This window comes from Ambystoma mexicanum, chromosome 4q, assembly GCF_040938575.1.
Source record: "Ambystoma mexicanum isolate Mex_15411 chromosome 4q, UKY_AmexF1_1, whole genome shotgun sequence".
Classification (NCBI taxonomy): Eukaryota; Metazoa; Chordata; class Amphibia; order Caudata; family Ambystomatidae; genus Ambystoma; species Ambystoma mexicanum.
The window spans coordinates 609864754-609936842 of NC_090928.1; positions in this window are offsets into that span (position 1 = coordinate 609864754).

The window sequence follows — 72089 nt, forward strand, 5'->3', positions numbered from 1 at the left end:
TCCTGTAATGCAGGCCAATGAATGTCCTTGTAGTCCTGTGTACTTGCGCACTGGACAGGTATCCATATTTTGCAGTAATTTAATTTTGATTTTGTCTTTGCTTTTTACATATTTATTGAGGAATTGGCATAAAGATTTGAAACATTGTTTGGGAATGTTACACATTGACATGCGTGACCATTTGTACACTAGACGTTCTGATTCAGTTGAATGGAGGGGTAATTCTAAGTTTTCAGGGCATATTTTTGTAAGGAGTACTTCTTATTCCATTATGGTATTATTCACTTTTTCATAACCTTGACCACTGCTTTGTATGGCAATTGTATTTGTTTGCTTTTGTTTGTACGCTTCTTCATTAAAATATGGTTCTGTGCTCGTAGTGTGATTCCATTCACCTCCGCAGATACTTAAGAAATTCTTTCTGTTGACATTTCGCTTATTGAGAAGTCTTTTTTGTAATTTAGTTATTAGTTTTGTTAGTGGTTTCATTTTGTTTAACAGTAAAATAAATAACTTTCTTTTGAGAAGAATTGCACTGTCCATCAAAGCTTCTAAGATTAATTTCCTACGATAGGTTTTAAGCATTGAACCTGATTTCTCTCCTTTTTATAAGATTTTGAAGGACTTTGTGACGGTACATTTTGGCTAAAATACTTTTCTTGGTATGCTTACTTTGCACTATATTAAAATTTGAAGAAGTAGTTTTATCTGTAGTGATAGCTGATTTTCTGTTAATTGATTTTTGGTTTGTTTTACATTTTGATATAGGAGGCAAGGTTTTTGTACTTGAAACTTCTTGTGTTTCACTAAATGACTGTATTAGCTGTTTTTTTTCAACTTTTTTTTACAAATTCTGCTAGAGATGGATGCTTATGTTGGACACTTATATTTTCATTTGCTCTACTTTTGCGTTGCTTTCTACGGACTTGACTTTTGGTAGGCATTCTTTAGGGTCTGTTGAAAAAAATAAAGAAGATATGGGTTGGGGTGTTCTGGAATGTATGTGTGCTGTGTGCATGAGTGTTTGAGTAAGATGATAAAGATGTATGTAATGGTGTGTGATTGTACATTGGGAACTACAACTAGTAGGGATAGGTATTCTTGAATTTATGTGTTACTAAACTGGGGTTCAGATGACAAAAAAAGTAAGCTAGTGGTGTGGAAAAGTACAAATAGTAAATCTAATGTATACAATTAAAACAGTTGTTTGTTCTATAATATGAAAATTGTAGCGGTTCAGTTGGGTAATTTGTGGTTCCAATAATAGGAATTTGTGGGCCATTCTGGCTGTAAATTGCTGTTTAAGACATGGAGATTTTTGGACAAAATGGTACACAATCTCTATTTTTAGGCACAGAAATAGCTTGTATTAACGTTATAGTATGTTTGATTAATAATACAAATATTATGGTGATATTCTACTTACTTTTTTTCTTAAATTAACAGGTACCTTCTTAGTTCTTCTTTGTTCTTCGAATTCGGCTGCTTCTTTTCAGGAGACTGGTCTTCACTGCAATTGTAAAAGCTTCAAATTAGTAACTTTGTTTGTAGATAACGCTGTTTTTAATTTAGATATTGATTTTTTTAATTGAAATCCTCAGTGCCTTCTTTAAAACCATTAAACTAATTTATTTACATAAGATACATTGCATCAGTTCAGTACATATGATATGTTCTTAATGAACAAATTGTATTGAATGACTAACTGTAGCAAAATAAAATATCTTTACTATGTCTTGTGAAATTTATAATATACCAGTGAATACCACTATTTCTGTAACTAAGCTGTTCTAGGTAATAGTGCCTCAATGTCATGTCTAAATTAAAGTAATTAAGTAAATAAATAAATAAAAACAAAAAAATATGAAATTGTAGAAGTATTTTATTAAAGATTTAAACATAGATTGTGCTTGCATGCAATTTTGTTTGAATATATGTAGTCTATATATTTCATTTAAGAAATGTTAGTTTAACATGATTTGAGTGTGTGTGTATAAAGAAATGTAAATAGTATAAAGGTTTATAAGTGATAGTTAATTTTAGGAAATTGAAAAAAATACAGTAAATTCATTTTACAGATTACACAAGCTAAAAGTCTGTTTGAAAATGTGTTCATCTACTGTACAGAAAATATGCATACCTGAAGTTTGTGTTCATGCATATGGATATGCATGGAGCTGCAAGTAGAAATCTTGGAGACTTGTACAGTATTTCTGGTAGATGGTGCTTGCCAATGATATGACACTTGTACTCAGAGAGATTCACAGTACATTTGCAGTGCTGATCTATGATGATGCAGTTAGATGTAGAGGTCTTGAATGTGATTGGTGCATGGTCATGTGATTTCTTAGCTACATCCAATGAGGGAATGGCAGAGAGAGTGAAGTGGAAATGGTAGAAGGGCTGTTCATGTTACGATATGTCCGCAGACATGGCGGTAGTTCGCGGACATCGGGAGTTACATCCGGGGATTTTTGGGTTCAGAAGTCATGCAAATGAGAATGAGTACTAAAAGGGATTGGTCAGGAAAGTTTAGTGGGTGTCTTGTGCCAGAAGAGAGTTTCTCGTATACTGTTTTTGCTGAGAGAACAACAGATAGCTATGTCTGTGTATTTTAGGAAAAAGATTGTATGGATTTTGGGAGATTCATGGATATATTGGTTGAAGGTGCATGCAGAAAGCTGTGGAGTAGCTGTAGATCTTGGATTCCCACATGTGGAAGTACACTGGCATGCAGTATGTGGAATGAAGTGGTTGGACTTGCTACCTCTCTGTGCTACTTTGGAGACAGAGCAACATCCAGACATAATTGTAATTCATTGTGGAGGGAACAGTTTAGGACATGTGACTGGAATTTTTTTGCAATTTGCTATGAAAGAAGGACTTGGGAAGGTTATGGACATGTTTCCTAATTCTCAAGTGATATTTTCACGGATTGCGCAGAGACAAATGTGGCTTCGTTCTTCTTCATTTGGTCCACAAATGGAAAAAGCAAGGCGCAATGTTAATAAAGCTGTTTGTGCCTTTCTAAAAGATTTTGGCATGTCTTCTTTTCACAATGAAAATATTCTGTTTCGTAGTACAAACATTTTTCGCAAAGATGGAGTCCATCTTACTTATGGTGGCAATCAGATTTTTCTGAGAAATGTACAAAATGCATTGCAACCTTTTTTGGAATTACAACATCCATTATGAAGTAGGTGTTAAGCATTTATAATTTTTGACTTACAAACACCTCCCAAAGGCTCTTTTCAGAGCCACCACTTCCTCCCAGAGAAAATTGCAATGTTTGTGATGGGGTAGCAACCCAATTTTTTAAATGTTCGCAAACTGTCCGCGGACTTCTAAAAAATACAAAGGGCCCTGCTTCATTTATTTTCACTTCTATTTTTTAACTGTGAAAGGCGGCTCTGAAAAGAGCCTTATTATTTTGGGGATTTTTGATATTTTGTATTTTTTTTTGTTTTTTATACACGACACACTAGGAGAGCAGGGGAAAGGAAGGTAAAGGGGGGCACCAACCACAGGGATAAGAAAGGGCGAGCTGAGAGAGGAAGATGTAGAGTGGGTTTTATTTGGGTAGTGAGCAGATCTTCTGGTGCTCTTAGACGATAGTCTCAAAAGCACTACGAAGTCGCTCCCCCCTGCAAAGTACTGTGTCACAGTACATACATACAACTGTGACCCTCGAAAGGTAAGGGTCATCAGCATTCTGTATGGCCTGTGAGGCAGCTTGAGGAAGACGCTGTCTCACAGAGGTGGTCCTTGTGGTGACATGATCAGAAACAGAGGATAAAGTAGAGGAAATCAACCTGCTAGGTTCTTCGCAAGGTACAACCCTGCGAATAGCCCCAGAGTGAAATGACCTCAGGTGTCGCTTCATAGTAGTGGTCCAAAGCTGTACTTACCGTGCTTCCCGTGACTGAGTATCATTTTGCACTCATTGCAGGTAACACGGTTCGCACGAGCCTTAGGAACATTCCCATGAATGGTAAATAACCGCCACACCCAAGACTCACGCCTAGTGCGGGTAGTAGGGTTTTCCTCTACCTCATTCTCATCATCCTCTTCTTCCTCCTACGCATCCTCACTCTTGTTCCCCTCTTCAGGCCCTTGGGGAGGTGGTGGTGGTGGAGGGGGTGGGGGTGGTGCTGAAGCACATGCAGCACCAGGTGGCAGTTCAGCAGCCAGGGATGCCATCAAAGATGCGATGGAAATCTGCAGTTGGCAGCAAAATTTGCTGTGCTCTGTAGATAAGCAAGAAACACAATAAGAATATGCTCTAGGGCGTGTCTTTTATAGGGGTGCTTGTGCGCGGTCCGCGGACATGCGCGCTGTCCGCGGACAGATCAAACACAAAAAAAAGTTTGAAAAGTTTCAAAAGGTATGTAGAAACTCAGGATTACTATGTGGGACTTGTGCCATGGTGAGATTTTATTGAAAAATATTATGGATTAATTGAAAATGTACTTTTAATTTGTTCGGGGACCCGAACAGTGTCCGCATTCAGAACACACGATCAGCAGGACACCAAATGCACGGAGATTGGCTAGCACATGCGCGTTGATGTTCTACGGACACTGTTCGGGTCCTGAACTAATTAAAATTGCATCACACATGAAACGAACATTTCAGGACACTGCGTGTGTTCTTAGAACAGTTTAAATTTGCTAGCGAACAGTACAGACAGGTATAGTGTTCTTTAAGACACCTCCATTTTTGTTTAATTGCAAACAATTCAGGACACCGCGTGTGTTCTTAGAACAGTTTGAACTTGCTAGCGAACACTAGGAACAGGTATAGTGTTCTTCAGGACACCTCCATTTTCGTTTACGTACGAACATTTCAGGACAGCAATTGCGTTCTTAGAAGAGTTTAAACTTGATAGCGAACACTACGGACAGATATAGTGTTCTTTAGGATACTTTAATTATTTTTTTTTACGAACATTTCAGGACACCGCGTGTGTTCTTGGAATAGTTTCATCTTGCTAGCGAACAGTACGAACAGGTATAGTGTTCTTCAGGACACCTCCATTTTCGTTTATTTACGAACATTTCAGAACACCTGCACTGTCCGCGGACACCTACATTGTTTTTTAAAAAAAAAACGAAACTATTTACAACACAATATAAAAATGAAACTTTATTTAACATATATTAATAATTTATGACAGATAAGGTGAGGCAGAAACAGAAACAAAAACAGGAGAATTAGGGGTTTCATCATGATTGTTATTAGGTGAAGAAGGGATGGAAGTCTCATCAAAACGTTTTGGGTTATGGAGAGGGTTTGGGGATAATTGACTGGGATATGGTGAGGAGGGACAAGTACATGTGGGGCAATGGCACAAGGTTTTTGGTTTAAAATGATCTTCCACAAAAGTTTTCAAATTATTAAAATTAGTCAACAATAAATCCATTTTTTCTTCTATACTGTGAAAAGTGTTATCCATAACAGGTTTTTCTGAAGTATTTTCTATTCTGGTATGCTCTGTACAAAAAATATATATATATGTTAAATGTATACAAAATAATAATAATTAAATGGTTTTTATTATAAAGTGTTTACCATTAGTTTCACTATCTTGTGACATTTCTTCATGTGGGAAATGTTCCTCTAGCCATTCCAGAGTACTAGACATTTCTGTGAGAGAAAAAAAAAAAGATAATATATTTTTTTATCTAATACAGAAAGTTTATAAATATATGAATAAAATTAAGTACACTTACTATTTCAGGTAAGATATGTCCTATGTACTCAGTGGGTCTGCTCTTGTTCTCAGTTCTGTCGTGTTTGTGAGGTAATTATGTTGGAAGCCAATTTATTTTCTTGTGGTATATTCCATTTTAGAACACAGTGCATTTAAATGAATGGTTAGTGTGTTGTATATATGGGTTACATTTCTTATGTATTAGTACATATAATGTGTTTGTGTGCTTCTTTTTGAATTTGTTAAATGTTGCTATGTTATGATATAACAATCAAACATACCCCCCCAGAGTTTTTAGGTAGTGGTACTGTTCTTCGAACATGTCCGCGAACATTAAATGAGTTTGCGGACATCAAGTACAGTAGAAGAGATTCAGTCAGTTCCATATGATATGTATATAAAGTGAAAGTCATTATTGTTAAGTTGCACTACTAAAAATCTATGAAATTCAGTGAAAAGACTTTGTTAAAGGGACATTATGGTTAAGTTGCTCTGCTAAAAACCAATGAAATTCAGTGAAAAAACTTTGTTAAAGGGACGTTATGGTTAAGTTGCGCTGCTAAACACCTTTCAAATTCAGTGAAAAAACTTTGTTAAAGGGACGTTATGGTTAAGTTGCGCTGATAAAAACCTATGAAATTCAATGCAAAAACTTTGTTAAAGGGACGTTATGGTTAAGTTGCGCTACTAAAAACCTATGAAATTCAGTAAAAAAACTTTGTTAAAGGGACGTTATGGTTAAGTTGCGCTACTAAAAACCTATCCTAGTAAAACCGAAAAACCCTTGAAATTCGCCAGTTATGGTAAGCTAAGCAACCATAACTCGTGCCACCACCGTGCACTGCTAAGACTAACACCCAGGACATCAAAGATGACATCACAAATGTCATTGATGACATCACTGATGACATCACATGTGTATGTACTTTTCATGAAATATGTGTACAAGGGATTCTTATTATAATGTTGCGAAACAAGTGTCAAGGATCATTGCAATAAATATAATACCCTAATTAGTGCATTGAACGATGCATTGATATAAATAGCATTCTATTATGGGGTTCTATCTAGTATACTAAGCTACTCATACAGAAACATAACATTGTGTGCAGTGTACAAGATGAAGGTATAATATTCGTAATGTTAATATGTTGAATAATGAAATGATAATTGTGTTCTTAATAGATTTTTGTGTACTGTGAAATATGTGATAAGTAGCTAATAAAACACATGTATTACATAATGGCATTACTATAGACAAAACACAAAGACACAAGAACACATACCAATATGGGTATATACAGGGAAAGTGAAGTTAGCAAAAAAGCACAAGTAGTAGCAGAAACAATTCATAACTTAACTGATTATTTTCATGCAAATAAATGATTGCTCTGTTTCAAAGCTGCTATTTACTCTAGGTATATGTATCACTTGATGTGATTGGACCCTAAGGAAAGTACTGTGAGTACAATGTATACAAATATGACCATATACAGGGACAGTACAGCCATAAAAAAAACAACAGAACTATCAGAAAGTGCTCATAAGTCTATTGATTATCTTTATGCACAAAAAGGATTGCTGTCTTTCAAGCTTGTGTCTTCCCGTATGTATATGTTTCATAAGATGTGACTGGACTCTAAGGGAATTACTGTAAGAACCTACTTGAAGAATATGTCTACAAATAAAATACACATTTTAATTTCTGACTGTTACTGAAGAAAACCATGTGGCGTAGATATGTCAGCAAAAGAAAAAAGAGTGAGCCAGACATGTGATGTCATCAGTGATGTCATCAATGACATTTGTGATGTCATCTTTGATGTCCTGGGTGTTAGTCTTAGCAGTGCACGGTGGTGGCGCGAGTTATGGTTGCTTAGCTTACCATAACTGTTGAATTTCAAGGGTTTTTCGGTTTTAGTAGGAACCATAACGTCCCTTTAACAAAGTTTTTTCACTGAATTTCCTAGGTTTTTAGTAGCGCAACTTAACCATAACGTCCCTTTAACAAAGTTTTTTCACTGAATATATACATATATATATGCATATATATATATATATATTTATATATATTTTGGCAGTTACTAGTAAAATTTGGAGGTTTTGCCACATAACTAGCTTTTGCCATATATTTGACATGAGAACAAATGGGGATAGCAAATAGAAGCTGTCATATGTCTGCTCCAGACTCCTAAGCCAATCATTAGAGAGAGGCTGGATTTGCGAGGAGAGAGAAGGGTAACTGTCCAATTCCATTTGCGAGAACTCTTGCAGGGCACTCCCCAAGATTGTAAATGTCACAATGTCATCACTGATGTATAAAGTGGATGCACTATGAGAGAAAAAGAGAGCTCCTAAAATCATTATCAGGAAGGAAACTGCTGAAAATTGCCAGCTGCCAGGAAACACCAAAATGAGATTTTGCAGAGATTGCATTTGCGTGGAGCTGTTTATTTCTGGGAATGCCTAAAAGATGACCGGGTCCTCTGATTGGGAGCTGGAGGCCATCCTTTAGAGTGGAGTGACCAAACCCCTGGCCTGTCTTTCCAGAGGCTCCTCACATGCAGCTGGCTATCCAGGACGTTAAACAGAGGTTTTCTATATATCTATAATTGAACCCTCTTTAACCAAAAGGTAAATCTGCCCTTTACAGTGGGCAGAGGGTGAGGTGGGGGCAAACCTGTGTAACCCATATAACTAAAAACATTAATTTAATTCACCTTGGTAGAACATGGCAGGGTGATTTTTGTTAAAATGAGAAATTAACAAAACTCATTCCTGGTGAACTGCTGAAAATTGCCATCTGTCAGCTGCCAGGAAACACCAAAAGGAGATTTTCCAGAGATTGCCTCTGGGTGAAGCTGTCTATTTCTGTGAAGGCCTAAAAGCTAACTGGATCCTATGGTTGAAAGCTGGGGGCCATCCTTGAGAGTGGAGTGACTAGGCCCCTGGCCTTTCCTCCCAGAGGGTCATGACATGCAGCTGGCTATCCTGAACTTTAAACAGAAATGTTCTATGTAAGTAGAATTAAACCCTCTGTAACCAAAAGGGAAATGTGCCCTTTACAGTGGGTGGAGGGGTAAAACTGTGTAGTGTATTTAACTTTTAATTAAATCCCATTGTCAGATTACGACAGGGTGATTTTTGTTAAAATTAGAAGTGAACAAAACTAATTCCTGATGTGCGCTGAAAACTATAGACTGTTATATACTTGGGTGATCCTACTTGTCCTGTTGACCCCGACTTCTTTAGGAAGAGGAGTGTCTTCGTCCCTAAACTAAAAAAAAAGCTAATGTTTGCTATCCAGCTTCCCCAACTCAGGCCTTCAAGTGAAGGGTGGTCTGAAATCCCAAATTCTTAAATTATCCCAATATTTTTGTCTGACTGCCCCACCACAGACCAAAGTGGGGGGGGTGGTTGGAAAAATCAACTGATAAATCACTCTGTGTTATTTTTAAGAAAAGGTTGTGGGTGAAATCATGATTGCCTTATGTATTGTACCCATTGGTACACCGAACTGCTAACCCTTTTAAGCGCACCGGAAAATCGAAATTGCACAGCATTGCATATGTAATTATTTTTGGTTATTGATCAGTTTAATTATTTCACAAAGTGAAATTTGTAGAAAGTAAAGAATTGTGATTTGTGTTCTTTTCAATCCACTTGCGTGATTTATTTATGTTAAGAGAAGTGTATTGTGTTGTGCCATGGAGAAAGTGGTGTTTGACAGTTTAGTGTGATTTTCTTTACATCTAATTCAAATAAATATAAATATGTTGCCTGTACAACGGCCTGGTTCTTGGCTCATTGGTAGCGCAGGTGGAGGGATCCAAGGGGTGTTAGATGAATTGGAGATAAGGCTAAATAAAAGAACTGACATTAAGCATTTATTGTGCTACACTTAGCTTGGGGAGGGAAGAAACTCCTTGTATTGATAGTTGCTCTCAATAAACTGTTGCAATTCCAACTTTTATGCCTGAAACTCATATTAAAACAATACCAAGATCTGGTTTGGAACCTCCCCTTCTTTGGATGCTACAATTCTGTCTCTTCCAGGTCTAAAAGCCTCCAAGAGTTCTGGGACCCTGAACAATGCATGAATGCCCACATTCATTCTGCGTGGAAATTGTGCTTCTTCCACCTAAAATTCCATTGGAAAACCCAGCCTTTCAACCACATGTAAATGATGCTGCCATCATTGGGTCTCTTGTCAACATTATTTACTCCTACCCCCACTTCCAATTGTGGACTCCTAAATCAAAAGACTTCACCTGGTGCAAAATGCAGGTGCAAGCCTCATTGTCTGCATTCACAAACACGTGTCAATCACAACTTTACCTAAGGAATGTCAACTAGTTATCATTTAAACACTTGTTTAGCAGCCCTGCCACAAATTCAAATGCATTAATGCATCATCCCTTTAACCTACTAGAGACATCAATTTTGCATAGGTGCTTTCCCTCCAAATCCCCTCTTTCAAATGCCATGGAAGAGGAGAGCGCAGATTCTCTATTGCAGCCTGTTCTCTTTGAAACTTCCTAAAACTCCACACACACCAATCAACCTCTATAACTCATTTCAGCAACCTGGCTCCTCAACCAATCCTAGATATTCCTGTTCTCTACCGCTTCCCCTGTTCTAGGCTCCTTCATGCTTCTCAAGGAACCACAGGTCAGTTCAGGCCATGGCCTGTAGTCAGGTTCTGACAAAACTGTCTACTAGCAATGGCTGCAGGCCTTGACTGTGGTGAAGCTGGTTGCTCGGGGTATTATGGGCATTGCCATGGAACTCCATCTGTGCAAGGTGCAGGTAGGCTTGAGATGGCTCTTAACCTGCCACCTAACATACCCGGAATAGATAAATGGGGGCAAGGACCTGCTTAAATATGTAAAATATTCTTTGTTTTGATTAAATACACCAGACCTCCTACCTGATAACACGTAGGGTAAATTGGGTAATCTACAGTTATGCATTAACATATATAGTCAAAGCTCTTGATATGCTAACACACCAACTTGTACATAACAGCAATTTTGCATGGAGGGCAAGAACTAGAATCCTCACTAATATCAGAGTTGTAGAATTCAGACTTCAGTTCACATCTCATGAGATCAGCAGAAATAAGGCAGACCAGAAATGTGTAGGCTTTTGCAACACACACACACACACACACACACGCGCGCGCACGCACACGTCCTTATCTATAATTCTTATTTAATGTGGAAGAAATCAAGAAAATACATTGAAATACAAATATTCTGGTATATACTTGTGTATGAAGCTATATACCTTCAATTAAAATCTATGAATGCAATATTGACTCAGTAGGATAGCTCAGGGGCAACGTGCTGACCTTGGAAGCAAGACAATGCGGAGTAACACAAGTTCGATCCCTGGGTCAGCGCTTAGAAACCTCTGGGTATTAAGCGCATTATAAATAACCTATCATTATCATATCATATACTACTTAATTTGTCAGAGCCTTCTGGATGTACTTGCCTTATCACGTCCACTATCCGGAGCTAGCGACAGAGAAAGTCTGAACTTCCTTTTTTAATTAGCGCATCTGCAATATCTCCATATTGAAAAAAAGATTTTTTAAAATCTATACGGGTGCAATGCAGGCAATACATTGTGTTCAATCCACACAGCAGTCGAGTGGTAGGAGACTGGTATTCTTCACTGAAACTAGGAGTGCTAATAGTGATGAATAACCCTGGGGTAGTTTGGGAGAAATGGGGTGTCATAACGAAATTCATGGACAAACGTATAGAAATGAAGTGCTAACATGTAATATTTAGCATTCTACAATTATCCTGATGAGACCGGTTCCTCGTGTGTGGGCGTGTACACCTATTTTACCGAAAAGATAATAGGCCAAATGGAAGGAATATCTACTCCATTCCCAAGGCATAAGATCCCCTGGATTTCTCAGAGATGTAGGCCAGGCACAGCACAGCAATTGCAAATATCTGTGAAGCACACTCAGATTTGAAAAAAAGGCATCCCTGGGAATTCACCGGCATCATAGTTGCATGTACTGGATAATATTACCCCCCTCAGGAAACACCACACAATGCAAACTAATTTAGCAGTATAAATACTACCCCATTGCAGCATTCCATGCAAGTCCCTTGCTAGCAGTATAGTCTGTGACCTCATCATGTGGCACAGGGATCATCTCAAGATAATTGAATCCCATTAGGCACTATATATAGGAACCCGTACATGAATCCTGAGCAGCTACCTTGCTTGCAGTATAGTGTGCGACCCTCATGACCCAGTATATTGGCTTAGTAGCCCTAATTCGTAGATATTGTACGTACGAATGTCAATGTTTGTCGTTCATTTCCTCAATTCCTGTCCCATTCCAAACCCATCACCAGTTGGCTCTCGGTACACTATAACCAGTCTAATATAAATCACTGCTGTACAGTATTGTAAAGTTGTCGTGGTTGAACTACTATTCCATTATGATTTAATAAATGTAAACATACTAAAACAGCATTCACTCCAGAACAGTGATCTGTTATTGCACAGATACCCATTTATGAACTTCCTCGACAGGCAGCTGTGAGGGGAAGGCCTGTGTTGTCCGAAACCTACCTTCCTATGACAGAGCAGCTCATCGTATTTATGTATTTATTTATGTTTTTATTTATTTATTGTATTTGTTGGTATCGCCCAGACCCGGAGGTATCACGGCGCTAGTGAAACATACAGTTCGTTCAGTCAAATTGTACCACTGAGGTTACATAGGTGTCATACTGGGACAAAATGCACTACAGGTGTTGAGGCATTGTGGTCACAAATCAGGAAAATAAGAAAATAAGAATTACAGACTTTAGGCCAGAGACGTAGGCAAAAACGGGATAGGAGCGGTGGAGGTTGTTAGGCATATTTGTTAAACAATGCCGTTTTAACTTTTTTGCAGAAGATCAGATTAGAAGGTTCATCTTGGGCGCTGGGGCAGGGGCGAGTTCCAGAGTGAGGGGGCGTTGATGGAGAAACAGGCTCCTCTGACTTTTTCTGTTGAATCTCGCAGTTATTAGTGAGGTGGAAGAGGAGGATCGCAGCATGCAGGGGTTGGGCTTTTTTTCCAATGCGACAGGCGAGATATGAAGGGGGAGAGTTATGAAGGCATCAGTGTGTGAAGGAAAGGATTTTGAACTCGATAGGGGCCTTCATTGGTAGCCAGCGTGCTTTGCGCCTCACTATGGAGATCCGAATCATTTCAATCCCACACAGCCCAGAGTGGGTTGTTTTGGATCAACTGACTAGTTTATTAGTGTTCTTGGTGGAGGTTCCTGCAATGGTGGCATTACGATAGTCTAGTTTACTACCAATAATGGACCTTGCCAGTGTAAGGCAGTTGTTGGGGGTAAGGAATTTTTTGGAAAGTTGATCAATTTTGTGGAGTAGGCTGCAAAGGTGGCAACAGCCTTGGCATGTTTGTGCATGTTTAGCTCGGAATTGAGATAGACTCTCAGAGTTTTAACGTAGGTCAAAACAGGGATGATGTTTCGGTCAATGCAGTAGGAGGCAAAACTGAGGTCGAGATATTTCAGTCGGTGCCGGGATCCTACAATGAGAAGTTCAGATCTGTCATCATTCAGGCAGAGATGGTGGTTAGTCATTTAGGCCTGAATGATGCTGTATATCTGGTTAAAATTAACAGAGTCCTGTTTGAGATTATTAGTGAGCTAAGGAGGACCTGTGTGTCATCAGCAAAGTTTGTATACAGAATGTTAAGTCTATCCAGGTGATCATATCGTGTTTTACTGTACATATTGTACAGTGTAGGTGAGAGACACGACCCTTGAGGGACCCCATATGAGATAGGGATGGGGTCAGCTGCTTGATCACCAGCAAAGTCTCTGGAGGATCGTTCAATCAGGAAGGTTTGATCCAATTAGCCTCTTCTGTGGCAAGGTTGAAGGTGGTGCTGAGGTGGTGACATAGGATATCATGATTGACAAGATCAAAGGCTGCTGAGAGTAAGAGGAGGATAGCGAGATCCCCAGTGTCTCGACTTAGATCCAATTGGATCTTGAGGTAGAGGAGGGTAGAGTTGGTGCTATACCTAGGCCTAAATCCGAATTGGCGAATACCAAGTAGATTGTGGGCGTTACCCAGTCTTCTTTGATTGAGTTGGGTACCGAGCAGGAAGTGAAGGAGGCATTGATGAATTTAGCAATGATGGGGGCAACAGAGTCAGAGCACATCTTGATGTGATGGGCTGGGCAGATGTCACCAGAGCAGTTGGAAACTTTGAGGTGTGGATGGTGATGAGCACATCAGCTGCGGAGACAAGGGTAAAGTGGAAGGGCGGATTAGGTGGTGAGGCCGAGGGGGTTCCGGTTCGGCAGTAGGAAGCAGTGCTTTTTTGAGGATTGTTTTGTTTTCTAAGGTTGTGGGTTTTGTTGGCTAGGGCAGATTGTACAAGGAGCACCAAGCTTTGTCTTTGGGGAAGCTTGTCGTCGGGGGCTTCCAAGTCCTTAAGTATTTTAAAGAGCTTTCTGCTGTTAGAAAACACATCATTTATCTGGGTGTTGTATATGTTGGCTTTGGTGGTGATGATTGATATTTTGTAGGGTGTGGTGGTGGAGTTTAAGGCCTCTTTGTTGGAGGGTGAGAGATGTTTTTTCCATAGATTTTCCTGGGCACATTTGAGTTTACAGAGGGAGATTAATTCCTCTGTGAACCAGTTGTGTTGATTGCTTTTTTTTACGTGTTGTGGGTTTGAGTGGGGCATGTAAGTCTAGTGAACAGAGAAGAGCACAGTTGTAGGCGTTTAGGATGGTATTGGGGTTGGAGCTATCGGATTGCAGTTTACGGGAGGAATGACTGGTGGGATCCAATAGTTCCTTGGTCAATTTGCTGGTGTGTCTCACGGTGATGGGTTGGCGGGTTTCAGTTTTCAGGGTGGGGGTGGACTTAAGGGTTATAGTAAAGCAGATGACAGAGTGGTTGATCCGGGGAACAGGGTCAGTGGAGGAGACCCTCAGTGGGAGTTTTGACATTAAAGATCCAATCCAGGGTCTGGATTTTGGAGTGTGTGGGGGCCCAGACAGTTCGAGCCAAGTTCATCTCATAGAGGGAAGTGCTAAGAGCAGTACACCTCTGGTCAGTGGAGTCATTGAAACCTACGTTAAAGGCACCTAGGAGCTGAGGTTTGGTGTTCAGCTTCAAGATCGGTGTAATGAGCAGGTGGATTTCAACCTGTGGGGCGCTGAGGTTCTTGGGTTGCCAATAGAGGAGCAGGATGTTGATGGTGGTCTGGGGAGTGGCTTCAATTTTAGCTAGAAGTACTTTGTAACCTGGCAAGGGTGGGAGTGGGGAAGCTCTAATGGGGAGCAAGGATTTGGAGATAATCACGACTCCTCCTCCTCGGGTGGCATCTCTGTTGGATCTAAAGATGGAGTAGCGAGTGGGAAGGGTGAGAGATAGAGAGGGACCAGCTGCCTCATGCAGCCATGTCTGAGTGATGGCGAGCAAGTCAAAGTCCTTGTCAGTATGAGGTCATGTATGTCAGGGGCTTGTGTGCAGATGGAGCGTCCATTAATGAGTGCACAGCCAAGGTATTCTGACCTGGTGATGATGGAAGTGGCTGGTGGGGTGAGGGTTGTCTGGGGGGTGGCTGTATGGTGGGTTGGGAGGCTGGTCTGGTGGTATGAGTGGTGTTATTGGCAGCAGGGAGCGGGCTGGTTTGCTAGCATATGTGCAGGAGCAGAGACACTCCATTCTAGTGGCGCCTGTGCTTGCTAAGTGGTTGGTTCTTGTGGGGGGTGCTAAAGTTGGCAGTCCGGGGCAGAGTGGCATTGGAAGTGGGCGACAAGTGTCCTGGGTTGAGTTTAGTGTGTTTGTTAATGGTGCATTGGAGGGGATTGGGGTGAGAGTTTGTAGGAGACTGGACGGGGGGAGGAGGCACACGTGTGGGAGCACAGCCTGTGCAGTCTTGCAGTACCAGTGCAGGCTTGTGGTCTCAGAGTCATCCTGGGGCTGATTTGGCTGGATCTCCAGGTGGGAGAATCCAGTATAGTGTATGTGGTGAGTTTAGGGGGATGTTGGGGAAGGGACATACGAGAAAGTGTTTGGTGTAGTGGGGCAGACAAGGAGATGTCAGCCTGTTTGTCCTGTTGAAGTTGTAGACGTCCAAACGGCAGGGCACTAGGAAGAGATGTTCTACTGGGGAGATGCACTGAGTGGTCAATGGTTCTTGTCACGGTACTGGGCAATTGCTGGCTGCTGGGCAAGGGTGGGGTGGCTCATGAGATGGGATCGAGAGAGGTGTTCTGGGAATGCATGGGTTTCGAGGCATTTATTCTGGGGGATTTTTTAGAGAAACAGGATGAGAGGGGTGCAAGGCAGAAATTGCAGGTGGGCAGCTGTCATCACTGAATGGCAAATTGTGAGTGCTGTGTTAAGTGGTACTGGTCGGTGAAAATACACTAATGACATTAGGTAAGAGTCCATTCAGGTGTAGATTAACATACCAAGGTAATAGTGTAGGTCCAGTCTTAGGCAATGGATGGTTGAAGAGAATTAAATTGGCAATAGGTAGACTGTCAGGTGTGATAACTGCCATGACATGGCTGAAATGCATGTCTATTGTCAGCGACAGTAGAATAGAAGCAGCTTTGGCCGTGGAATGGTATACATGCATATTGATAATCAAAGGCAGTAGGTCAGGTGCAGGCAAAGGCAGAAGACAGTTCACATGCAGATCAGCAATAACTGACAACAGTTCAATATCTAACATGGGTAGAGAATGGTTGAAGTGCATATTAATAAGTGTGGCTAATAGGAGAGGGGCAGGTTCAAGGGCAATTGCAGGGCATCAGTGTTAGTCACCTCAAGAAGGCAGTTCAGGTTGTTGGTAGCACGTGTTGTATTGTGGACTTGAGGTACAGCCCAAGCTGTATGTGGCTCGGGGGTTGAGTTAAGGCAATGCGCAGGTGTCTGGGTGCTGGGGTCGAGATGGGGAGGGACGGGGCAGGCTTAGCAGCAGGATGCTTAGGCATATCAGCCATGGTGCTTGGGAGAATAGAGGCTGTGATTGAGGGGTGAGAGCTGCAGGGGGCTTGTTTATCTGTTGGAGAGTTCATGATCATCATGGGCTTGCAGGAGACTATGAAGGAGTAAGAATGTCCTCTGGATGCAGAGGTGGGCTGATAGTAAAATGGTGCTTCTAGGGGGGTACTGGAAGGTTCGGGAAGCTGGCTCACACTTTTGGAGGGGAGGCTGCTAAGGGAATTGGGTGTGTGATGGACGGTAGAGGCAGTGTACACCCAGGAGGGGGATGCCGACAAGACAGAAGGCTTGCTAACACTTTGGAGTGAACAGATTTGCTGGGTGGGTTCTCTCGAGGTTAGTGTGGGCGGGTTGGAAAAGCACCACATTAGGGTGGATTCATGGACTTACCTAGGCAAAGGGCTTCATTGAGCACATTGCGTTGGATCTGGAGGGAGCAGCGGACCAGAAGATGTGGCCATTCCCCTAGGCCTTGACAGGCACCAACAGGAGGTGGCCTTACTTTTGGGCCTTTTGGCACTGGGCCTTTTGACTCTTGTTGCTTCTATGCGGTAGGCTGTTTCTCGGCCAATAGACCTTGGAAAGAGGTGGTGCAATGAATCAGCTGTAGGGGAGGGCTGAGCATTAAACACAGCAGCAGCAGCCATCTTTACAATAGTCGGTGCACTGGCTTCAACACTGCAAGCAGCAGTGTTGGAGCTTTCGTTTTCAGAAAAGCAAGATTCATTTCTTAGAGTTGTACGTTTTGGCAACATATTTTTTGAGCAGGCAGAATCATTTGAATTTAGAAGTAATTTCGATGGAGTTGCTCACTGGAGGCCTGGATTAGGCCTCTGACATCATGGTGGGGGAGGGAGATGGGGGTTCCTTCCCCAGGAGAGCTGCTAATAAGGGTGCTGTTGCACCAACAGGAGTTTGTTTGTTTTGTTTGTTTGTTTGTTTGTTTTAATATTTATAATGCACGCCAGACTCAAGGGTATCAGGGCGCAAAGGCATAAAGAGGGTTGTTCAGCTTAGGTTACATTGCTGTAAAATAGCATACATTTTATAGACATTGCAGTCGGAGACATCACAAAGCAATTATATACCGTATGTGCAGACAGTGCATGACTTCAGAAGGGTTGTTCAGCTTTGGTTACATTGCTGTAAGATATCATACATTATATACAGAATATGGCAGGGGACATCACTAGGCAATTATATACAGTATGTACGGACAGGGCAGGTGATGTAATCTAAGTGTAGTAGAGTGTCAGATGTAATTTTCCTTGATCCAATGGATGAGGTTGGATCTAAAATGAAGATAAGGTATGTCTTCCCTTAAGAAGGATGGGAGCGAGTTCCAGTATTGGGCAGCTTTGACCAGGAAACTGCTTCCACCAGTCTTCATGCGTTGGAATCTGGGCACAAGTAGAAGGTTGGCGTTGGCTGTTCTCGAGGGACGGTTGGAGAATTGTCTTGAGAATCTGGCAATGAGGTATTGTGGGGCGGCATGGTGTAAGCATTTATGTGTCAGGGAAACTTTTTTGAGGAGAATTTTGTCTTTTGTGGAACCCCAGTTGTTGGATCTTCTAAGGTCAGATATGTGGGCTTTCTTGGGAATTCTTAGGGCAGCTCTCAGGGCATTATTTTGTAGAATCTGGATCTTATTGGTAATGTATGTGTTACTCCCTACATATAAGGCATTGCAGTAATCCAGTTTAGATAAAACAAGGGCTCTTGCCAGGGTAATGTAGTTGTTGGATGAAAGGAAGGGCTTGGCTGCTCTGATTAGTTTTCAGTTGTAAGCAGTAGCTGAAGCCATGGAGTTGACTTGTTTTTTGAAGTTTAACGTAGAGTCTAGATAAATTCAGAGAGTTTTGACTTCCTTGGCTACTGTGATGTTGTTATTATCTATTTTGAAATTCGACTAGAGGTGGCCTAGTTTATTGAGGTTGGCGGGGGTGCTGAGCATGAGGAGTTCCGTTTTGTCATCATTCAGGCACAGACCTTGAGATGCCAGCCATCCATTCCTGGGTGATGAGGTACACTCTGTTCACAAAGGCCAAATCCTTGTTGTAATCTCCCGTCAACAGGATGAGGATCTGTGTATCATCCCCATAGTTAGTGTAGGTGATACCCAGGCCATCGAGATCATCAAAAAGGAGCTTTGTAAAGATGTTGTACAGAGTGGGCGAGACAGAGGAGCCCTGGGGCACACCGCAGGAGATGGGTATGGGGTCAGCAGCTGCTAAAGGTGAGAAAACCTGCATTGTTCTATTGTCAAGGAAAGATTGAATCCATCCAATAGCTTCTTGTGAGAAGTGTGCGGCAGAGTGCAAGTGGTTGCACAGAATCTTATGGTCGACCAGGTCGAACGCCGCTGAAAGATCAAGTAGTAGTAATAGTGTTGTCTTGCCATTGTCTCTCAAGGCATATATTTGTGCTTTAAGGTTGATAAGTGCAGTTTCCATTCCATGTTGGGGTCTAAAACCTGACTGACGTACTCCTAGAAGGTGGTTGCATTCCAGATATTGTTGGATTTGGAGGTACGCCAACTTATCTAAGATTTTAAGCAGGAACGGAACTGTGGTGATGGGATGGTAGTTTGTGGGTATAGACGGGTCAAGAGTTTGGTTTTTGGGAATTGGGAGGACCCACAACTGTTTCAGGTTGTTGGGAATAGTGCTGGTGGAGAAGGAGGCATTTATAAGTGTGGTAATGAATGGGGAGATGTCACGTGCAGCATCTTTTATAATTTGTGCTGGGTAAGGGTCGCCGTGGCAGTTGGACGGTTTAAGGGTTAGGATGACTTTTTCAACTTCTAGGATGGATATTTTCTTGAAGTTGAAGTGGGGTGTAGGTAGAGTGGGAGTGGTGGCTGGCAGGGTGGTCAGGGGCAAGAGAGCCGAGATTTTGTTATGATTAGGGCAAGGAGGAGAGTTTCTTTTTTATTGTTAATCCTAGCCTGGAGGGTCGTTACCTTGTTAGATAAAGCGATCTGTATGCTGGTGCGCCAGCTTTTTTCCTTGAGGCATGTGTCTGGGGCTTGGATAGACGTTTCTATCGCTTTGAGGATAGTGAACAGTTCCTTAATATTTGAGTTGGCTTGAGTAATACGCAGGTTAAATGACTCTTGTTTGGCAAGGATGATTTCTTTTTTGTAAAGGGAGGCTAGTTTGCTGAAGTTATTTTTGTTAGTGTCAGACGGCTATAGTCTCCAGATCTGTTCACTTTTTCGTTTCTCTAGTCTGATTTCTTTCAGGTGAGGAGAGAACCATGTGTTCACATGTTTTTTCGGTTTGCTTTTTCTGGTTTTCAAAGGTGCTATGGTGTCTAGAGCAGATAGCATTACTTTGTTATACTCTTCTACCAGGATGAATGGGTCTGTGAGGGCAGGAAGAGAATTTAGGATGGGAAGAATCAGGGGAGTGAGTTTATAAGCTGTAATGTTTTTTTTTGTTTCTAGTAGGAATGGCAGGAGCTATGCTATCTACATGTAGGGAAACTGTAGCTTCTAGGGAGAAGGAGATCAGGTGGTGGTCTGACCAGGGCACGGTATTATGGAGGTGATAGATGTCTGGCAATTATGCTCTGCTATCCAGTCAAGGGTTCTGCCTTTAGCATGGGTCACACTAGTTACCTTTTGGGGGAATCCTAATTCCTCAAGGGAGTTGTTAATCTGCGTCTCGTTATGATCTAATGGGTCTTTGAAACGAAGATTAAGGTCTCCTAAGAGAAGGCATAGCGAGGAGTTTTTGAGGTTATCAGATAGGATGTTAGTGAGGTCTTCTTCGAATGAGCCTAGTGGGCCTGGGGGCCTCTAGATGGGGTGAATAGGGTCTGGGTGTCAGGGATAGTCAGTTTGGCAGTGAGGGATTTGCAAGAGTCTGCATTTGGTGGAGGGGTGAGTCTCAGTGCTAGACTGGTTTTTGTAATTAAGGCAAGGCCTCCGCCTTGGGAAGTGTTGTGATCTACTCTTAGAAGGATGTAGTCCTCGAGGATGGCTAACATGATAGCTGGGCCCGCTGCTGAGTGAAGCCAGGATTCAGTGATAGCAAGGAAGTCCATTTTTTATGTTAGGAGTAGATCGGCTATTTCTGTGCCATGGGCCACCATAGAACAGGCATTCATTAGAGCACCTTTTATACCGGTCTGTATGGTCTCCAAAGGTGGTGCCTGGGTTCTAAGGTGGTGCCTTGGGTGTGTGTTGTGGTCTCAAGTGAGTCGGCAATTGAGCTGGAGTGGGTGCTGAATGTTAGTAGCTTTGTGCAAGGGGGTTTTGGAATGAGGCTGCAGGCCTCTTGGGTTTCTGGTAGTGTTATTAGAGAGAGGATGTGAGGTTTTGGCTAGAGGTTCATACATTTTGGGGAGTCTGGTGCGAAGTTTGAGATTTCTTTGGAGGAGACTACAGTGTCTTGTGATCAGGTCATATTGACTGGGAGTTTTGTTATGGAGAGTTGCATGTGCTGCTAAAGGCAAAGTATGTGGCATGGTGAGGTCTAGTATACTTAATAGGTATAGGATAATCCTCAGTAGGAGAGTGTAGATCAGAGGCATATACATGGTTTGTGTGTGAAGTGGATAGCTAGTGGTGAGTGTGGCATTTAAAGTAGGTTGAGGTGTTAATGCGTGGGCGAGTAAGGCTAGTTATGGTGGTATCACAGGAGTTGAAGCAGGTATGTGAGTGGATAGAGGTGATCTGATTAGGGTAATGTGATGGCAATGATTCAATAGATGCATAGAAGGCTAGGACAGTACAGTGTGGACACAGGGGACTGGGTTTGCAGTATGTGCAAATGTCTAGAAGCAATGCTGACACAATAATCACAATGGTTGCATGGCTAGGGTCTGTGTAGACACAGGGGCTAGGTTCAGAATGTGCGCAAATATCTAAGTTCAAAATAGGCATAAGTATCTGGAAGCAATACAGTCACAATCACAGTCACAATGGACACAGTAGTTACAGGCTAAAATCTATGTAGACATAGGGCTGGGTTCAAAGTGTGCGCAAATATCTAAAATCAAAATGAGTATAGGTGACTAGAAGCAATACAATCACAATTGTCACAGTGGTCACAGGCTAAGATATCTGTAGACACATGGGCTAGGTTCAAAGTGTGCACACATATCTAAAAATTAAAACAGGCACAGGTGTCTGGAAGCAATACAATCACAATGGTTTGCAATGGTTAGGTTAAGCAGGGCATATATGGCATACATTGTAAAATACAGATTTTTGGAATGGGCATCATGTGGTCAGGATAGACAAGTGCCGGTAATATTAGATAGACTGGTAGCATAGTGGCCGTGGTGGCATAAGGGTAGAATGCACGTGTAGGGGTGGAGCGTGGGCTGGCAGGTGGAATAGAATGCTAGTTAGGCTCTAATATGTGTCCACTATGAAAACTTGAGACAGTGACCAAGTCATTTCAGAGTCATGCCGTGTTAAGCAGGGGTGGGCCTGATTTTGTAGCGGGAAGCGTTACTTCAAGGATCATGGGGACCATATGATGCATGAGTTCTGTGGGGCGCGCAGTGAGGAGGATATGAGGCAGATCTTACTGGGTGGGCACCAGCATGCAGGGGCCCGATGCCCATACGGCTCCAGGGAGCTTACCTTGGCTGATTAAGGCACGAAATAGGTGGGCCGCAAGACGCACCAAGAACCCTCCGCTGGGTACAAAATCGGTCTCCATAGTAGTCAAGTGGCAGAGCTGATGGATGTGCATCAAGCCATCCTCACTGCTGTCCGATACCAACTCCACGAACTGGTCATAATCACTGATTCAGATTATGTCCGAACGGGTTCGTGGAGCACCTGTTTATTTGGAAAACCAGAGGCATGCTATGTGCTAACAATAAACCACTAAAACATGGAAAACTAATACAGAATATTGATGATCTGGTCACCTCTAGTGGGATGACCGTCTACTGGAAAACAAATCAAGGGTCATTCTAAAGTAGAGGGACCAGACAAAACTGGAAATTACCTAGCTGATCAGCTGGCCAAAACCAGAGCTATCCAACGGGATCCACTTGAGATTGAGTCCCTGTTGGGGGAAATCCAGGTCACGGCTATCACTAGGTCCCAGACAAATGATCACAATGAACTCTCAACTGCCCAGTGGAGTAAGGAGACCCCAGATGCTGATTTGATTACGGCTCAAAAATGGGATTCAATAATTGGTAATTTTATCAACATATTGAGGACCCTGAGAACTTTCCTCTGACGGATACTGATTGCATTGGGAACCAGAGTGTTGATTAAATGTCCAAAGATGTTCTGAATCCAAGATGGTTGGTTGGTGAAGAGATCCATATCTGGCTTTGACCAGTGGGTGGTACCTACCTCATTCCAGAGCCTAATGCTAAATCACGCCCATGATGTGGCCACAGCCGGTCATCAGGGGTTTCATACGACATTAGAAATCTTGCGAGAGGTTGCATACTTGTGTGTGAACAATTTCAACCAACATCACTCACACACTGTGCTCCCCTCCAAAAGAGGGGGATGACACTGCCTTGGTCAGATTTTCAAGTCTATTTTATCGGGCCCGTGATTCACTCCTCTATGGGGAACAAGTACATGTTAACCGTAACATGCTTGTTTACTAAGTGGGTGGAATGTCTCCCAGCCCCAAATAGCAAAGCAGAAACAGCAGCTGCCCTGATGATCAATCACATCTTCTCGCATTGTGGACTACCTCGAAGGATTGAGTCAGACCGAGGTAGTCACTTCACCAGCGAAGTGATGACAAAGAAGGGGGAGATACTTGGGGTAAAAAGGAAATTACACATTGCATACCGCCAGTCCTCTAAGGGTGGAGTTGAGAGGTACAATAAAACCATTGTGAGCATATTAAAAAAGTTTGTGGCAGACTCTGGGCCAAGTTGGGATATTCGATTACCCCTTGTCCTGACGGCCATCAGATCTACCCCTTCTTCTGCAACAAAAATGTCTCCATTTGAGCTGATGACTGGATGGAGGATGGTGCTACCCCAGCATCTGCTCTACAGAACCCAAGAGCAGACATTGATAAATGTCTCCACAACTCATGAGTATGTTGAGAATCTGAGAAAACACCTTCAACATGCTTTTGCGTAGGCTCAGTGGAATCTAGAAAGATCTGCAGACAGTATTAAGACCTACAATGACCTTAAGACAACTAAAAAGGAATATCAAGTAGGAGACAGAGTCTACTTGTACAATTTCCAAAGGAACCAAGCCAAGGAGAGCAAATTTCTCCCAAGTAGGTGGGGTCCTTTTGAAATTGTGGACAGAATCTCACCAGTCGCCTACAGAATCCGCATCCCCAAGGGAAATTTGACAGAAGGGGAAGACAAGTGGGTCCACATAAACCAGCTAAAGAGTTGCCATCCCAGGCATACTATGCGGCAAATAGAAGAGCCTACTGGAAACCCAGAGGGGGAAAACCGGACATCTAAAAAAAATGTATTAAATGTTCATTGATTACATGTGAGGAAAGTTTTAAGACTATCATTGAATATATGCGGGGAATATTGTCAATTGTTATTAAAGGCGTGCATCTGTCCCACTGTTGAAGTCCCCTGGGAAACAGTAGTGGGGACATTTCCATAACTGTGCTATGTTCTGTTTTCTAGTACTGGAACTAAATCCACCTAATCACCAACGAGGAACTCCTCGGGGACCGGGAGGAAAAACCCAAGAGATCTGGAGTGTCTCTCCACACTTCCAACCAGAACCAGCGAGGAGAGCGTGTCACATCCATCGTTGACGGGAGAAGCAACCCGATTTCTTCACATGGACTGAAGAAAAAAAAATATCCCACGTGCCCAACTCCTCCATGACTGGAAGTCACACTGAAGTCGAGGGGGTGTGTGGGATATTTTTACCCGTGCCACTGCACCCCTTTGCCCATGGGGAAAAAAACAGCCATAAATGGACGCAATAACCCCTGTGCGCGCCAAATCTGCAAAACTGTGCATGGTTCATAAATCACAAAAGGCTGCATAACCCTGCCACACACAGGCAAAGTTGATGTCAAAACAGAACTCCCTGCAGGAGAATGCCAGGGGGTGCTGTTACCTGTCACATGACACAAGGCCACAGAAGTGGGCTAAAATCTGAAAATGCCTTTAAAATACAGTTTTCCCAATCAATTGCAACCTCCAAAGTGCTGTTTTGGTGCTAATTTCAGTCATTTTCCAGGTGAACTATTGAAATGAAAAGTGTGCTAGATCCATCGATCATCCAGTGCAGTCAGAGAAAACCGGACCACACTGCCAGACAGCTGCATAAGAGAATTAGATATCAAATGCAGTTTAAATGTGTTTCTTTTTCCTGAAGAAATTGCAAATTTTGCCTATTTAAAGCATGTTTGTGAAGGGCTTAATTCTTTTAAATATCCAAATCACTTATAAACTGTGCTTATTTTTATATATGTTAAAGAAAAGATTTTATTGTGAATTTTAAAGCAACCCAGCATTGGAGTTAAGTAACTGCTTAATTCTAATTGGATAGTGACCAGCCTGGGAAAGTTTGACGCTTCAGTTTGACACTCCCTTGCTACAGGAAGGCTAATGGATGCTAGAGGTTCTCACATATGGAGCACAATAGACTTCATTAGACATTTGTCTTTGGCTGAGCTAAGAAAAAAGGACAGGCTGAGCATTGACCTCTGCTGGGGAGGGGCAGGATACTTCCCTCTACACCCCACCCTGATCAAAGGAATGTGACAGCTGTTGCCTGTGAAGGGAATGTTACAAAGGAAATCTTTGATGTATTTGTGGTTAAGTTTGAACCTCTTTAACTGTGCAACCTGAAGGAGGATAAATCTAAAAATTGGTAGATGTTAACCTAATATTAGGCCAGTGCTTTGAAGAGATTGATGAACCCTGTACCACCTAAGGAACCAAAGTTACAGGAAAATCCTGATTGTAGCAGAACTATTAATGTTGCAAGTCTAAGATTATATATTCATGCTCCTGTGATAATCGCCCAGAGATGTACTGAATTAGAAATTGTTAGTCCAAACTGTTATGATTAAAATTGAAAAAATTCTATAGAATGACAAAGACAGCTCTCACAGAGAGGGGGATTGAATGTGAATATAACCCATCAAATATGCAATGTACGTGTCGGATGTTATTAGGGCACACAATTTTAGAAATGTACATTTGTGCAAAAGTTAAGTTTTGGTCAAAAGCAATGTGGGAGTTCCTAAATCCCATCATAAAGATGACAGCTCTGTTCTGACTGCCAACCAGAACAAGGCAAGTGCCTGTGGCCACTCACAGCCATGGGGGTGTTTTTTGAAATTCTACCCACACCATAAACTTTGTGATGTCACTTGGTAGGATAAATATAGGAACTTCACCACATATAGGGACACACTGCTTCCAGAACACATCCACATTTCCGTGCAGCGTCTTGTTCCTGACTTCTTCATCTTGTGCAGAACTCCACACCTTGCAGCTGACTCCAGATTTCTTTCTTTGCAGAATCTAGGCCTTAGCATTGCTGAACTCTTTTTAGCTAGGCCCAAATTCAACCATCCCAAAACTTGTGGGGATATAATTCTGATCCAGTCTGGCTTGCTACCATTAAGGCTTGCCCGCTGAAACTCGCATCCTGCTAATCGGACATGTCCAGTGACCAGAAGGACCCATCCAAATCCAGTCTGAGGGGCAGTCCAAAATTGACCAGAACCGCACTGCTGATCCAATCCCACCAGAGGTGCCCTGCTGCTGGTATACCTGACCTGATCCAATGACTAGAACCCTGACAGTCCAATTTTAAGTACAAGGGACTGTAAGTATCAATAGGAAGAACAGTGACCCATAGTATATTTGCATTGTCTTATCCCAATCTCAACCCATCCCATCTTTTACTTCAGAACCCTAGTATTGTCAGAAACATTCTTGCGCTGATTTTTCTCATTTGCTTTACAAAAACATAAGTCATTAGTGATTTTGAGTAACTAAAGTAAATCCCAGAAAGAAACAGAGTATCCACCACGTGAAGGGTTACGGTGGCCAGGTAACTGTGGAGATTCCCGGGTGACAGTCTCTTTTTCATAGTCATTAATATAGTATAATAAAACCAATCTGTCATTTTTAAAACTGTTTTAAAAGTTTACACATGTCTTTTTCCCATTTAAAGTGTTTCTAAACTTCCATCCTGATCTAAAGTGTGTACTGTGGTTTATCTTGTAGCTCATGTATGTTAGCACCTGTTTAGTGTTGCTTTCCTAAGAATTTTTCTCTATTTAAGCTTTTTTGCCTACTTTGCATTCTGTCACAAAGCCATTTTCACCTGTCATTTTAAAAGTGTCCGTTTCCAAAAACGGTTTTCTCTCTTGTTTGGGGAGGGAAGATTGCATTCAAACTCGAGACACTGTCTTTCATTCCTGAATAACTGCTGATTACTGACGCTGAATACTGACATCTGTGTAGGATTGCTCATTTGTACCTTAAGTACTTTGCAAGGGAGAATATTAACCTACATGCTATCCATTCACAATCCAAAACATTTTTTCCTGTGTTTTCTATTCTCCATTTCTATAAGTGAATTCAATTGCTTTACTTAGTTTCTGAATTTGATTGTCACCACTTGGTGATTGTTGCCCCATATATATATATATATATATATATATATATATATATATATATATATATATATATATATATATATATATATATATATATATATATCTTATGTGTGATTTGAATATTAAATAAATAAATAAATATTTACCTTTACAAACTAGCCTGATTCCTGGTGCACTGTGACCTGTGGGGGGTTTATTTTGAGACGGGTGTGATATGAGTGATATATCATTCAGAATATTGAATTTATAGACATAATAAGTAAGTATTTCATTGTGCACTACATGCTAGGCGAGACCTGGGTGTGTGCCTGATTGAAATCCTTAACACTTCTTGAGGCGTGTGGGGCAGCTGGGCTCATCAGGGAGGGGCGAAGGGTCAAGCCGTGTCCACACACTCCACACAGTTATAATTCTAACTAAGCTAAGCTTCACAGTAATCATGGGCATGCAAGATTTAATATGACACACAAGACTCATCATAACACATTGTCATCTATAAATTGTAGCAATAGGTATACATTCCTGACCTGGACCAGAGTGGGGCAGCAGTTTGGTGGTCCAGGTGCCTAATCTTGGTGTGTACTTTTGGGGCACATTTATCAGATGCCTCGAGGATCAAACAAGGGTGTTGAAATTTGTTAGCGCATGGAGAATATGTGTTTGCTCAGGATTAGTTATGTGGGGCAATCGAGGTTGGGCCATGGGCAGGGATCCCACCCCTGCTACATCAAAGTAATGGGGGTTTAAGATTCAATCAGACAGTAACTCTTAACGGTGGAGGTTGTTGGAGCAGAGGAATGTTTGTGGAGACAAATGGTTACCATGAGCCAGGCTCCGGCCCAGTCACACACAGGGCAGTGATCTCAGAGGAAGACGGCAGATACATTGTCAGCTTGCAACAATTTGTGTCGAAGCTTCTGAGAGAACAGGACAGCCGCAGTGCACACAGTGGGAAGGAGGTGGGGTTTGTCGGGCTGGCTGTGCGCAGCGCTGGACAGGGGGGAGGTGCAGGCTTGCCTCTGTGAGTTTCATGCGCGGCCTAGTCTAAACATGGAGTTGTGGTTAATACAAAATGGAGCCTCTGGGGTTGTGCAAAGTGCATTGGATAGGTGTCATTCAATGGCTTCCTCGCACCCCTCACTGGGGCTCAGACAAGGAAATGAGTGCCAGTTCCCAGGAGACCCTTCAGTCTGTGCCACTGGGCGAGGGTAGGGCCAATTAGAGGGTGAGATCTAATATTTTCTGACCGTTTTTTCGATGGGATAGCTAAGATTTCTGCTGGTGTATAAGGTGATCTTAAGGAGACTTTGATTTGACGCTAGCTAGAAACATCAGTCAAATCCACCCATCTCTTTGCCCAGCATACTTGAACATCTTGGTAGTAGGTGCGCTGCGCCGGAACCGCTAGGCCACCATCATTTTTGGATGCTTGCAGTGTCTCCAGATGGACCCTGGCCTTTTTACCCTTCCAAAGAAACCTGGACAGTTGCTTGTACAAGTCTTTGAACATTTTCTGTGAGGCAACGCATGGGAGCATTAATGCTAGATATATCAGTTTCGGGAGCACATTCATTTGGAATGCATTAATACGTCCTACCAGACATGGTGGGAGCGCATTCCACCTAGCCAGGTCCTCAGCGATCTTCACCAATAGAGGCATATAGTTCAGGTGTCTTGGTTCCTGGCTAGACGGGGTAATAAGGATCCCTAAATATTTGTTGGAATGTTCCTGCAACTGGAAGGGGGTGACTCTGCCAGGATCCCATGGTGTAATTGGCCTGATCGGCATCACCTCAGATTTTGACCAATGCACCTGATAACCAATAATGGGTCCATATTTCTGTAGCAGATGACAGAGGCGTGGGATCGAGCATGCAGGATCCCGTAGGTAGACCAGTAAGTCATCTACATACAAAGAAATGTGGTGCTCCTCTGTTCCTCTGAGCATGCTGCACCAGTTTGTATCACTACACAGTTTCTGCGCTAAAGGATCTATGGACAGAGTGTACAGGAGCGGGGACAGGTGGCAGTCTTGCCTGATCCCTGAGTATAGGCAAAATGTAACCAAGGTGTATCCATTCCTGTTTACAGAGGCTTGGGAGTCAGTGTAGAGTAGGTTAAGAAGCTTTAAAAGCTCTGGTGAGAAGCCATATTTTTGAGGGCCTTGAACATGAAGTCCCACCTCACCTTATCGAATGCTTTCTCAGCGTCGATTGTCAGGATTAATTCATCAGGATTCTTATGCCCTGCCAGAACATGAAATAGTCTCTGAACATTGTCCACAGAGTGGCAAACAGGAATGAATCCAGTCTGGTCCTTATGGACGAGTTGGGGGAGCAGTCTATCGCTCCTGCATGCTAAGCACTTGGCCAAAATGTATGCGTCCGCATTTATGACTGAAATTGGCCAGTAAGATCCACAGTCTTCAGGGTCTCGCCCGGTTTGTGGAAGACAATGATGTTGGCAGCCAGCATCGATGTCGGTAGGTGTCCCATAGATGCCACGTCGGAGAAAACTGAGGCAAGTAATGGAGCCATATGGTCACTCATTATCTTACAAAGATCTATCGGTATGCCATCCGGCCCAGATGCCTTCCCCCCGGATAGTGATGCAATGGCTTGGGAGTCTTCATCTACCCATATTGGTTTCTCAAGGCCTAATGGTGCACAGTTGAAGCGAGGCAACAAATGCCGATATATGCTCTGGGGCAAGTGGGCTTATCGTATAGTTTGTGATAAAATTCCTCAAAGCGTTTGTTAATATACTTTTCATCTTTGAGTGATCTCCCCTCCTTATCCCTGATGCAGAGAATTTGTTGGGAGGCCTGTCTAGTGTGTAGGGCAAGCGTCATTAGATGTAGGGGCCTGTTGGCGTCTGAGAAGTAGATCTGTGACCAATTGGCTTCTGACTTCTGTGCATGCTGGGTTGAGATTTTCTTGAGTTCCACCCTAAGCCTATTGGGTCGGCATAAGTGTTAGGGCTTGCTCCGGAAGGCCAATAATTTACAGGTTATTTCATCAAGAACGATTTTCTTGATTCTCGACTTTGGCCCTGCACTTCTTTGATGAGGCCATCCAAGTCAGTGGCCGCTACGGTGCAGTTATCCTCAAGTGTGCTGATTCTCTGCTCATTATCTGTGGTCCGCTCCGCCTGGGCATTGAGGTGAGTTTGCATGTCTTAAATGTCCCTCTTGATCTCTAAAACCCTGACATTTGTTTCCTGTGTGCTGTGGCCGATTGCCTTCATTTCCGTGAGCAGGGTCTGGAGCTGGTTCTGTACGTCCATCTTCTGGTGTTGTCTCATCAGCCAGCGTTGATAGGTCGGGCTTGATGTTCTATACCTTTTTTTGACACTGCTAATAAAGGCTTCTGCGTTGCCCCAATCTGGGGCCACTGGGTAGTAGAGGGTTAGGCAAAGTGGAGTGTGGACTCTGGTCTTGAAGGTGCAGGTGTTCCGCAGGGGTTTAGGGCATGACCCTTTCCTCCTGGTGTTCTCCCTCCCCCACACCCAGAGGGCCACTGCAGCCGGGTCCCCTGACTGCTGTGTAGCTAGGCTGAATGCGCTGGCTACTGTTGTGGTTTTGTTCACTAGCGCCCACACAGTTCTGACTGTCCCATCACTCAGATTCCACTGTCATCCCATGCTGAGTTGGCATATCTGTTGCATGGGATGAGTGAGGATCACACCTGATGTTTGTTGTGCTATTTCCCCACTCTTTGGGGGGGCGTACGGGTGCCTCCTGGTCACAGTTGTTTGTGCGATGTGAGGTCCTTTGCCGCCTGATGCAATATTGATTACTGATTCCCGTGTTAGTATATGTCCCTCCAAGGCGAGAGCCTAAGTCAGCCAGCAGGTATTATATGTCCCCCAGGTGCTGCTGGTGTGCAGAAAAAGAGGGTGCACTGTTCAATGCCCACCGTAGGCTACTATTGTGAGAGCGGTAGTCACGCAGTGCTCAGGTCTTAGGCACTAACATTCAGCAATGGAGGCATTGTGCAGGTGCCGCTGTCAGCATTACTGATCTGTTCTCTGTTTCTTATGGATGCCTTCAAATTGGGTTGCCCGCTTGAACGGAGGTCTGGGTCTGGCCTGTAAGTGGGTGGATCACTGCTGCAATATGGTTTGGCCCCCGGGTATGATTGGGACCATGGCCACAGGCCCACGCTGGACAGCGAGCCTCCCTCACCTGCTTCTCCGAGGGTGGCTATATTATGGTGCCTAACTCGCGCCATGCTCTTCGGTCGCCACACAGTCTCACAGCGTTACCGGAGCCTTCTTACTCTGCTTGGTGCACACCAGCCCTTCACTTCCACCGGGCTTTTTGTGGGTTCAGCACTAGCCACTTCTGCACAGGGAACCGCTGAAGCATTCTTGCACCTTAGGGCAAGCAGTGAGGAGCACACCACTCACCCCAAATGCTGCACACTGGAGGTGGACGACCTTGACGTGATTTAGTTGTCGTGGCCTCAGGGATCCAGGTTCGGGTCCATCCATCTTCTACCAGCAAAGCAGCGCCTCCCACAATACGGCCCAGAGGCGTCTGCCAATACAGCATGTAGAGTTGCGGTCGTAGTACTGCGCCACTCAGTATCGTTCCCTCTGCCAATCTGCCAGTCGGGATGGTGAATTTGCTGTCATTGCTCCTGCATGTGCCGGAGTCTCAGCACACCGCCGCCATTTCACTCGGGCTCAAGAGTGCCCCCCCGAAGTGGGAGAATTTTGCAGCTGAAATAATAAACACATGGAGTTAAAATATACCTTGCCAAAATGAACATATCATGATGAGAAAATGAACTAGCGGTGGCAGTACGCAACTGTGTTAAAAATAAAGAGAAGGCCTCATGTGCTCAAGGAAATGTAACCTTCACAAATACAAAATACAAGACACAAATATAAGTGTCTTTTTCTAGATACATGACTTTACGTTTCTATTTCCTGAGAAGGGCTCAGTTTCTATTCAGAACACTCAAGTCGTGACCAGGAAGGAATTTTATTGGAGCCTGCTCTTTGACATAAGCAACAAGATGTCTATTAGCCCTTAGAGAAGAAAGACTGATGGTGCAATTGCAAGCTAAAATCAACAACAGAGCATCAGAGACTGGAGCATATGCTCAGAGGAGAAATTAAACTTAACCGTGAAATGAAAGTCCGGATCTGCATATATGTTTGAAGATTCCCATTTGTTTAAATGGATTATCATAGTTTGTTAATTTTTTCAAGAATCATAACCGTAATGGTTAAAAAAGCTGATGAAAAGAGGCCTATTAATTTAAGTAACCATTGTCAAAATTCAACTTGGGGACATGAGTTACAACCTAAAATGTGATTTTAATTTCTCAGAAAATGTCAAAGGCAGAAATTTGTGGATGTAATAACTTTATAAATAAGACATCTGGGTAGAAGATTTCACGTTCATAACTTTTATATTTTTTGCATAAACTGCAAAAAATTGCTGTTTGCACCTGCAATCTCCTGCCGAGGGAGGAGTTATGTCATTAGGAGTGGCATGACTAGAGGAACCCACAAATATATATGTTATTAGGTTTATGTGTGAAATTAAGAAAGTTGACATGTAGTGACTTTTATGTGAACAATTTAAAATTGTAAAATGAAAGCTCCATTGGGTGGATTCATCACTCCCATCATTTCAACCACATAACTCCAGGGGCCTATCCACAGAGAGGGGCTGGGCGTTGGGTTTAGGGTGGAGAGGACTGTAGGGGTCCAGTTAAAATTCAGCACTAATAAGCTAGCACCTATTCATTTTAATATTTCTGAGGTGTGGCTTTGAGGTTAAAAAGTGGATGCACAAGCCAGAGATAAGAGGGCTTTCTAAGTATCATCTGGGTGCAACTATTGAAAAAATGCTGCACACTTAACATTGCCTAGGAGACATCAATTGGGAAAGACTGAAGAGGCTGAGATCTTTGCAAGCAGAGCAACATGGTGGGGTGATTTTGTAACATTCAAATTAACAAGACTCACTCCAGGTGTGAATAAATCTATAGTCTTATAATGTTATCGGGTACACCAATTTTCCTTGTCAACCCCATAATTCCCGTAAGGGAAGGGTTTCCTTGTCTTAAAAATGAAATTCCTATCTGTCACCATTCCTCAGACCTAGCCTTTAAGCAGAGATGAGCTGAATGTCTTGGTTTTTGGTGCTGGGTAGAGAAGTGCTTTGCTAAATGAAACTAAGTGTAGTTCCTAATTATCCTAATTGAAAAATTCACACTTTCTCCTGAGTGAGAAAGTGAACTGGATAGAAGAAAGATTTTGTATTATTTCATGGTGAAAAAGGAAAAGTTTGCATCTGTGCTAAATGTGCTGTTTTTCAATGTTGGATGTGCTTTCACATTGTTAGTTTGACATGCGTACAGGGAGATTATGAGTCAAGCACACTGTGTGGGAGAAATTGTTTCAACCAAATGAACAATGGCGCTGTGATCTAAATCCATCTTCAGAAAAGGTTTACCAAGTTCATGATTTTGTAATGTTCCACCGTATTGTTAATTTTGACATTCAGGTGTTTTTGTGGGACAGAGCTGAAATGTTTAGTTGGCCTGTGTTCCATGTACATGAGAACCACAAGTGAAATCCCCAAAAGTAAGTTTTTGTATTGAAGTGTTGTTTTGTGCCACAGAGAAGGTGGGGTGTGTAATCATTTGGTGGAAATATTCATTGGACATATTATTTAATAAATACATATTCTTTTCGTAGCCCTGGCTGGTTCTTGGCTTATTGGTGGCACAAAGTGAGGGATCTGCCTGACTCTATATGAGTCATAGATAGGGCTAGACTAAATCAGACAAATTATATATTGCATGGTGCTTTAATTGGGGGAATGAACTCCCATGTTAAGGGTAGTCTCTAAATATACATTGTTACAGGTGCTAATTCATAGAGTGGAAATAGCGCATATGGAATTACCGCTCATTTTACCTGTAATTTCACTGAACAGTGAAAGTGGCCATAATTCTACCACTTTTTCCATTATTGCCAAACTCACAATGAGGCCCTATGTCTTCTCTATACTCCTGCCTGTAAAGGTACCCCGTGTGGCAATACTGTACAGCATGGTGACACCAACTCAACTAGCAATGATACTCTTTAAATATCAAATAAGTTCCACAATAAACGGCACTCATTCATTATGTAGACAGAAGGGAGTCCGTCGCATAGTGCCAGCAGTAGGGTATTGCCCATTAAAAGTCCTTAATACGGTTAATGAACCAGCTAATGGGTATTATGAGGTGACTAATCACCCTTCAATAAAAAAAACAGGGGGGGGGCGAGCTCATGTTTTACAAGGGCAAGTTTTACGGTGAAAGTATGTTTGTGCAATCGAGTGCGGAGGGAGCCGCAGGCTTCGGGGCCAATCGGTTATTAGGTCTTAAATTGAACCTGCTGCCATCTTGGGTATCTCTGCGGACGTTAGTCGCATACCGAGAGCAAGGGCGGAATTCTTAAAATAATAATTTGTTGTCACACTTTTGACATCATATCATCGGTTGTAAATCAGTAAGGAACATGCTTCAGTCCGAAACTGCCGCAAACCCGTGACCAGAGAACGACACGTGAACGTCTGGTAAAGTGACAGGCAATGAAATGGCGCGAGCTGACATCTTTTAAACCACACGAGGGAAGCATATCGCATAAGTGGCCCTGCCTGGGGGATGGTGGGTGGGCATAACTAATCCAACCCAGGAAGAAATGTAATCCGGAGTTTATATCAAATGGTTTATGAGAGTTTATTGGGATATACGGCAGAGTTCATGTAGTGTGTCACAAGGTGAAGCCTGCTTACTGGTGATTTACAAGCAGCATGTGCCCGTGTTACTATAATTTATGGAAAACAGATGGCCGTGCGGTGCCCTTGCTGACATGCCGCCGAGTAGGAAACTTTGCTCCGCCTGTCATCTGTTGTCTGGGTGCCTATGGCCCTTGTCTCTGCATTGTGCACTGACATTTGTGTGATTATGTGCATAAATAAAAGAAACACATTGTCATTGAACAGTTCTTGAACTGCACACCGTGTTAACGGAAAGATACGTGCCCATGTGTGATGCTTTAATATAAACTACTAGTGATCAGTGTAACCAGCTTTAATTGTTCGGAATAACGATATACCTAACGTTTGGAGACTTACTTTAACACATAAACTATTTACGACATTCATCGTACTTTTTTACTATTTTAGGACAGTACATGTTCATAAATCCATGTTTTGTTTACACTTGACTGCATGACACCGCAACATAACAGTAACAGAAATCACACGGAACACCACACGAGCGTGGCATTGCGTGTCAATCGCCCATTGATATACGCAGCTGCTCACGTTCAGATGCCTTCAGGGAGATATGTCAGCAAACCTATTGCTGGGTAGCGACGGAGCAGGTACACAACATATCATCGTGCAGAAAAAACGTGGGTGTCGCTCAGGAAATCCGTGAAGGTGTATGCCAAAAGAAAAATCCACAGAGACACTGGCAGGGGATGAAACAAATGCGTGGGTCAGGTGAAGAGGCATAGAGCCAGGGAGAAAACCAGATAGAGAAATAGAAAAACAATTAGGGAAATAAATCAGAAAACGTGAAGACTGGAGTGATGCAGGCCATGGATGGTACAATTAATGATAACCTCCTTCCTGGGTTGGCAAACTGCGTAGCACATGTTTTGGACTACAATTCCCATGAAGCCTCGCCTTTGATTATGCTGGCTACAGCTGATGGGACTTGTAGTCCAAAATACAACACATGTAGTTATTTTTTCAAGGGCATACCAGAAGTAATTTATCTTAAGGAAAACAAACCTGGTTTCATCGGGAAATTCTTTTCAATCGTGAACACTGTTGTGCTATCATAATGATATGACTACTATTTTTATATTAAGAAGGCATTATGCAAGTGCTTCCAATCAGTATTCAACGAAGGCAAATGAGGAGGGATGGCCTCAGTGACAACAAAGGAATACGCGGACATTTCGTAGTGTGCTTATTGGAGGAAAGAGTGGAATTGTGAAATGGGCCCTGGTTGCAGTGTTCGGGTTCATGACATGCATAATGGGTGGAATAATGAAAGAGAATGTGGATTCGGGCCGCATTCACAAAAGTGCTTTTCAATGGGATGCACGATTGAAAAACGCGCGTTGAATCTGGCCCTCCATGTTAAACTGAAGAACGTGGAGGAGCAAGTACCATGGAGTTGGGCTTCTGCAACATAGACACTGGGGGAATATTAGAAAAGTTCACCCCTGATACTTAGAACACATACCAAAAACAGACCCTTTCATATAGCTCTGTAGGCGTATGTAACACGTGCGACACTCAAAAGCACACATCTTTATTTTAACCAGAACCATCGAAAATGTTACACAATCAACATCACCCAAAGTGACAATACTTTGCATCAACATCACCACTTGAGGCATACTACAGCACACAGACGAGTGGAGCGCCTCCTAACACTCAGCTAAATAGTCTGAGTTTGATACTAAACATCAAATAAATGAATTATGTCAGGTATATGTCATAACTGCCCGACATGTTTCGTCCAGTAACATGTGCTGCCACGGGATATAGGAACTTCCTCGAGGGAAGCGTGGTATCCACAAACACTTGTACCAACACTTTCATTTGGTAATGTGGCTCACGATAACAACTCTCAAATGATACACAACTGCCTACAGAAAAACACAGATACATATGTTGAATTGGTCAGGTTAGGTCCCTCCTGACATCAAGTTGCAGAGTCAACCATTTAGCGAGGATTATTTATTTAGCCTCCATTATGACACTCGGAAGGCATTCAATCCTCTTCGCAAAAATAGTGTGTAACTACTGGACAAACTGAACAACAGACTACGATTCTCGCGTACGTCCTAAGGTAAGCGTGTCAGTAAACCTTAGCACAGCGTCATTATGATCTCACATGCAACCCTTTTAGGATAAGAAGTCTGACTCAGCGCCAAGCTGCAATTTCCTTAAAAACCTTCACCGGCACCATTCGTTCAATGTTCGTGCCCTAGTTTAAAACAACACTACATTACATGTCTGCAAGTCCACAATGTCCGCATGTCGCATTTAGAGCCAGATGCGTGTTATTGCTTACGTCGGAGATCTGTCAGCACTTTCTGTTTGATACAAACTATTAACTAAACTTTAAGGCCGCGTTCGACTATCTCTGCCCATATGGTACCTTGCAAAAGCACTATTTAAAAACCAGTGGCCGCATGAAAGAAAGCGCCTTCACTTTCCGAATCTATGCAATGTCCTTACCACTCTCAAGCCAGCAGAGCTTTGGGTTGACCAACTTGACCAGTAATGGCTATTAAAAAATAAGTAAACGAATGTTACCTTGTATGGCCCAGGGATCTGGTTTTTACCAGCATATCACATTTCAGCCCAGAAACAAAACAAAAAAACTGCTCTCTGGCATGACTGGAGAAACACACATGTTTCAGAACACTCTTTGTACCACATGACCTGGCCGATTTTACAGTGGATTACTACACAAGCATGTGCAATTACATGTTTTGTACACATATAGCAAAGCATCAGCGTGCCTTTGGTGAATAGCAAATCTGCCTCACTGCTCCTTCAGTTTACACACAATCACAGCATAAAGCACCAGACGTTGTTTTCTTATTAATGGCAAAAACCTGTCGAGGAAAGCATAAGGAGAGCTGTAATGGTGATAGAATTGACAGCCGCTTAAAACTCAGGTGGCGCTTTCGCTCCGCATTTAATTGCAGTTTTAATTACGCGGCTTCTAGTGTCTCCTTTGTACCCAATAAAGAGGGCTCTGAGGGGCGGCAAAGTTGGCCTTTGCCTGAACTGCAGGTGCAGGACTCGGCGCGGACCGTAAATCAACTTCTTAAGCATGTTCCCAAGGTGGGTGCCACCCTTTCACTATTTGCTTTTACCATCGCGCACTTTCACCACTGCTGGGAAACAGAATGTGGTTGGAAAGTTACGCAGTGAGTATATAAAGTTTTTTTTTTATTTATTTAGCATATACTCGTCGAATAAAAATGATAACACTATTCATCACAATGATACTATGACGTGAATTTAAAAAAAAAGTGCCATGAGAAAAAATTGCCTTGTTGCATGATGTCAAGACAGATGGGTTATGATAACATGAATAACAATAATTATCGATATTAGTAATAGTATTAATATTATTTTTCAAATTCTTCTGTTGAAGCTGGATTGTTAGAGATGTTTAAACAGGCTAATTTTTTTTATTTTTTATTTTTTTATTTACTTGATTCAATCAAAATAAATTATTTTTACAAGAAAGAAGAGAAAATCAACAGTTGTAGAAGAAAATATTGAAGAATATTAAGAGTCACTGTATTGAAAGTCACTGTTTATCCAGTTCTTCACTGCCGTTATTTGCAAAAGGATGTTTCAACCCAAGAATCCGTTTCAGAGTCTGTGTTGTGGCGATTGTCCAGGCGGTCCTTTCTCCGCTGATTTGTCTCTCCCACCAGAGTTCTTCTTCTTGAGTGTGCGATGCCAACAAAAGTGGGCGGACGTATTTTTCACTAATTGCCTGAGTTCTCGGGCAGTTCAAAAGAAGGTGCTGAAGAGTTTCGAGCTCCTCCTCATTTTTACAGAAGCGACATCTGTTTGAACTGGATAGACCTCTAATCGCCAGGATCTCGTTGGTCTCCAAAAGGTTTAAGCATGCCCTCAAAAAGATGTTTTTTGCTGATTTGTTGGGAAATTTGGCGAGGTAGTTCGGGATAGTGCTCAACTTGTTTTGTTGTAAAGGTAGGTGGTTAGTTGATTTAAGCTGAGCCGCCCCGTCAAGAATCTTTATCCAGTCGAGCTCCTCAAGTTTCCTTTTTATTTTCAGTGGGATTTGTAGGAGCTCCTCTTCTAGTTGCGAGATTTCGTTTATCTTGTTTTTACACGCTGTTTCCCAATTTTTCAGCAGTGTGCATTTCGTACCTTGGATTTCCTCCCCGATTATGTTAAAGATGGCAGGACAATTTGGGAGCCGGGTTTTCCTCTAGAGCATCAAGCTGTTGATTTCGATGGTTGGTGCCAGCGAGAGGAGATGCAGTTCTCTCCGGATCAGCAGCATAGATGTGCATTTAGGAAGGCCCAAGACAGAGCGCCAGAAGAGCCCTTCTAGCCGGATCCAAAGCTTTGCTGGAATTTGTGGCATAGCTTCTGCCGCATATGACAGGGAGGGTACCACCTTTGCTCAATAGAATCTTAGAGTTGGGACCAGTGAGAATCGGCCGTATTTTTTATCTACCACTCGAGCTTGAGCAGATAGTTTCCGCACCTTATTCAGGAGAGCTTCTTGAGCTGCTGCGTTGGTTTTTGAACAATCGAGCATCACGCCAAGATATTTGAAGCAGTGACCTTTTCAATTGCTGTACCATTAAGGAACCAATTCAGTCGTTTTTTCGACTTTTCCAAGACAAGGATCTTGGTTTTGGCTACGTTAATTTGGAGATCATTGATCTGTATAAATGCTGCCAAGTTGTCCAGTTGGCGTTGGAGACCAATAGGAGTAAGATCCATCAGGATCATATGATCCGCATATAGCAAGCGGGATGTTTTCCTGGAGCCCATAGTTGGGGGAAAAGATCGGATCGAGGCTTCGATTTTCCGGAAGTCGCCCATATATGCTATGAATAGGGTGGGGGCTAAGGGACAGCCCTGCTTCACTCCTCTGCCTGATGGAATGTCCCTCGATAACAACCCTGCTCGATTTAACCTGACTCTCATCCTGGTGTTCTTATGAAGTGCGCAAATTGGTTGCAAAATTTCCTGGGGGCAGTTCCACTCGTGAAGTTTTCTCCATAGAGTTGTTCTATTGACCTGGTCAAATGCTTCAGCCAGGTCAATGAAGGCCAAAAAGACGCGAGGGGCCCCCTCGCTGATTTTGCCTTTTAATGCGCTCAGAAACAAGATGTTTGCTGAGGTCCCAATGTTTTTGGTAAATCCAGTTTGAAAAGGATCCGCACACTCAGCGTTTTTTGCCCATCGCTGGAACTGTTTTAGGAGCAGAGCCCCAAACACTTTTCCAAATACGTCGAGAAGTGCTATGGGGGGGTAGTTGGAAGGATCCTCTTTGTTTCCCTTCTTAAATATGGGTACCACTATGGAAGAAGTCCAGGAATGTGGGATGGACTTTGAGTCCCCACATCGCTTGAAGATCGCACTGATCAGTTCTGACCACTCCTCTGGATGATCTTTGAGGTCAATATTTGTGATCCCGTCGGGCCCTGGAGCTCTTGAGGATTTGAGCCCACGTATGACCTCTATTATGTTCCCTTTATTACTTAGGTTAGTCCACAGTGTCTTTACGACATCGTCTTCGATTTCGATCGTAGCAGAAGGAGGTTTGAAGAGTTCTTTAAAAAAGTTCATCCAAGTTTCTTCTCCAATATTATTGTCCGAGCTTTCTTCCCCTGGTGTAACGGTAGATCTCAACAATGACCAAAAGTCCCGGGAATTCTGAAGGGTCATTTTCTGCAACATCAGTTCTGAGTCCTGTTGATAGAGCGTTTGACGATGGTGCATAACCCAGGATTTGTAGGCAATTTGTCCCTTGCACAATTGGTCTAGGATTTCTTGTGTAGGCTGGGTGTTAGCTAGCCGCTTCAGTTTCCTTAAGTCGCGCCGCTTATCTACCAGGATCTTGCAATATGCATGGCTGCGAGGACCAGACATAGGTTTGGGTTTTGCAGTTTGGGATGTGAATGGGACCAACAGAGGCTAATAGTCAGGAGCTGTGGGAGTGTCCTTCGCTGATTGTTGTTTCGTTACGCTTTGATATTGCGATGTAATGGTCGCCACCGATCTGGCAGAGAGTTTCAGACAATTTCTTTGTTGATTGCACTCAACTTGGCACAGCATTGCAGATTTTTCGGTGTTAAGTGATTTCCACTTTAGCGACAGCAGGTTGTGGCCGCTCGCGTTTGAGACAATTACCTCGAAGGAAACGACTTGCGTTGCTAGAGGCCTGGTCACACAAATGTGGTCGATGTCCGCTGAAGAACCTCCTCTCGACCAGGAAGAAAGCTGGTTTAATCTTGGGAGTAGGTCTCCTGCGTTCACGAAAGCTCTTGATGACATTAGGATTTTCCACTTTTTACCTCTGGCTTCTCTGTGTCTCGCAAACATTTGCTGAACACTTGTTGTTTCCTGTGGGCGGCAGGTCGCGTTCAGATCCCCATATATAATTATGTTTACTGCTGGATGGTCTACCAGCATTGTGTCAATAGCTTTTTCCACCATCAGAAGAAAGTTTTTGTCATCGATGTTCACAGGGTTCCAATAAGCATTTATGACACCTAGCAATGATATCAGGGGCCTTGTTTTCAAGTCTATAAGATGCTCCCATTGAAGAAGTGTGACAAGCAAATGCGTAGATGATAGTACTGTTTGCAAAAGCTGTAGCCCACTGCCTGAACGGATCGCTGTTAGGAGGCCAGATGAGGGGCGTCCCAATACCCTTTTACTTTCAGGGGAAAAAGCTATGGTATGTCCGTCCATGGTTGGTTTATCCGTCATCCAGGATTCCTGGATGCAAAGGACATCAAATTGACCCAGGTTTATATCGCCTTCTTTGGTCAAATGTAGAAAACCCCTTGTGTTCCAGGACCCCAGGGCCAGCTCTTTATTTGACGACTTAGATCTTTCAGTTGCAGTGTTCGTAAGAAGACTGGCGGGTTGCTATTGTTTCCTGTTCAATGTTAGGGCCTTCGGAATCCAGGACCAGAGTTGGGCAAGAGGAGTCTGCTTTGTTTTAGAGGAAGGAGACATTGCACTTTGCTTCAGAACTTGCGAAATCGTTCGCTGAATGAGGTCTAATGGCCCTTTGGGGAACCGACCTGCGGCCAAGAGGTCTTTGTAAGCTGAGTTGTCCAAGGACGTTCTTGATGTCTCAAAATGAATTTGTTTGGAAATACCAGAACTCTGGTGTACACTTTGGCTCTGTACTTCCGGGGCATTTGCCCTGGGTTCTTTGCGTTGGTTATCTTTTGGGAGATGATCTTTTGTTGTCCGTAATGAGAGTTCTGGGGTGTCAAAAACATGGTCCACTGAACCTTTGGACCTTACGGTCTGGGCGCGTTCACACTGGTTTTTGGTCAGAGATAGACCCTTTACGGTCAGTTCAAGGAGATCGAACCTCAATTTTAGAAAGTTTTCAGTGGCATCCGAGATTGTGTTTTTTACTGAAGTAGAGGAAATATACAAATATGCGGTCGCTTGTTTCCCTTCATGGATCGGTTCGACCAACGCAATATCTTCGGTTCTCAGACGCCTTAAAGACGGTATGCATTTGAAAAGATTTAGCATGTATCCACGGTTGAGAATAATATATTTCTTACTGTCGAGAAGTTGTTCTAGTTTGAAGGTACAAGTCTTCTTGGAGCTTATTGGCAATTTCTGGTTTCTTGGTTTTGAATTACGTTTTTGATGATGCAGCTTGTCTTTTTCTAGATAGGGGTCTTCGAGATCTTCAAACTGAGTATTCGCTTTAGTGTCTAAACGGACTCTATTTGTTTGTCTCCTGCTCTTCTTTGCAGATTGCCATGCTGGGGACAGAGAACGTCTTTTCGCTTCATCCCGTTTGTTTTGGTTCGTGTCTAATGACGGCTTGCGTTCGGTGTTGGATTTATCTATGGAACATTTTTGAACACATGGAACGCTTCTTGTGTCTAGGCCCCAGGTTGAGTTCGCAATCAGTTTCTTGCAGCGATTTTCAAGAGTTAAGAATTGGGAGTCGGTTTCTTCAATGGGTTTTGATGCGAGGGCGACTTCTGGCATTTCGGAAACCGAATAGACACTTAGGTTCATTAGGTCCTCGTCAGTACCAAGAGCCGCCACTTCTTTAGGGGAAGAAGCGCAGGAGATGGTATCTGCGTTTGTAGGCTTCATCTTTGATGGCCCCTCGCTTGGGGCAGTTCCTGCTGGGGCTTGAGTCGGAAGCCATATAGAGGGTCCCCCCTCACTGCTTAAAGGTAACGTTGCTTGAAGCAAAGGTTGTGAGCAGACTTTCAGGTTGTTCGGTTTGCGCAGAACCGGATTAAAGAAGTCTTTTTTTGAGGAGGGAGCAGCCTTTTCTATGGGGCCAATTCTGATTTGGTCATTCCTGCCGGACTGGATCACAATCACCTCGTTGTTTATAGAGTCATTTGTGCTCTGGCCCAGAGGTTTTCTTTTCTTGTTTGTAGGAGTATTTGTCTTAACCAGGTCTGTCCTCTGTTACATAGAAATCTTGCTTTTGTTGGTCGTCCATGCCAAGGGGGTCTGAGAACTAATTTCAGCAATTTTTGATGGACTTGTTGCTGAACAAGTGTCCGCACTGGCTTGCTCAAGATGAAAAGGTTTTCTAACTGAATCACAGCGACCCCCCTGTTCCTTTTCTGCTCGATTGTTCAAAGCGTTAATATACCCTTCAAGGAAAATCAGCCGGCTGTTCATCATTGCTGTAATTGTTGTGTGATCTTTTAGGGTGTCATTAATAGATTCATACAATTTGCAAAAAGGGGCAAGGGCAATTGATACTGTGGACATGATGGACATCAAGTCCGGCTTTTTCCCCAGAGAATCTTTAGGGGTGTTTGCCGGTAGTTCACTTAGTTGTCGGTTTCTCAAAGGGCTGTGCTGAGTGCGAGAGCCTCTCGATTGATTTGAAGAAGAGGTGGGTCTAAAACCTGCTGCTAATACAGCCTGGTCTGGCAAATGCACACCTATTTGCTGCGGTGCACTAGAGACTGCGGCAGACAGTACGTCTACCGTGGGCGACTTTGAGCCTGGGTTTGCTATGTATTAGCCCCCCCACACCCGCTTACCGAGTGCGTGGGGAAAGAAGTCCCCGTTTCCAAGGGGGGATCACCATGTCCGGGCGGCTCATTGCCGATGATGACAGCAAGCCAATGGGATCGGGTGCAGATGAGGGTAAAGTAGCGGCAAAAGGAAGAACTGCCTTGGGATCCAAAGTGTTCGCGCCCACAGTTTTCGGTGGTAAATCTCTGGGGGCCACCTGCCCTCCCTTGACTAAGGGCCGCAAAGTTGGATTTAGCGGCAGCTGCCGGGGGGGTCGGGTGATCTAGGTGATCGAAAGTGCCATCTGACAGCAGGCAAAGGGGGAATCCGGGGCATGTTGACCCCCTCCGCATTCGTCGTTGGCTCCCCCCCGTGCAGTGTTGATCCGACAGTCCTGTTTGGGGGCGGCCTGATCAGCAACCGCTGTCAGGATTTCTGCGTCCGAAAGTTCTTCTGGTGCTGTGTCTTTCCGTTTGCGGAATTTGGCAAAAAAGTTATTTACTGGCGAACTTGCAGCAGCAATTTTCATTGCACCTTTCGGTTGATCTCTTCTAGGGCTTGTAGGTGCATTTGAGATGTTTAAGTGCAGGCTATGCAGCACTTTTTTGCCAGATTTTTGGCATAGGTGGACACAGTGCTTTCTTCGGGCAGGAGCTGTCTTTATTTTTAACAGACGCTGGTTCAAAGAGCTGTAGCTTGTTTTTGGTCGATTTTGGTTTACTTTTTCATTAGAGAGGCCCTTGGGACTGTTTGAGCAAATTAAGGATGTTGCTGCAGAAATAGGCAGGTCTTTAATGGGGCTTGACTGGTCCGGAATAGTCAAAACCGGGCCTTCCTGTGGATCAATTTGCAGCACCACCCCGAGTGAGGGCGGGCAGGGGTGCTGCTGAATGTGGACTTCTTTTTGATTTTGGGGAGGCAAACAAGACGTACTCGGTGGCGTCGAGATGGCCCCTTTCGCCCCCAATGAGGCAGTCTCTGTTTTATTTTCTCCACCTACGTCGGGGGTGCCCACAGGTGGATGAAGAGGGAGGGATGCTCTGCCGTCGTGCTCCAACTCCCCCCCCCACCAAACAATCCTCCCTTCCTCCACTCCTTACCTGTGTCCTCCGGCAGGGCCTCTCCTCCGAGATGCGCTCCCGGGTTCTCAACAGGCTGCAGAGTAGTCGTATTAGGGTGAATGTGCGTGGGGGGGAGCGCCGTCCGTCTGCTTCGACCCACTTTAGAATTTGACCCGCTTCGGTTTCTTCAGAAGGGCCGTGGGCATAGATTTGTCCATGTGCTTTTTCGCACTCCTTAACTGCCGTCCTTTCTCCAGAGGTGGACTTACATGGAGGACGCTGGCCTGGGTTGCTTCCCCACCACGGGCTGCCATCAGCCCCGCTCTCAGCACCACAGCCGCCGCAGACTGCCGCCGACTGCAATTTTGTCCGCAATTCCCTCCGCAGTCCGCTCTGCGGTCGAGGGAGTTTTTGAAAAGAGTTCAAGTGGGTCCTCCCACACACAAAACAGCAGCCAGTGAAACCAGACTCAAGGTGGACTACTGCCGACTGCAATTTTCTCCGCAATTCCCTCCGCGGTCCGCTCGGCGGTCGAGGGAGTTTTTGAAAAGAGTTCAAGTGGGTCCTCCCACACACAAAACAGCAGCCAGGGAAAGCAGACTCAAGGGGGACTGCCGCCGACTGCAATTTTCTCCGCAAATTCCTTCAATTATACAGACCACATTAATTTGGATTAGGGTAGAAAAAAATACACGTTTCTCCAAATTACATATATAACCTGCAGCAAAAAAAAAAGAAGGAGCAAAACACATTGGATCTCATTACAACTTCAGCTGTACAGGAAAAACTGTTGTGAAATGGCAGTAATGCGATTAGTACCACTTCACGGCCTCTTTGGCACAAGGGTGAACTACGTATTGGGGTTTGAAGTGGAGGATTTCCTTCAGCAAAGCTGGAGACTAATCCCCCACTTGGCCTCTATAAATCGGGAGATTTACCGCTGTAGAATTACATAGAAAAATCAGCCTACGTTCATTTGCAGGACAAAGTGGCGATGGTGGTAATTACGTTTTTACCACTAAACTCACAATGCGGTCCAATGCACCTTCTTCGGGGACTATGATCCTCTAATTTTGATAATGAATTAAAATCTCCCGAATTGTGGTTGTTTTTTGAGCCCTGAAATAATTGTAACATTTGTGGGGGGAATTTCAGTCCCCCAATGTTACAAAATGTGGGCCATGCAAGGGAGGGCATGGTGCTGCTACCCCCCAAGGACGCTTTTACATGCCCTGTTGACCATCTGGGAACTGAGCCTGGCAGCAGGGCAATCGGATGTGATTCTCTTTGATTTTTCTCTATGTCCAGCGCTCTTTGGAGATGAACATAGAAACAATGTACACACTATTCCTTGAGTGGTGGGGGAAAGTGAGCAGTGACGAAGTGCGGCCATAGAGAAGCCTTGGGGAGTTGCAGGCGGGGCTGGTTTCTACTCCAAAAATGGACCCATGAATATTCACAGGCCAATGAACATTTTGTTCAGTTACTTGTCAAATTGTGCAAGTCACTTTTGCCAATGTTGCCTGATATGTAAGTGATTCTCATTCTCTGTAACAAGCGCCACAATGCCTCTGGGATGATGTGCACTCTACAAATATGAATAAATAAATACATGTTCACCCAGCCTTACACAAATGTAGCTGTAGATCACAGGTACCTGCAAGAGGCGTGGGAATACAGTAGAATTCAATATTTTGCAATGGGTTTCTTCAGCGAAATCCGCCCACATTATGGAATAGTAGGCGGAGGTGCTGCTAAATAGTTGTCCTGCCATGCAATGTGACTACTTGTCCATGGTTGTGTGCCACTATGCGGGGCCAATCGTGCCGGCATTCTCATTTTGGGTCCCTGGCACCCCAGGAGGTTAGGTATATGAGCATCTCTGAAACTTGGAGCTTTCCCTCTTTGTTTCCGGCATGCTTGCAGCCTCCCGCCCCCACATACACCCATACACCACCACACTTCATTGCATTGATTATGCAAATGCAGTGTTCCACCTGGCCCCTCCTGTCAGAATGCCATACTGCACAGGTGGATGAACCCTGACTCCTCTTGAGCTGTCTGAGAAGTTCTGATATGCCAATCACACACATTCAGGCCTCCACCACCACCCAGCCCTTCACCAATGAGCAGTACTCATTGGGATCCCACCATGTGCAACGTCCTTCAGTGTTCTGCAAGCATTCCAGGAGGGTGCTGGATGGAGTGTTATAGTTTCGAAGTCAAGGTGTGCTTGCTTCTTTGAGCAGCATTGCTTTATGGGAGCTGGCGTGGTCAGCAAGGTGGTCGAAAGATTCAAGTAACGATCTCATGAAAAGCCAGAAATTGTTATTCATATTACATTGAGTAATGTTGCTACCAATGTGGGACGCTCTTGGTGGCAGGGCCACCGAGTATGCGGGTGCTCAGGCCCTCCCCCCAGGAAAGGCCAATTGCCTGAAAGTTCCTATATGTTACAATGGGACTTTTTGTTTGTTTTGTCACTGCTCTCCACCTATCCGCCTCTGCCAGGAAAAAGAAATGTCTACTCCCCTGCTCTGTGGTTTTGCAGTTTTGGCCGTGATCTGTATGCATGACATTACAGTGCTTGTTCTTTTACAGGGAATCTACTAATTTCAGTGAAGTTTGTTGTTCCGATACTCACAGGGTTTTTCTTCTCACAATCGAGAGTTCCACCGATATCAGCCATCTCGCTGCTGCGAAGGGGCCCCACAATCAAAGGCACATACATCATCTATAGAGGAGCAGCAATTCTTGACTGAATTGCCATTGATTCACACATGCTTCAGCTAGCCGTGCCTCAATGACACTCTGTACACCCTTGATGCCTTTCTAGACCTTAGTGAAATCAGTGCTTGTTGGACCATATGGACATGCTTCAGACTCAAATAATTCTTCAAATCTCAGTTCAACCCATACTTAATGAATATTCTACATACAGCCCCATAGGCGTCAGTAATTTTGACATGAGTTTCACAAGCTATGAACTCCTCCCTCATGGAAACCATGGAACCAAACATCTCTCATGTCTGGGTTCCTGATGCAATGACACTGAGCAGAGAGGAACAGTGACTGTCTCTGATGTTCAAATACAGAGTATACACCAATGAGTGGGAATTACAGCCTCCTAACGGCAATTGGACTCTAACTAGACCTGGGATCTGGACTCATACCAACTGGAATGGCCCCCCGCTCAGGTGTATTTTGCTATTAGCAACCCGGTCAAGCAAACCAGGGTGCTAAAACATGTTTTCTAAGAACATTAAGCTTTGTGCTGATCACAAACACTGAATCCCCTTTAGAAAATGCTACAAATAAAGATGGACACTATGGACAATGCTCATCATGGCAATGGCTACGCAGGGCTGTTGAGGGAATGGGTGGCCAGGGAAGTGGGGCTATGTGGAGAGAGGGTGCTAGGTTCCAGGGGTCGGGCGATGAGGGAGCGCGTATGTGTGTGGCCTAGCGGTGGCAGTCATCAGAGCTGGGGGCTGGTGCAGTCAGGAAAAAATGGACGCCTGTGGGAGAGGAGCCTATGGCTTTCAAGGAACAGGGGCTTTTCCATATAGTAAAACACATTCTTAGGCAACTGACTCGTTGGCACCTCTCCCCCAAATTCTAATGGTGTGTACATGAGGTGAACACAAGCTTTGCAGATGGATTACTGCACAGCTTGGTGTCTTGGAAGCAAGGTTCTCGTCTTCGTATTCTTTCGAACTGATGTATGAATCAGGGACTTGGGGAAAGCAGAAACCTCTGAGACTCCATTTCTTTTATTTATAACCAATTTGGGAGCAAGAAGGAAAGGGATCTTTTTAGCACATGGTGTTGACTGTTAGTAGTCTGTACTGGGTACAGTTATTTTACTTTGAAAGTGGATCTCTAATTGGCAGAAGATATTGTTCTTTCCAGCCAGAGATTTACAAATTGGAAGTCTGTAATTACTACGCTTTTTCAGCTGTTTAAAGAATTGAATGAACAGTGGCGGCCTGATTCACAGTATGAAGAGATCCAGCAATGAGAATGTTCCTCTGTTATTTGGGTTCTAACTTCCAGGGATCAGAAGAGTCACTATCAGGTTAAGATGTTTCCAGGGATTCTTTTATGGTAAGTAAGGAAGCTTCCTCAAGGGCTTGGTAACTCCCTTCAACCAGGGCCCATCTTCAGGAACCTGTTGATTGTCTAGACTTTCATCCAGTCATTTCACCCTTGCTGCATCAGACCCAGGTGTTGGGGCTTTCTGAGAAACATGGTTGGTCTGAGGGTTTGACTGAGCCCCCATCATGTGCCCCAAGTCCTTGGTCAATTGTTGGACCTGTTGGCCAATCGAGTAACTTTTTTGTTTCATTTGGGGTATTAGTGAGGTCTTTGCTCATACCCCTGTTGCTCCCTAAAAGGGTGACTATCCCTTCTAGCACAGTAACTAGGTATTGAAAATGTCCACCTTAATTTTCAGTCTTGGTTCTCCTTTCTCCTTGGTTCAGGGATCTAATGTCCTGGAACTGGGGAGAAGGAGGAAGGCTGTTTTGAAAATTAGCATTTGGATGCAACCTGTTTGAAAAATGCATGTATGGAGTTGGTGTGTTACTCCTTTCCTGTGGGAATTTGAAAGAAGATTCCCAGCGGAAGTGCTCACCTGCTTTGAATCACCCCTTTGTGCTGCCTGAGTGTAAACAAAACCTGGAATTTGCCTTGTCCTTTTTTAACTATGATTTATGTAGGTGGTTATTCTTTTGATACCCTAATTGACTACTGATTAATTGAGGCCAGGGGGAGGCTCTCCCCTGCCTCTCATTCTGCTTGTCAGCTGGAGGAGGAGTTTAAGCACCCCGCCTCCAGGTCCAAAGGAGGGGTGGTTTTCACTTCTGCCACCTTCGCATTGCCAGGTCTGGTAGTTGGTTTTGAGGTTTTGGTGTTGCTTTTATTGTCTGTGGGTTTCTGTACCTCATAAATGCTAGTGGCTTGATCCATGTCCCAATCCAATGTCCTACACTCATGGAAATCTTGCACTAATTGTGGAATAATGTATTGGGTAATGCATGAAAATAGGTGGTCACAAATTCCCTACCGTTCACCCACCTTGAAGTCTGCACACCTGATCTTCCTCACATTGCAAGGTATAGGCAACCTTGAGTGCCTCTTGTCAGTTTCAGTGGGTCATTTTTTTTTTAAATGCAGCCTTATTGGTGGATTATTTATAATGGTCCTGGTCATCGAGTCCTACAAACAAACCGGAGTACTCTGGAGAAAACATCAATGTTACAAATTCCATAGAATGGATGCCATTTTTTTATTTCACATGAATACACCATTTGTTCGTAAAGTTCCAAATGTTCCTGCACCGAATACCTGGCATTCTTGTGGTATGGGCTCATAAAGCTCTTCATGGCTTTCAGCTGTGTGATGGGGTTACTTAACAAAACCTATTCTCTGTTTTGTACTTCTGTGCCTCTGAACCTGAGTCCATTCTACTTCAGAATCAGTGCCTGTCTTCTAGGCACTATTAGATTGGGAATGTCTTCCAAAATCATGGGCCCTGGATTCCTCCTTTCGCCTGTGCTCTTTGAGCTCTCAGGGTCACTTTCTCTGCCATCACATTTTGGCACAGGATAATATGCAGTCTCCTCTTCAGACTGTTTGAAATATGCATATTTTCCCGTCTAGGTGAGCTGGGCGTATCCACCAATTAAACTGTATGGCCCTCATTACAAGTCAGGCGGTGGACCATGGTGCTATTAGCACCATGGTCCATGCCGGATTCCAACAAACCCAAAGTGGGAACCTCAACTTTCACTGATACCTAGAGGTAACACCAAGTAATATGAACAAAAATGGTACCAGGAGAACAAGAGAGACTGAAGAAGGTGGGCAGACAAATATGAAGCTCAAATCGGTATATTCATTTTATTAAGATTTGTCTAAAAAACCACATAGACGCATATTGATTTAATTAATTCTAAAAAGCATTTAACTAATCATACATTCATACATTCACTCTCTAATGCAATATTTAAATAATATATTGACATGCTAAGAAATTACAAAAGCTGATCATTTCATTAAACCACTTCTTTTCCATTGTGCTGTAAATCATTCACAATGTTATTAATCACAGTTCATTCCCAATATAATATTGACTATTGGTGCCTAAGACTATTGGTGCCTAACAATATCAATCTTCTTTACAATAAAAGGCTTCCCAGTTGGTTAATAGTTTTGACTCGACAAGTTATGTGTGTCTTCATCAGGATTGGATGAACAATAGCAACATTCTAAAAGTAAACAAACATACAATTAAAACATTGTTAAAAAACATACTGCTGTCAACCTTCTATCAGTAACTCTCTCTCACGATTTGGACCAATCATTAAACACTAGAACAAAAATTGTCTCTGAGTCCAAGTGGGTGTTCCCTTGCCCATGATCCCATCAATACTGCTCAATGCAGCCAGCTTAAATGAAACCGACCAAATCAGTCCATTTTCATATACCCATATACAATCCCCCCAATTTCATTTAGGGCTCCAGGGTTCAGAAAGGAATATAAACTCTTCCCATATTCATAATTAATAGCACATATCCTTTTAAGTGCTAAGTGCCCTTTCCATAACACCTACCGCCCCCACTGTGACAATGTTTTAATTGTATGTTTGTTTACTTTTAGAACATTGCTATTGTTCATCCAATCACCTTCTTCAGTCTCTCTTGTTCTCCTGGTACCATTTTTGTTCATATTCCATGCCGGATTCCGCCATGGTGGATGGCGGAATTACCGCCCCATTCCAAGGTGAGTGGGGCGGTAATTCCCCATTCACCATTTGCCCTTCCCCATTCCCATTTTTGCCCCATAGGGCATAATGAGGATGGGGAAGGCGCTAATTACAGCACCGTAAATTACGGTGCCGTAATTAGCACCAAGGTCGCTTAGCGCCTTGGACTTTAACGCCTGCAAAAATCAGGCTTTAAAGTGTGAATCAAGCGTTAAGGGTTAACGGCTCTGACGGCGCCGTTAAACCCTTAACGCCTGACTTGTAATGAGGGCCTATGTGTGGTGGTTTTTAAAATGCCCTTCCAAGGCTGAAGCTTTTGCCTTTCTCTTTCAGCTAAGCTGGCCAGGTGATCTCTTTGCAAGATTATTTTCTGTAAATCTAACTCTCAGATTGTTTTATCATATGTTTTTTTTTCAGGGTCGTAGGTACTTGCAGGTCCATTTTTGGTCACCCACAACACACTGGTCCGGCCCCCTTCCCTTCTGTTTGGTAAATATGAATATCCATCACTATCAGATAAAACCTTCCTGATTACACTGGCTAGAGATGGGTGAACCCACCAACCTCATGTCTCCCTGTTCTGTATAGAAGGCATGTATGAGGTCAGTTCAAGTTTGTGAATGGGGATTTGTAAGTGACTGATATGAGGGCCTTGAATGAAGGGGCTGCTCTCCTCCATCATAGGACCCCGGCCAATACACTGTTTGGTCAGACTGTCTGAGTGCCAGTTTGTATTCTGTCATTGTTTAATTTCCAACACTTGTTTCTCTCTATTAGAATGTCCTACTTACATTCAGAGAGTTGTGGGATGTATCAACCTACTCATCTAAGCCCTGCAACATCACTGTGCATTGCTGGCAGCAGAAACATCATAATGGCCACTGGAAAGCATGCTGCTCGCTAGAAATCACCAGAAATTGCGCAGTGAAAACCTGGAAAATAGGCCACCATCTACTTTAGCCTATTTTAGTGAGCACAGGAGATCACTGCCAAAAACCACCATTGGGCTACCCACAAAGTAGCCTGAAACCACTTAGAAATAGCAATGCTGATTGAAAAAGAAACACAGATCTGTTTGAAAATCTGTTTTCTTGATTGTCAAGAATTGCTAAAATCATGGCTCACAAATCACCTAAACGATCCAACCTCTTTGTTGGGTGTCCCACATCATTTACTGCAAGAATCCACATCAATACAATGTCAGCAAGAATCATATGTTCACAGAACAAAATCCTATTTTAAAGATACTTGATGGAATGGCAGCTGTCAAAATGGGTGTAGTACCGTTACTCGCCTCTGTCAGGTGCAAGCGATTTATAATTCTAACAGGAGAACTGGTGTTTCAGAAGTTAAATGTGCCAAAGAAGAGAATTCCATCAAAATGCCATATAAGAGAGCCACACAGTGATTTCATGTTGAAAAAGACTTGATTTAAAGATATGTTGCTTATTTTAAGTTTATAAATGTTATTTCTTTCACAAGGAACTATGTTACAATTGATCAGAAAGTAATCTGATGCAGTTAAAACTCCAAAAGGCTTGCTTCCCCTGAGAACCCATCACACCTTGTCATTCCCACCAGAAGGAGGATGTCGCATTGGCATGCTAATCAAGAGGGGAGGAGATTTTCTCTGTAGCCCGGAGAAAGGAACAATAGATCCCTTGGACTGAATAGTGAATGCTAATTTGGGTGTAACTGACCACAAACTGCTGGCAGGAAACAAGACATGTGACCCTCTGAGTCAGCCCAGCTCTAGGAGGCGGACCAGACTGAGATGTGAATTGAATTGAAAGCAAATGTATGTTTTATAAAAATGCTTATAACAAAGTGTACCGAACTGACATAAATGTGAAGGTTTGAGATTGTGAAGAAGAAAAATTCCCTCACAATTTAAGACTAAGCAGAAATCCGTGCGATGTTCTGAGACTAAACCCCGGAATTTGTTCATATTGTAGCTACTGTATTTATGCCAAGAACCGGAAAAATGATAGAAATGTGCCCAGGTGGGGTGTGCAGGCATGTCTAAAAATCGGTGCAGAAATAATATTGGGAAACCCACCAAAAGCGAAAGAAATGTCATTTCTGAACCAAAGCTCTTAGGAAGATAAGAATTGAACAGACATGTACCTTAAGTAATCTGTCATGTAATTATGTATTCTCAACAACTTGTGTATCTGGGAAATATGTTTTTGGGGAAAAATAGATTTGCTATGTAAAAGCAAAAGGGAGGGATTTCTTTTGGACGATAAACACAGCATCACTCTGACTCATTCTGACACACTGATCCTTTCTCCAATCAGGGGATAGGAAATCCTCTAACCTATCAGATCCTTAGAGGGTTGGGCATTGTAGAATTAGCCTCCCCACCCACTTTGGAAATACATAGAGAACAGATAGGACACACACACTTTTCCACTACTCAACTGATTTCTTGGTGCAGCACCCGGCAGGAAGACTCCAGACCATATCCAGACAGAGACTCTAGTACCAAACTCTAGAACCCTGAAGCAGAGGCCTAACCCAAAACTGAAATCTTTGCAGCAGGCCTCAGAATCTTTTGGAACCTGATTCTAGCCCCTAAACTTCCAAGGGGCATCTCAAAATCCAACACCCTGGCTGAGCTGTTTTGCTGTTCTAGCCAAGAACCGTGTGCTAGAACCCAGATCCAGAAACAGAGAGCAGAGCTGTATCCAGAACCCATCAGATCCAGTTCAAGAGGCCACCCAGACCATAGTGTTGTGCGCAGAGCAGTCCCCAGTGCCTGATCCTGTCTGGTGGCAAGTGAAGCCAAACCCTTGACCAGATCTTTGATGAGGCCCACTCCATTCTAAAGCCTAGGAGTGAGTATCTAGTCTAGAACTGTGCACAGTCATCTCTTAGTTTAAAGTAATAATATTCCATCCTTTCCACTTATCCAGAATTGCATTATAGAATCCTGTGTCCATCCTGAATTCTTCTCATTATATTGTTTGTGATAATTGTAGTACTAATCATCTTCACGCTGATAATTTCTGAAGAGTGACAAGTGTTTTGATGGACAGAGATCAGATTGGAGGCGCCCTGTTCTGTTGGCTGCCCATTGAGTGTCTTGCTTCTTCATAGCTCCTTAGTCTAAGCCTATCCTTGTTGCTAAATCTTTAAAGCGCGATCTGTCATTTTTGAAATCTTGACTTTATTTCTGAAAAATCTACCTTCACATTCCAATTCATTATAATTTTCACGTTTCACACACCTGGAAAAGTTGCTGTGAATTGCAATTTAGCACCATTTCACCACTTGTCAAAATAGCTGTTTCTTGTTTCCAACTGCTGAAATTCATTTTCAATCTGATAATCATTCATGAATCATTGCTGGTGTTGACTTGAACCAATTCAAAGTAACTCTCACTTATCCTGAATCTCCTTTAGTGAATTAAAATCATTTTAGCATATTTTCCAATTCATTGCAATCACATTCAAAAGTATTTTTGACCTATTTTAAAATCATACATGTTTTCTCTACGCTTGCTGGGGGAACTGGAATTGAACTGCATTATTGAGTGTATTCCTGAAACCTGTGTGCCCTCATTTCCATCTCTTCATATTGCATAGTGGGGGAGTGAGTAGTCACAGGGGAAAGAGTGATCATATTGTCTTTTGATTGAAACCATATCAAGTTTATTTCTGTGTTGCATTTTCCCATCATTGCATTTTCTTGAACCATAGAAGTATTCTCTGCTACCTTATTCTCCTATTCCTACTCCTAACTGATTAAAGAGATTGTTGGTATTGTAATATTACCCCTTGCTGATCACTGGTATATTCATAAGTGTGCTATTCAGATATTATTTTATTCATAAAAGTGTGATATATATATTGTTCAATTCTTCAAGTAAACCTTTTAATTTGCAAAACAAACCTACTTCTTGGCTCAGTGAGGTCAGGGAGATTCAAAGAGAGGGGCGTTATATAAGGGTTCATCATCCAGATTTAAAGAACTTTGACATAAAAATATATAAATAAGGGCTTCCATTGGGCATCCCAGAGTAGGCATTGACTTAGTTGGAGTGCTGGATTGAAGTCACTTACGGATTTGAGCTTTTAAATCTGACACTAAAGTTTGGCTGGCTTCAAGCACACTGGTCTGAGCCACAAATCGTTTCCCTTTCTTTTGTACTTCATATTGGAGGACTTCTTATTCCCTTTGAGAGGCTTGCATTCTGCGAGCATTTTCACTGCATTTTTCTTTCAAAATGACAGACTCTCTCTCCCGAGTGTCTCTACTATCTGCTGCCTGCAAAAGGTCAGCCTCTACTTGTCTCAGACACTCTTCATATCCATATTGTCTTCGATGATTTTGGCCAGTTCCTGAGACACAGGCTGACCCTTATCTACATGCATTTTCACCTGATTCACTTTTTGTAACTGGACACTATAGTCCTGGTTTAAAATGTCTTTTTCCTTAATCAGCTGCATTTTTGGTTGTTTCAGAATATTTATCTGATCAAAATCCTTTTGTGAGTCAATCTCTTTTAGGATTAACTGACTGTTTCCATGTTTAGCTCTTTAACAGACTTGTTGAAGGCCACAATTTCATCCAACAATGCACTATTGTATATAGCTTGGTCATTCAACTTGTGTTGCAGTTCACTTAAGGTGTCTACACTCTCTTTATGTGTGTCCTGCAGCACAGAGAACTCAAAATCCTGCTCTACATCAGCTTGTATTTGGTTGTTTGCCTGATTTGTAAATTGTGCAATGAGGCTTTCATTTTTGAGTTCATGAATTAGGCTTTGCTGTAGTTAATCCTCTAAATGCATGAGTCACTGCAGGGCTTGCAGCAGACAAGCACCTTTATTTTGCAATCCCTCTTCTTTCAATTGCAGATGGAAATACAACTGAGCCAAAAGTTGGACCATTGTAATGTGTTAATCATGGATAATTTGGGTCATGTAGAATTCCACTAGGACTTTGTGTAAAATCCCACCATCATGTCAAATGTCAGTGCCTACCAATGTTACTTCCTGTACCATTCTGGCTTGCCAACACACAGCCTCATTCTCAAGCCAACACACAGTCTCATTCTCAAGCTAGTCTCTGCGAATGAAAATCTTGGATAGGAGATGTTTCCTGCCATCATCTATTTGTATGTCACTCATTTTGAGTGCGGTTTTTACACAACTCCCTAGAACTCCCACTACACAGGAACAAAAACATTGCAACTATTCCTGCTAGATTTTACAACCATCAATGCAAAATAAGATTATCTTTGCATTAACTCTGCACCATCCTATTCTTCTAGACACCTACCTGATTGTCTGAGATTAAGCAAACAGTAGTGATTTAATAATTGAATCAACAACCTGCCATGCAAATCTCTAAAATTGCACTGTAATTAATAGCCTGCTAACAATGCAAATTGTCATGAATCAAAACTAAATGCTAGATCCCAGCACAAGCCCCCATTGCTGTAGAAAATATTTATGAGGCAACCATTATTGCAGGCGATTACTTCCCTCCCCTCAATCAAAACGAACCCTACCGTTAATAAATATCATACACTATTATACCTCACCCCTTTGCAATAGGTAAACCAAGAAACTCAAGTCAATAGGAAAAAATAACATTGCACAAAAATCATCAAAAGCCACGCCTCCTTACTCTGTGGTACAACATATTTTCTCCAAACAAAACTTCAGTCGCAACAAGTTGAACACCATTCACTTTTGCTAATAAAAATTCACAAAGTATATAAGCCACAACAACAGGTGCAGTTTTAATTTTTGATCTCAAATTCCTCCCGATCACATGGAAAAGAGAAACACAGGTTTAGGGAATACTTGAGATGGTTGGATCACTCAAAAAATTGCCACTAATGTAATCCAAATCAATACAACACCCTAAAACATAACATGACAATTGTATTTGAGAATGTGTTTGCTAAGTGGCTTCACTTAAATACCTGTAGCTTGTTTCTGTGGGCAAAAGGTAACTTGACATGCACACCGTTATTATATCTAACCTACCTGTGCACTCTTCATTTCTAGAAATGTACTCTCACAACTATTATTTAACAAAAACATTTTCTCAATATATTGAACCCTTTCCCTTTACACAGTGAAAAAGCTCTCTTCAATTTGTAGTCCCGTTATCACTCTCAGCAGTTAGTGAGTGTGCTTTTAAATCAATTATTTCACTTGTTTAACATGTGAGACACGTTTCTGCCCAGCACAAACCCAGAGGTTCAGTTATGATTTAGCACCCTCTCTGCTTTGGTACAGGGATAAGGTATTGTTAAACCATTCAGATTTTAATTTTTAAAATACACCCCTTCCCCCTGGGGGATTTTTGGGGTTGCAAAGAGATAAGTAGGCAATTCACAATTATGTTGATGGCTAAAAACATTAGTCACACTTGGAAAGATGTTGAAGATTTCAAATTTCAAAATAGGTTGGGGAAGACAGTGCTTGCCCTTTTCATCTGATGGGGGAAGGTTTCTGGGTTTAGACACCAGTTTTCAGTGTTCAGATGAGCAGAAGTGAGTGCTTTTAAATTTTGCATTTTCAATCTCTTGTATCACATATGATACATTTTTATCCATTTTCATTCTTACAGCTTTATTTTAAAACAGTTTTGATAAGCCACCAGTTTCCTTAATGTGTGCCAGTTTAATTTACTTCTGCAGTGGCGTTTCAAGTTTAAAAGGTTCAGTGTTTGAATGTTGCAGAGTTCACAGATTTCGCCATGGCAGCTCTCTGTTTTAGCAAACCTGCCCTTGAGTGCATCTGTCACATGTAGTAGGAAAAAGGTCTAATTTATTTCAGCGTTGTAAACACGGGGCACATTTAATATTTTTATTTTTTATTTTTCTGTAGACCATATTAGGACATTTGGCAGCTGAATGCCCAGAGTGTGCTTCCCATATTCGTGCACATTTTGTCCTACTTAGCCCGCTGCAGTTTTTTTGCATACTGGTGCTGATGCAGAGAGGCAGATGTACAAGCCATCTCTAGTGCCTGCCACGTCACCTCTGTCACACTGGAAGAATAACAGGAAGACACAGGTATCATCCCATTACCGCATGAAGATACGAGAGAAGTTATGCACTCAGACAACCGTATCAAATGTACCCTCACACTGACGTGGTGGAAGGATATTTGCATACACCATTGGACATGGAAGAGCTATAAGTGAAATCAGACTAGAGTAAGGTGGAGTCATAAAGAGGAGACACAAGGAAGCACTGAACCGATACACAAATATTTAAAGAATGAAGATATAACTGAAGTTCCTAAGTAAACATTTATGCGACTATGAAGAAATCATGTACACTAAAATGATAAGTGAGAAGATGATTAGTAAATGTATATACGCAGAAACGCAAAGTAGATGAGACATATAGAACCTTGCTGCAGTAGATAATATAACGCGAGTAAAGCGGGCATGATGAAAAGATCGACATCAACTGTGTATAAATAATAAGCAAGAAACCTTGGAGGAGAGAGACCATGGCTGCAGAGCTGACCTTTGCTGGGAAAAAGCTTCGTGTGAAGAACAAAGAATATCTGTTTTTTTTAGGATCAAGGATACCACATCAATAGGTAATTGAAAGGCACAAGGGGAGTCAAAGAGGATAAGCTATTTATGCACAACATATTTCTCTTAGAGTAAGTAAAGCAGTGATCTTTTACAAATGCCAAGTATTGAACAATCAACGATGCAGAAATCATATTCGAGAGAGAGCAACCAAGTCTCCAGAGGCCAAGAGGAGTAATAGCACCCAGCATAATTGAATTAAATAGCACTACATAAAAGGTCAAGATGGCCATAATCGTGGTCTCCTCACATGTTATTCAGGACTGGAAAACAAGGCAAATTCATTAAGCTCCAACTGAAGATAGCAATGTACCTACACTCCCTTAAAAAAGACCCAGGGAAGAGAACAGTCAGCAAGGTCAGCAACAGAGTAGAAGCCTTGGGTTAGGGCCTAACTGATGAGGGATAGTTGGCTAATTGGCCAAGTGGTCAGTGGTCGGACATTATTCCACACACCTGGGTTTCGTTTTGCTTATGTGCTACTAACAAGACGAATTTCCAAGGTTGGGAGAGAATGCCAACCAATCATGAGGGCCTATGTAGCAGTGTACCATACATTGTTGCAGTAGTCAATCCGCTGCTGTTATTCTGTATTATACATAGTTAGAAGTAGTTCAAGCTGTGCCTACCATATAAGGGGCAGACAATTATGTTACTAACACTGAAATAAAGTATAGATATATATGTACCTTAACCAATCCCTCCTTTCGATAGGTTTTTACTGTTTGCTACGTAGCATGACATCATAGCTGACGTACATCAAGGTATAAAGCCTTTGTGTAATTGAAATATAGTCGAGACTGAGTGAGCTGCAATCTGTTTGTTCACCAGGTTTCCCTACTTTATTTGAGCTGATAATAAAGTAGCATTTTGCCATATTCTTTGAGTCTGCCCAGTTATTTGTGTCTGAGATCTTTTATTGGTAATTCCATCTGGCACTTAGAACGCTTCAGGTGCTACTGCACATTTTGGTAGCAGTGTGGATCGTTCTGGTCCAGTCTCCCGAGTCCAGATCCAGACTCTCAGATTTGTGTCTTCTTCCACCATTAGCCAGAAGATTGCAGAGTTTCCTGGGGAGAGCAGAGAAAAAACACTCTTGTGAGAAAGAGGAGGTTAGCAGGTGCCCCTTTGATGAAATACCTGCCGGTCCCCGCGGGTGCCCCGTGGACAGAAGGCAAAGTGGTTGATTGGGGAAGAGTTGATACCAAGGGACTCAAGCTGAGCAATGGATGTAAGTAGAGCATCGAAAGCAGCAAATAAAGGGGAGGGATTGTATTATAAGTGTAAATACGTATAGTAATGAAATTTGGGTTAAGAAAAAGAGAGAGCGAGAGATACCTAGATTTCTGGTTCCAAGAGGATGGAAGGACACGCATTAAACTCCAAGTGGTGTATTTTTAGCGATTCCTGAGGCAAGGCTGAGATGAAGAAAGCGTGCCAAACTCCAAAATGGGGTAAACTTGACATGGGTTTTGTAAATATGTCAGTGTAAAACATTTATTTTGGTCAAAATAGGAGACATAATGCAATAGTAATAATCTAGCAGGTCATCAGACTCTAAAATCAAGTGATTGAAGTCAATCATAGGAGGATAACGGTTGAGAAAAAAATAATAAATAAAACACGATTCTTAGAGTGTCAATAATAAAACAACAGGATAGCAATAATCAATAGAATCATAAATGAAGGAATACAGAGAACATAATTGTATAGCCTTTAAAATTGGTTAAATAATTGTGTTTTGGTAATGGTCAGGGATTGATGGCGCTTTCCCACATTGATTGTTGTGGTATAATTGATTTAATTAATAACAGAATAAAAAGCCTGGCAAGTATTGACAGTCAACAACGAATAGTCATTATGGGGGACACACCTCTGCTACACTTGTGTAAGACACTACTGAGATACACACCCAAGATTGGTAAGTACCACACCCAATGGGCAAAAGGCACGGCTGGCAAAATGTATATGACTTGGCCTGAAGAAGGTTCATTATCAAGAACTGTATTACAACACATGACAACATACGTACATGCTCCATGTATGGGGAAGAGGTTACAGAAAAGGTTAGTTATTTTAGAGCTATGAAAAATGTATCAAAGCGAGAAGGAAGACCCACCCAACAAGGAGTGGATGCTTAGTCAGCACAAAGGGGAGGACAAAACACCCTTGCCTTCTCTTTCTCCATCTGAAAATAAGCATGCAGACACTGAAAAACGGGGCTTCTATCATTTAAATTAGTTAAAGACAGTGGCGGGTATGTTAATCCAACATTTGAGCCCCCTGCTTACAACAGTGAGGACAACATGGAAGAAAGTAAGATTAAATAACGCGAATATATGTCAATACACAATGAATGTAAAGAGCGTGATGAAAGAAGGGACAGACAGAGATAGAGGAAGAAGCTAAACGACAAAAAGAAGGGAAGCACAAAGCAGGGGAAGTGAAAATAGTGCAGAACGAATGGATGGGAGGACAGATATTACTTAAGTTTGATGGAAAGGGCATCAATGAGGTTAGGGAAAGAGAAGAAAGAGAGGAACGGGAAAAGAAAGAAAAGGAATGAGAGAGAGCATACACAGAGGTGGAGAATGAAAAGAGAATAAGCGAAAGGAAGACCATAGATGATAGGAATAATAGAAAGAGAAAGAGAGATTAGAGGAGAAAAAACATGATGGAATAGAAACAAAGAGATTGAAAGAACGTAGGTTGAAAACAAGGCGAGAGGAAAAAAAGAAAAGGGAAGATGAAATGAGAAGGAGTAGAATAGGCACATGCTGTTTTTCGATAGACCCAAGCATAGAATGAGTGGTAAATGGCCACATTTAGAAGACCCAAAAGAAGAAAAACAGAACCAACACCATATCCTGAAGGACCACAAGCAGGATCGCCCAGTGAAGGGGATATATCCAAATCATATGTAAGCAGATTAAGGTCGTTGCCAGGACAAAGACGAAGGGGTGAAACTTACCCCACCTGGAAGATGAGAAGTGTAGGTGGGTATGATTGTGGACCAGGATTTACACAATTCGCATTATTAGAGAAAAGAGTAGTACAACCACAGTATATACCGTGGCCACAAATGGACATAGATAATGTGAAATATAAATTACCTAGTTTGACTGCAGGTGTGGGGAAATGAATTAATGAGTTAGAAAGAATGACAGTGGGAATGATGTTACCAGCAGGCAACATAAAAGGGCTGCTAGCAGCTATCCTATGCGAGAGAGCTGGTGACATTTGCAGATGAGCATGGTATGCAAGTGTAACAGCGCAAAACACGCCACACGATGGAGTTCCATTTAATAATTGCAGAGCAGATGTATGGAGGGCACTCAGAGTACAATACTCCGACACATCAGATAAGTTTGGGATTATAATAAGGATGCAGAATTCACCATAAAAGGATCAATACTGACAAGTGGTGAAGGTAGGGCAACACAAGAGTTGCAGCCAGCACAGCCAAGCAATGTAGGTAGTCCATAGATCAAAATGGGTAACATTTTTGGCCATGAGGTAGAGGGAATGGACCTAGAGAAGGATGAGGCAGATTCCGAAACCCTCAAGGAGGAGGAGGATTTAATGGAGGACATTCGTAGCAATGCTGGAATTGTGGGAGGATAGGACATATGGCCCGAATTTGTAGAAGAAGAGGGGGCATGCAGCGAAACTGGCAAGCTCCAAGAGGAGGCATGGGCTATTCTCCACATTATAATACAGAACCACAAGAATATTATGCCCAAGATCACATGCAGAATCAGACATGTGCGCCCAAATAGTGCAAGCACAGTAAGTTCCATTGCAAGCACAGTCACCACAAGGGAAACCACAGTAAGCGCCTATGCAAACACAACAAGTACAGACCCAGCAAGCACAGACACAACACACAATTGTGCCACAATGGAACATGAACACAGGAGTCCCACAAACACCCACACCCAGGATAGGGAGTGTGACCATGGTAGGGAAAATCCTTTCACTGGTACAGGGATGAATTCATACCCACAATAGGGAAGCCCACAGAGTGACCTCATGTGTTCAGTACTATCAGTGACACCATACCCCTAAGAGGAACCAAGAGTCATGGTAACAATAGACGGCAAGACATGTTTTGTTTATCGTGGACACTGTAATGGTTTTATGACACGGCACACTCCAGCCAGGGACTTCTTCCACTGACAATGAATGTGGCACACAATAAAAATGTTTTTTATTTTTAATTAACCATGGGTCTTTTGTTTGAGTAGGCCCCCAACCCGTCTCACACCCACCTTAACAAACACCATGTGTCACAAAGGGCTAGGAACCAGGCCAGTGTGTAACAATATGATATTTATTAATTTTTATAGTTCCATGAAAAAACAAGCAAAATCAAATAATTAGGCAGCAGTAACCAATGGGGAGGCAATACAAATACAAAGAATGAAAAATCTGATCAAATCAAATAATTGGGCAGCAGTCACCAATGGGGTGGCAATATAAATGCAAAGATTCTCACAATGCAGTTAATTCCACTCGTAACAAAATGTACAGAAATCTTTAATAGCAAACATAAGCAAAATAGTTTTTTTAAATAACAGATAGCACTCATGTTATGCACTCCCCCTGCAACAATCACCCCCAGCTTCAGCTAACTAAACTCTTTGTGGATGGAAGGCAGTGGCAAGGAGTCAGAATGAAGAGGGACAAATCATATTTTGAACTTAGCCCACCACCCCAAGATGGGAGGCCAAAGAAGAAAATGAAAACTTGTTTTAGGAGCAAAACTGCATAATGGGATTTTACTTGTTATTTGCACAGCCGTTTACAACTGAGATGGGATAGCTAGGACAGAGATTAGTGTTGCTACACTCGAGTGATAAGGAAGCTTATAAACTAATAGCAGGGCACCAAGGCTACATGAACACAGGTAAGAACATTGGTTTGGGAAAAAGACAGAAATGCAAAAGAAAACACGTGCGCAAATGAGAATTTAGTTTCACACGGGATTGGTGGTGACAGCAGCCAAGTAAAGGGCTTAGCTGTCAAAATCGAAAATTGGTTTTCAGGCAAGGAACAGAGGCATATGCAGGTAAGATTCGTGAGGAAGGGGTTACTCTTAATGGCATTACTGTTTGGGTTTTTCTATGGGATGGTTGCAAATGGAGTTCAAGGGTAAGGCACACAGAGCACAGGCAAATTCTTTTTTGTTACACAAAGGCTAATTCTATTTAGGCTATCTTTTAATGACTATATTTAGTAAAAACACTTGACAAAATTGTTGGTTTTGAATGGCAACAATAATTAACGTGAATTTCAATGGGGGAAATTAATTGATTTACTTCAAAATAATACTTAGGACTTATACAGATTATGGAAGGATTTATCAAAGAAATGCACTAACATACACAGGTTAATACAGATTTGTCTATGTAAAGGCGAACAGATTATACTGGTAATTTGGGATTTTGAATGGGATTTAAATGGGGTGCAAGGATCAAAAGAGTGGGATATGCAATTTGGGGACTGGGTGATGTGATACGTACAATTTAAGTTGAGTTTGGGGGTTCTGTACACCTAGGCCAAGGGATCTGGTCACTCTGGACGGCTGGGCCAAGGGGTCTGGTCACTGGGACAGCTGGGCCAAAGGATCTGGTTACTGGACTCTCCTGGATGGGATGCTGGACAGCTAGGCAAGGTCTGGTCACTGTGGACAGCTGGAAAGGATGCTTGACAGCTCGGCAGGAGATCTGGTCACTGGGGTCTCTGGAATGGAATCAGCTGCCTCCCCTTCTTTCTCCCTGGATTCTGGTGTATGTGCCTGGATCTGGATAGATGGATGTATCTCTACCTTCCTGGATCTTGGAGTCTGGGTTTCAGTGGATTGTCTGGATTATCTCTCGTGTTCCCTGTCTCCCCCTTATATAGCCAAAATGACATAATCGGTTTTACAACCTGGGGGGAGTTCTCTGGACTTAACCCTCTGCTGGGATAGGGCAGTCTCCCAGTGTCCCCTCCTTTCCCTGGGCTGATTGGTTCAGGAGAAATGACATCATTTATGTGTCTGTATTTAGGACCTTTCTTTGTCTCACAAAGCTTCTTTTTACCAAAAATGAGTTATCGAGCAAAACTAAAAATCTGTACCAACCACCGCCATAAGAATCAGATATGCGGATACCATGTGTCACAGGGAATTAAACAATTTTATCGCCAACTCTGTGTGATATTGCATCGCCCTTTGGCACAATTTCACCCCTTTTTATGCACAGCATAATATTTAATATTCTAACAATAACTATACATGTTCCTAATTACATCTTGCATCTTACCACTTAATTACAGATTTGTGCCATTTATAATTCACCCCAAAAAGCATCTTTCATGTCCGTTTCAGTTCACCAAGTGCTAGGAAAATGCAGTTGGTCTCTTTCTATTTGTCTAGAAATCCCATGAAATACTGGCATAATATCAAATGACTACTTATTCAGCATACAACAGTTCTTAAACGTTAATGGGGTGAATTTGTTACTGTGTTGGTGGTCCTGTAAACCCCCACAGCCAACTGTATCTGCCAGGCCTGGCTTGCAGCAAAGGGTTTTTATGATGCCCTTTGAAGTTCTTACAGTTGCCCATTCAGGGTGGGTGCTGAAGGAAATCGCACCTCCCAGTCATGCACCAACTCTACTGGGTTCTTTGCTGCTTTCTGCAGGGATGCCGGACAGTCTAGCAGGACAGTGCATTTTCACACTCTTGGGCCTTTCAGGTGTCCTTGTGGGCTTGGGAAATAAATATATTGTACATTGTATAGCAAACCCCCCACCCACATAGTCAATCACATTAACATGTGCGCACAAGCTGTTATTTGTCATTTCACTTTTAAACAGCATTTTCCTGGTTTTCAGAAGAGCAAATTCACACGTGTGTTAATTTCTTTGCATTTCAAGTTTCCAAATGTGGTTTCTGTAGCCCATGTTTTCATTTCACTTAATCTTCTGGGGGGTTTCACATACACGGTTGATTTATAGACTCAAAAGGAAGTTGCCCAGGCTTTCTTTGATATTGACATAAGAAAAATAGAGAGAGCCGCGCTATTTCTTTCCATTGTGGTCATTTGCGTGCAATGGTTTATTTCAAAAGGAAACAAGAAGCTGCGTGGAGTGAAAACAGAATTCTTTGCCCTTCAAATATCTTATCAGTAAAATAATGCTGTTCCTGAGATGTATTACCTTACTTCTTGGCAATCTGAGGAATTAAAGCACGCAGAGGTGTATTTCAATGGAGCACACAATTTATAGAGTTTAAAATGACAGAAAGAACAAAATGCAATGCCATCTGGAATGCAGTGTGCAACTTGGTTGAACTGTTGAAATGGTTGAACTGTTGAAATGCGGTTTTGAGGTGAACGGGATTTCTGTTAGGGCTTGCAAATGCACCCCACAACATTGGAGCAATTCGTTCCAGTGTTCGAGAGGTAAAGTACCCAATGTCTGGCATTGCCATGACTGCACAGGGATTCTCTGGGGCTATGAGCCTAGTTTCCCAATTTCTATACGAGAACATGATGTGTCTATGTCCCCATTGTATTCTTGGCAAACACCAGTTAACATATTAGGATATGACTTGATGATAAAACTTAACATGACAATGGGCCTCATTACGACCCAGGCAGAATGGGTTTAGCAGCGCCAGTAAAGGTGCCAGTGCCATTAAATCCATTCCACCCTATTACAAGGTTCCCTTGCGGGACCCGCTCTGGATGTCTGGTCAGACCAGATGTCATTTGCGGGCCCCACAAGGGGGCAGGGAGGTAACAATGGGCCTGTTAATAACAGGCCCATTGTTAGCTCCCTCCCCATTCCCACTGAGCCATATGGGGGCTCAAATGGGAATGGGGAGGTGTTCCCTGAATAGGGAAATACCGGGTCCTCCAAGGTTGGACTGGCCTGGTATTTCCCCATTCAGGCACCACGGACACAGACCCGCGTTTGGAGACAGCCATGCCCTTATTAAGGGCATGGCTGCCTCCAACTCGTTATGAGGCCCAATATCTTTTACTGACAAAGGACTAGTGTGTTCCACTCAAGGGGTACATTATATGAATGTGAGAGAGTTTATATTAGCATTTAAAAGCCAAAAGGCATTACAAGGAGTTCATTTAGACCCCAAAGTAAGTTTGTATGGATTAACTGTTTTGTTAACGTGGCTCCCTAGATTGTTAGTTAAATTGTTGAGGATACTTGACAAATGTTTATTTCGACTAGAAATTCCTATGGATGATGAAGAAAGACAGGTTATCCCTCTAGAACTAGATGCAGCAGTGGTCAGAGAGGAAGGGGTGGTTGACCATGGGACAGATTGTGAGGGAAGAGCATGGAGAGCACTAATAGCTCTTTGTGAAGGATATAGACTAACACACACATTAGTCTGGTAATACTCACAGCTTTTTCAATTGCGAAAGCAGCAGCAGCTAACGCTTGTTTGCAAGGATAATGTCCTTTCATTACTGGGTCTAAAATCTCACTATAGTAGGCTCATGGTTTATGTCCATGTCTTAATATAATCTTCTGTGTGAGGACTGTTGTCATTGCTTCTACATTTGAGTGTGAGAATAAATAAAACTCTTTGTGATAATCTGTAATCCCTAACACAGGGGCTGTACACATCGCCTTTTTTAATTCTTTAAATCCTTCAGTCATCTCATCTGTCCATATTATCTTACTTTTACCTTTTACCTCGTGCCTCAAAACACTTGTGCATAGGTGCGTTGTAAATGCCATATCATCTCATACCTGTGCTTCCTTGAGTCCTTTTAAATGCGGTTGAATATATGTGCTGTAATCAAAAACTCAGGCCCTGCAATAATTACATAGACCTAAAAATGGTTGTATTTCCCTCACTGTCTCAGGTTTGGAAGTCTTCATGATTGATTCTGCTCTTTCCGCTGTCACTTTTCTCCCTTCTTTGAGGGATTAGCTGCCCTATATGCACAGGACATCTTACTGGCAATATTATAATTCATCTTTTTCTACTTTATATCCTTTCTCTGATAGTATAGTCGTTAGTTGAACTGAGTTTTTTTTGCACTTTTATTCTGTCTCGCTGCACACTAATATATCATCTATGTACGGAATTATTGTACTCTCAAGCTGTACATTACCAAAGTCCATCTGGAGTACCCTATTAAAGATTGAGGGGGAATCACAGAATCCCCTGCAGCAATCTCATGTGTTTCCAGTACTTTGTATTCTATGAAAACAGGTCAATGTAAATTAATTGTTTGAACAGATAACTCTTTTATTAGGCACAACACACACATTTTCATCTGCCTATCACCCACAGGTGAATGGTATTTGTCAGAGATTAAAAGGACTCCTTAAATAAAGGATAGTTAAGATTAACAAAATTTTGAAGAAGGGATGGCTACATTGCCTGCCCCTTGCATTATTTGCACTTAGGAATCAGCCTGCTCAGATCACCACCTGACTCCTCAAGAGATGGTGACTGGAGTCCGCATGAGAGTGCCTCTTGCTCCTACCACTCAAATAGAAACTGATGCCCACAGTGTATCAAAAGCATTAGGTGATGAGATGCATGATTATTTAACAAATATGACTGCAAGTGTTTCTTTTATTCCTCCACAGATCAAAGATCAGAGGGAAGGGTTGAATATAAAGTGATAAAAATTACATGTTGAATTAAAAAGAATGGGAATTTTCCCCAAGTTACGAGAGATACACTGCCAGCAAGAAGATTGATATGTTTCTTAGGAATAATTTTTGTAACCTCATTAATTACAATGATTTGTCTTTTCTTCCTTATTTTTATGGCATTTCCTCAAATAATGATCAATAATAGAGATGAAGTATTAAGCAATGATACATCTATTTTTATCCCTAATGAAAGCACGAGATATGTTTTTCTTGATATTTCTAAACAAATTATCCAATTTAAGAGAGATGCTGAAGAAGATCATGAGGATATAAATGCATATCCTGATAATTCAGCACACTTAAATAATAAAATGTGGTATCAGCACATGAAGAAGGTGGGGAAGAGTATTTCAGATGAGTGCTGCTATGTGTGTTCTCTCATCCCTTATGATATGATATGGCATTTATAATGCGCCTATACACAAGTGTTTCAAGGCATAAGCCCAGCCAGAACATTGATTGTAAGAGAGATCCCTGTACAATTAACTGCTAGGTGAACTCATTGCTGAATATGGAGTCCTGTTTTACTCTTATGTCAATGATACTCAGCTGGTATTTCGGCTGGACTCCTCCGAAGCAACGCCTCCTAAGAAACTGCGAGACTGCTTGGAGAAAGTAGGCAGTTTGATGTCGACCAACTGGCTGAAACTAATGGTAGCAAAACAGATGTTTTGGTGGTCGGTCTGCAGGGGAGGGATCATCGCTGGAATTCACAGTACTGGCATGAGTCACTTGGCCTTTGCCCAATCCCCTGCATCTCAGTAAAATGTTCGGGAGTGAAACTTCTTCCAAATGGATCATGAGAGGCCCAGATATCTGCTATCCGTAATGCTGGTTTTGGAAGGATGAATGCTCTTAGAAAGATTCTTCCTTTGCTTCCCACAGCAAACCGCACAACATTGGTGACATCCACCATAATGGGCTCCCTGGACAATTGCAACGGTATCTATCTGGGACAGTCCAAGTACCAGATTCAATGGCTGCAAGTACTTCAGAATTCAGCAGCGCGATTGGCACTTAGGTGCCTCACCTCTTTCACTAGCTCTTCTGCATCGTCTGCACTGGCTGTCATTGGCCGCCCAAATTGAATTTAAGATTCTTTGTATCATCCATCGTGCAGTGCCCAATGTGGGTCCTTACTACCTAAAAGCAAAATTACAACGGAACGGCCCACCAAGCAAACTGATTCATTGCTTCTCAAGATTCCCAAATATCGGCTAAAGCGATTGGGTGGTATTCTTTCTCAGAATGCTCTTCCGCTATCTTTGAGAACACTCACTGATTATCTCCCCTTTAGAAGAGCAGTAAAGACCGATCTGTTCTAATCTCTTTCTTCTTCTTTAGTACGAGTATGAAGTAATGGTTGTCCTGGGCTTGCTGCCCTCTTTTTAGCACCTAGATGCCTTTGGGCCTTAGTCCGCACTGTACACATTTTCAAATAATAATAATATAATAATAATACATGATATGAAGTGTCTCAGCCATCTAGCAGCATGCACCACAAGAGGACAATATGAAGGAAGATGGGCAACTCTACAATGAAGGTCGAGGAAGGCATTTCCATATGAATATTAATACATAAAAACACAGAACATGGGAAATGACCCAGACTGGAAAAGCAGAATGCTCATGTATTCCCTCAGTGGTATGAATGAAGACCAGTGTCAAGCGTTTTGACCCATGGTGAATCAATAGATTAGGTAGATGTGGGGATGAGCTGTCGCCGCCCATTATTCTATCCCAGAACAAACTAAATCAATAGACTTGGTGGATGAGGGGATGAGCTGTCGCCGCCCACATTCACGCCAGAATCCAGGAGAACAGCGCAGTTGGCACAAGACCACTGCAAAGATACAACCTTCTTGTGGGGGGTTCCACATCACCACTCTACTGTAAGGATGCCATCAAAACAATGTTAAGCAAGGGTCCTATTCTATCAAGCAAAAGACCACTCTATTGAAATGCAGTAATTCAAGACAGATCCCAAAAATGGGTGCAGTACCAGCTTTGTCCACAAACCGGCGCTAGCGGTCTAAACTCTGACAGGGAAACTGGATTTAGGAGTTGCAAGAGGGGCAGGGACTTCAAAGCCTGTTGGTTAATTGAAAATCTTAGCCACCTGCTGTTCCCAGGAGGCAGGCTGATTTCATTAACAGCTTCAAGAGGCTGGGAAACCTCTCACCTCAGAGATTCACACCAGGAGGCAGGATATCACATGACCCTGTTGATTGATTGAGGAGAGACCTCCAGGCAGCCTGCTGGAGCCCACACAAAAGCCTCTTTCAGTTGAATGGGGTATGTTAATTTTGAGTATTGACTGTCAACAAAGATCTGCCTGCAAGGAGAAACATGTGATCACTGACCCACCCAGACTTCTGGAGGCGGACCCAAACACTTTGGGGAGTTGAATTGCAGCAAATATATATTTTATAGAAACATTGATAACTTATTGTAACCAAATGACAGGAATGTACAACTTTGAGATTCTTAGTATGAAAAATGCCCTCACGATTTGAGTCCAAACTCCAATTTGTACCATGTTCTGGGGCAAAACCCTGCTAATTATGAATATTGTAGACACTGTATTTGAGCTAGAGACCTGGAAATTTACTGGGATATTTGGAGAAGGGGGTGTACCTTTGTATAATTTTTGATGAAAAACAAATGTTGCAAAACCCACTAAAATCGAAAATAAGTTTCCATTTATGAATGCAAGCTCCTAGAAACGCCAGAGTCGGAACAGAGACTACCTGAAGCAATGTGTAATATGTACATGTAATGTCAACCACTTGTGTACCTGGGAAATATGTATTTGGATCAGAAATAGATTTGTGTGCACATTGACCAGGGGAGTGTCATTTCTGTAG